Raw genomic sequence first — 70,887 nt, forward strand, 5'->3', positions numbered from 1 at the left:
CTTCACACGCATCTCCACCCAAGATTGGCTTGTCAGCTCGGCTAGACACATGGAAGTCCAATATAGCCGTATGCTTAGATGTGCGGCAATCTAGAGATGCAAAACCATCTGAGGGTAGTCGTGCACCACCAAAAGCAATCAGCACAGTCTTTGTGGGCCGTAACTGAACGGGACCTGGTAGCTGCCGGAATACGCGCATAGGAAGCACATTTGCATCGGCGCCTGTGTCCAACTTGAAGTTAACTGCTACGCCTCTGACCGTGGCTGTTTCACGCCATACAGTGCCTTTAGCTTGGTGGGCTGCTTTGTTTTTGTATTTTCCAATCATGCCTATATATAAGGAATCAATTTCACTTTCTAGATTATGCACTGTCTTTGTCTTGTAATTGCCGCTTTTTTCAGTGCTTGATTTACACACCTTGGAAAAATGATTGTTCTTACCACATTTGTGGCACACTGCACCATAAGCTGGGCATTGACGGGGCTCATGTTTATTTCCACACTTGTGGCAGAGAGTTGTTGCTACCATGCCTCTTGCTGCTCGTTTTGTTCTTGTTCCAGCTGCCCGTGCGCGTTTGCCCTGTTGCTTTCTTCAATGCCTCCACTGAGGCGTCTTGGACAACATGTGACGTCTGCATCGCTTGTATTTGTGACTTAGCGAGCTCGGCTGATCTACATATCTCTACGGCCATGCGCAAAGTAAGCTCATTATCACGTAACAGTCTTTCTTTCAAACGGGCATCATTTATACTGAACACTAATTTATCCCTTATCATGTCATCTTCATGTCTGCCAAACTCATAGGCTTTGCTCTTCTGGCGCAGCTCTGTGATGAATCTGTCCACCGATATTCCTGCTGACATCGTGTGCGACCAGAATTGATGGCGTTCGAACACGACGTTCTTCCGAGGGCTGCAGTAGTCCTTGAAGGCTTTCAGAACGTCCTCCATCGATTTGTCGTCTCCTTCTGGGATGATGGTGAGTGTATTATACACTTCCAGCGCCTCCTCGCCGATGGTGTGAAGCAGAATGGCTATTTTAACCGTCTCTTCCTTATCCAACGCACCTGAAGCGGTCATGTACAGCTGGAAACGCTGCTCCCATCTTCTCCAGTTTTCTGCGACATTCCCGGTAAGTATCAGCGGTGGTGGCAGCTTGAACTGTTCCATATTTGTGCTCAGGCTAGCACGTGTTAGCTAGCTGCCTCAGCTACCAGCGAACTCGTTGAAGTACCGCCCTCGAATTATACCGTAACTCCGTCTTCTGACACCATGTTGTGACTTATCTTATGTACACTATTGTAGTGTTACTATTCGTGGGTTACTAACTTAATCACTAATATATATAAGTACACGGAGACGAGGATGCGGCACCAGTCTGATCTTTACTGAGGGAGACATCACACACTACCAGGCTCGACCAGTGTATCACAGAACTCAGTAGTGGTGACAGTCCAACACAATCGAGCACCGAGTGCTCGATCCAATACACCACAATAGGAAGCTATTTACGGAGCTACTTTTACATCAACAAATACTGTGCATGTTGTCTATAAATAGATCCATGATAATCCACACTTGGGCTGGGAAATATCGTTTTAGAATCGACATTGCAATATATGCAATGTATGCAATAGTCACACATCAAAGAATGTAATGTAAGGCAAATTACACCCATCAATCAAGTTCGGCTTAAGCTCTTACTGCCTAATAGAATAAGAAAATGTTATCAGTTTATGATTACTTTTGAAGAAAAATATTTCGAGGCAGTTGACATCTGATTTACTGACTTCCCGGACCCCCCCCCCCACCTCCAGTAAGTGACTGATTCTTTGTAAATTGAGCTTTTAAAATTAAAAGCTGCATATAATTGGTTAAATTATTTATTATTTATACTAATTCCTTTCCATTCTTTAGTATCCAAAATACATGTTGCAAAAACATTGCAATGTTACTTTTCAATCGTTTAACCCTAATCCACACCGGCGACATTTAACATTGCAGCCTTACTACATGATTCAGCAAGTCTTGTGAGTCGGTTAATTAAGACACCCCCCCCCCGAAACTGTAAATGGGCGCTTTACCACATGATTCGTCATTCAGATACATGAGTTAATTAAATGAGACAGCCCCCTCCCCCGTAATAGTAAGTGGGCGAAAGAAAAAGATCAGGAAATGAATGAACGAATATAATGGCGGGTGTATCAAAAATAGAGCGTCGTGGTCAGAAAACATAATTCTACCCTCTGATTGGCTGAAGGTGTTTTCTTTAACCTATTGGCCCCTCACAATCCCGCCCCCCACTTGAGGTAAATTCCATTAAAGATACGTGAGAAATGTCGCATTTCGATCGAAACTGGTTATATGCTTCTGCTTTGTACATACAAAAATGCATACAGCAAAATAATTCTGCTATTTAAATGATCTTACAAAACAGAACGGCTCCTTCAACACGCAAAGGAAATACGTCAATAAAACATAACACCCCACCGCCACCCCTCGTTTTCCTAGCTAGATGGTGTGGTCCAGTTTGTACTACCGGCCCATCCTCCCCGAGCTGTCCAATAGAGTCCATGTGTCTTACTAGTTACTGATAAATGCGTTAATTGTTAATATATCTAGCGTTCTCAGCGGTTGCCTTCAAATATTTTGGTGTTGATTTCTCTCAGCAACCATCTGGTGAAATATGCTGCGTATAAGATCGGCTGTCTGTCAGTCGTGGAGGGGGTAGGTACTCTGGCTTCACATGAGCGTACACGAGACTCCTTCGCTTTTGCATTGGCTTCATGACTTAATGTCATTTACAATAGTATTGATTTAGGGATTATTGTTAAGACCGGAGGAAGGTAGTCTACTTCCCCTTACTTGCAGATATACAGCGGTCGTGTTTAAGTGCAATCAGGTTGTCAAATCGGGAGCGCATTGGTGTCATTAACTAATGTGTTATGTAACTAATGTTTAAAGATACCCAATCCATTGGGTGAGCTCATTCAACGTGCGGCAGTACAAAGACGGATTTGCTCCAAGTCCTCTCAACAGCCAATTTATTCATATTTTCATGATGGCAGTACACAATGTCTTGTAATGCAACAGTTCACGGAAGTGATCTTGCGGTATGAGGTGCAATGAAAGTAACAACCGCATGTGGATTCATCAGACAAGTTTATGTAAAAATTATAACGAGAAATGTAAGACTCCAATTAACCCTTTCACTCTTTCTCTGCATGGCTACGGCCATCACACTTGTAAAAACAAAGGTCAAATGACTTGAGTTTCCCAGATGTTTGTCTTCCTCTGTTGGTGACCATGACAGAAAAACACAAGGACAGTGTAGAAAGGCCATAGGCACTGGAATGAAGACCAGATGTATTGAATGTTCATAGATAGTTGAATGTTTTCAGGAAACTTGTTATGGGTGTGCTTGTCTGCCATTTGTCCAGCTGTCTGAACCCAGACCACCCCCTATTGCACCCATGACCTTCAGCTGAGAGAGTGTAGACTGGAGCTGTTAATCATATATGAAAGGTGGGAGGGCACCAGAGGTTTAGTTTAATTTTCAGGTAAGATTAGCCAAAGTAAATATAGGAGATTTACTCAGGATGGCACAATTTAAGCGCTGAAGAAACTGCCTGGCCAGTACATTTTTCAGGGTTCTTTTCAGTGTTTTGAAAGCAAATGTTTACATGATTAATGTAATGTTTACATTATTGAAATTTATCAGATGGGCTTGTAATAAATTGCATTGTCTTGCTCAAGGACACTTCAACAGCACACACATGGTATCAGATGACATTGGATTTGGTGGACACTTGTCCAAAGTACCTAGGGTTGATGCCTTTTTTTGGATGGGCACCACCACCACCAAGTGTTAGTGCCCAGAGCCATGTCCATTATACCACGTATATTATATCAAGTATATTAAAGACTAATTAAATGTAAAAGTAGATTTAAGTGATAATATACACTCTCAAAATTTAACTTTGCTGTATATCACTGCCTTACATGGTACTTTTTGCTAAAAGGTATCATATAATACTGCGGGTGACTAACTGGGCCAAATCACATAGTGAGGCTAGCTCAGCTGTTTACCAAATTACTAGGGCAGCACTTAAAAGATACCAGCTAAAACAGACCACAGGGGCTCCTGTCTATTCATTAAAAGAGTCCAAGCCTCTCCACCTTGACCAAGATTTTCATGACTAGTTAAAATGTTATTGAGGTCAAAGACATCTGCAAATCTGAACTACTGGCACAGACTATAGAGTGAGTGGAGATCAGCTCTGAACAAAAAGAAATGGAAATTCATGGAAGTACATGCTGACTGGCGGCTTTATTATCTTATTAAATGGGTATGGCTTTAGAGTAGCATAAAATGTATGCTTTGTTTTCTGTGTGTTTGTGTTTCAAGATTTAAAACCTTCCCATGTGCGGCTGTTGAAGTAAAGAATGAGCCCATTTTAGGATTCAAGGAGGGCAGCACAGAGAGGAAAGAACTTCTGAAGGTAATACCTGTTATAACACAATTAAAAGTCTCTTAATACTTCATGCAAAACATTAAATACACACCATTCTTGAGAAAAGATGTGTGTCTAGATGGTCATCACATATTTAAACAGCTCTAGCTAGCTAAGTGTTTTGTAAGAGAAGTGTCACCTGTATATGTCTAGATGGTCATCACATATTTAAACAGCTCTAGCTAAGTGTTTTCTATTTCTCAGGCCTTGGGTGATTTAAAGGGGAAGACAGAGGAGATTCCTTGTGTCATTGGAGATGAACAAGTTTGGACCAAAGACATCAGATACCAGTTATCAGTGAGTGAAGTCTGCAGAGCATTTTGTAATCTGAACAAACATAACATGTACAAATATAACCACTACTACTTACTACCACTACTACTACTACTACTAGTTTTGGCTGCTCCTGTTAGGGGTCACCACAGCGGATCATCCGTTTCCATCTCTTCCTGTCCTCTGCATCTTCTCTCTGTCATGCCAGCCACCTGCATGTCCACATCCATAAACCTCCTTTTTGGTCTTTCTCTTTTCCTCTTGCCTGGCAGCTCCATATTCAGCATCCTTCTCCCAATATATCCAGCATCTATCCTCCACATATGTCCAAACCATATCAGTCTTCCCTATCTTGATTTGTCTCCAAACCATCCCACCTGAATTGTCTCTCTAATATACTCGTTCCTAATCCTGTCCTTTGTCACTCCCAATGAAAATCTTAGCATCTTCAACTCTGCCACCTCCAGCTCCGCCTCCTGTCTTTTCATCAGTGCCACTGTCTCCAAACCATACAACATAGCTGGTCTCACTGCCATCTTGTAAACCTTCCCTTTAACTCTTTCTTGCTGGTACCCTTCAGTTGCAAATCACTCCTGACACTCTTCTCCACCCACTCCACCCTGCCTGCACTCTCTTCTTCACCTCTCTTCTGTAATTCCCATTACTTTGAACAGTTGACCCCAAGTATTTAAACTCATACACCTTCATCACCTCTACCGTCCCACTGTCCTCCCTCTCATTAACGCACATGTACTCCATCTTGCGCCTACTGACTCATTCCTCTTCTCTCCAGTGCATACATTCACCTCTCCCAGCTTTCCTCAACCTGCTCCCTACTTTTGCTACAGATCACAATGTCATCTGCGAACATCATAGTCCAAGGAGACTCCAGCCTGATCTCGTCCGTCAACCTATCCATCACCATTGCAAACAAGAAAGCACTCAAAGCCGATCCTTGATGTAATCCCACCTCCACCTTGAACCCATCTGTCATTCCAACCACACACCTCACCACTGTCATACCTCCCTCATACATATCCTGCACCACTCTTACATACTTCTCTGCCACTCCCAACTTCCTCATGCAATACCATACCTCCTCTCTTGGCACCCTGTCATCGCTAATCATCACCTCTCCTCTTAACCCAGCTTCCACTTCTCTTTCCCATATCTTCATGCTGTGGCTGATCATCTTTATACCTCGGTACCAGTATGCTTCTTCTCCACTCCTCAGGCATCCTTTCACTTTCCAAGATTGTGTTAAACAATTTAGTTAAAAACTTCACTGTCATCTCTCCTAAACACCTCCATGCCTCTATAGGTAGTATGTCATCTGGACCACTCTTCATCCTCTTCATAGCTGCGCTCACTTCCTCCTTGCTAATCCACTGCACTTCCAGATTCACTATCCCCACATCATCTAACCTTCTCTCTCTCTCTCTCTCTCATTTTCTTAATTCATCAGTCCTACAAACTACTTCTTCCACCTTCTCAACACACTGTCCTCACTTGTCAGCACATTTCCATCTCTATCCTTCATCACCCTAACCTGCTGTACATCCTTCCTAGCTCGGTCTCTCTATCTAGCCAATCGGTACAAGTCCTTTTCTCCTTTCTTAGTTTCCAGCCTCTCATACAACTCACCATACACCTTTTCCTTTGCCTTCGCCACCACTCTTGCTTTATGCCGCATCTCCTTGTACTTCTGTCTATTTTCTTCATCTCTATGACTATCCCACTTCTTCTTTGCCAAACTCTTCCTCTGTATACTTTGCTGTACTTCATCAGACCACCACCAAGTCTTCCTTCCTCTGTCCTGATGACACACCAAGTACCTTCCTAGCTATCTCCCTCACTATTTCTGCAGTAGTTGCCCAGCTATCTGGCAAGTTTTCACTACCACCCAGTGCCTGTCTTACTTCTCCCTGAACTCCACACAACAGTCTTCCTTCTTCAACTTCCACCATTTGATCCTTGGCTCTGCCTTCACTCTCTTCCTCTTCTTGATCTCCAAAGTCATCCTACAGACCACCATCCGATGCTGCCTCGCTACATTCTCCCCTGTCACCACCTTGCAGCCTCCAATCCCTTTCAGATCATACCTGTAGGAGGTGTGATCTAAAAGGGATTGGAGACAGCAATAACTTTATCTTATATTGTATAAGATTATATCTTATATAACATAAGATATAGTCCACCTGTGTGCATCTTCCTCCACTCTTACACATCACCCTGTGTTCCTCCCTCTTCTTGAAATATGTAGTCACCACAGCCATTTCCATCCTTTTCACAAAATCAACCATCATCTGTCCTTCCACATTCCTTTCCTTGACACCATACCTGCTCATCACCTCCTCATCATCTCTGTTCCCTTCATCAACATGCCCATTGAAGTCTGCTCCAGTCACCACTCTCTCTTCCTTGGTTACACTCTCCACCACTTCATCTAACTCACTCCAGAATTCTTCTTTCTCTTCCATCTCACACCCAACTTGCGGGGCATTTCCAGCCCCATACTCATCACTCTGTCATTTCTAAATGCATTCTTGGATTTGTTTGTCCTTACTCGCTTGTATTTCAAACTACTGGCATCCTTTTCCTTTTTGTAGTTACTGTCATAGACTGCAAAAACTGGTAAATGGTCACCAATGTTATTTATCAATAGCCCACTCTCTGTATTGTCTTCCATAACATTTGTGAATATATTATCTGTAAGCGTGGCACAGTATGACAATTCTGCTAGGTGTAGGGATTTTGGATATAAGCTCATGCTGTATATTGCATTTATGTTTATTTGGGTTTAACAGATCTGTACTGAAGTCCCTACAAATGAACATAGCCTTTTGAATTGTTTTAGCAAACATTTCTTCCATCCAATCCTTGAATATTTCAATATTAGATCCCGGTGCTCTATATATACGCCTCACAATTACATTTTTCTTTTTCCCAGATTTCTATTGTAATGCATTGTAGCACATCATCAACCACTGTTGTCTTACTTTCTACCACCTTAGAATTGAAGCTTTTATCCATGTACAATGCCACACCTTCTCCATTCTTGTTTTTCCTGTTCATATAAGTAAACTTGTATCTGTTGAACTCGAAGTCCATGCCCTTCCGTCAAGTCTCTTGATATAGCTATTATATTGAATGGTTTCTTGAATTGGCTTAAACATTCTTTGAAGTTTTGGAAGTTTAGCATATAGGCTACTGCTGTGAAAGTGGATGATTTATATTTTGTGATCAGACTTAACTTTCATGTTAAACTGATCATCTGTGTAATAACAGCAGTTGTAGTTTATATTATTGAAGAAATTATTTTCCGGATCGATATCATTTTCCATATCTTGTGATTAATGCTCAGTATATTCAAAAGTTTTCAATCCCAATTTATCATATTCTGTAATCCTTGTTGTTTGCTGTTCATCATTATCTCCAGACAGAGATTAATGACCTCTTTCAGACCCTGTCATGGTTGTATGTTGTGTATTTATTTAGTCACTCTTTAAGTTCTTTCATTACCTTGTGTTGTTCTCCATGTCTCTGATGAGCAGCACTTCAGCCTCTTCAGAGACCTATGTGCTGAATGCAACAACTGTAATTTTTTTCCCGTAAATTTCTCTTGGCTGTTTTGGCCTTTATCTGACAGAACCGTAAAAAGTGAGGGCACAAAGTCTGGAGAGAGCATGACATACAGCAGAGCTCTTTAAAACTAAGGATGGATCTTTTACACCTGAGTCCACTTATAACTGTTTTAGCCACTAGGACGCCCATTTGCTAGTTTGGCTATCATTACCCTCTTGATAGCATTCATAAGCCACCTTTGCAAACTTATAGCTTTTATTGACTTGTGCTTTCTTTTTCTATTCAAAGCCCTTCAATCATTCGCATAAAGTGGCCAAGTTCTGCTATGCTGATAAGGTAATTTATTTTGTTGTTGTTGTTTTTTATTAAGAAGTATATTTCTGTTGTCTTGGTTGCTAAATTAGGTGATATTTGAAAGAAAAAACAAATTGCATTCTTCACAAAAGCTTCTCAGTCCTCGATATTCTCATGAAAACTCCAAAATATTATTCTAACGAAGTAATCAAGCAGTACTCCTTCATTTCCTACACTGTATTCAACACTGAATTTTTAAAGGCTTAGTAAACCAAGACACTGTTTTTAATTCGTAAGAAACCTTAATAAGAGAAAAAATAAATTCCTACACTGGAGCATAAAAAAACTATCATAGCTTGTTTAGAAAGCTGAATTTTGATTTAGTAGAGTCATTGGCAGGCATTTTATATTGTTTTCATTGATGTTGGTGTGTATACCCTTTTAAGTGATGTTTTTTTTTTTCTTCCTTTTTTCCAATGTCTAAAATATAGGAGTTGCTCAACAAAGCCATCTTGGCATCTGTAGCGGCTCGGAGAGAATGGGACTTGAAGCCTGTCCAGGACAGAGCCCAGATCCTCTTCAAGGCAGCCGACGTTATCAGCGGACCAAAGAGAGCTGAGATCCTAGCCAAGACCATGATCGGACAGGTAAAGTTATACTCTTTGGTTTTAGTGGCCTTAACCTGAATATTTGAGAAGTAGGCCTTTTAAATGAGAGTCTATGGTCCAAATTGATCAACCAGCAGGGACAATATGTTTGCAGGTGAAGTGAGTGATTATTATCCCTTCTTCAGTATCTTCCTCTGCCACTACTGTGAGCAAAAATATGTTCCCAGTCAATATGCCTTGTTAAAGCTACAATCCTGAATATATATACTACATAGTCATACTTTTAATAGCTGATGTGCCTAGATGAAATCTAATCCGTGAATATCCAAGTCATTTACGCTTTTTTAGTTGTTCATTTTTATCATTAATGTTGTGTAGGGCTTTCCCAGGAAAAAAATAGTAGAGTCTACTCAGTAGAGTTGAGACCTCCACCAGGTGTATCTCCCCTTCAGCGAAAACCAGTTAGCACTCAGTTGTGCTATAAAACAGGTTTTTCAAAGGTTTTGAATCACCGCAACCATGAGAGATCTTTGATCATACAGTCATAACTGTGCACAAAAATTATTAGGCTGACAGGCCCAGTACTATGCCAGATTAGCAGCGGCATACACACACGTGGGCAGAAAAAAGTTTTTCCTGCTATTGTAAGACTTTTATGCAGCACCTAAATCGACTGAATGGGAAATATGGGGGGTGGGTGGGGGGGGAGTATTTAATATGCAGCGCTCAAGCTAAAAAAAAAACCTAATAAAAATGTTTTGCCTGTCAGACTGTGGATGTACAGCATCCTAGGTAAACCCTCACACAAGAGACCAAGTCTAATATGAACTTGCACTTTCCAGAAAGAAAAGGTTTGCTATGCGACCATTTTAGTCTAACCCTGTCTTTATTTTCATAATATAATAAAGCTTTGTAAACTTTACACTCACACATGTGCGACTCACATCTACGGTTGGCTCAGATCGGGCAGCGAAAAGAATATACAACACTTCCTGGTTGGACTGCAACCTAGATGAATTTGTTCCTTTATAACTTTTGCATTTTTTGGATTATCAAAATTCCCTTAATAACATTTGATCATGTCGCTGCCCAATCTGAGTCAACTGTAGATGTGAGTCACGCATGCGTACAGTTGACTGAGATCACAGCGACAGATAGCAGCGTTGGTTGAGCGAGCTAGAGAGTGAATGAAAAGAGGGAGGAGTGGGAGTGAGAACAAACATTTTTCAAAGGTTTTTTTTAATCACCACAATCCAGAGAGGTTCTTCATCATACAGTCATAACTGTGGACAAAAATTTGTAGGCTGATGGGGCCAGCTGTGGACAGATATATCTAGTATATCTTCGTCCCAGCCAAATGCGTAAAAAAATAAAGCAGGCAGTGGCGATTATGAAGATGAAGCAAAGCTAGTGTAACTAACAAGTAGTTATGTCAGACCAAGCTTGTAGAAGTGTCTTTATGCATGCTCAATAATCCAGGGAAGAAAATCACAGAAAGTTGAATCAGTTCATCTTGGACACAACGTTAATTGACAGAAATGTTTCATCACTCATTTAAGTGACCTCTTGAGTCTCAACTGACTGCTGGTATCTCCACCCTTATAAACAATACAATGGCGTAACGACCGAAACCAAAGTTTCATAAGCAAATTGCTGTGGCTAGTTTATGGTCATGCCATGCCTGTGCATGTTCCATACAAGGATTTGAGAGGGATTTCAAAAGGGGAAAAATAAAGAAATTTTGGAAAGTAATCACTTTCCATTGCCTTGTCAGTTGAGTCAAACAACAACCAAAAGATATCGAATGCAACGTAATACAATGTGAATACTATATGGAGTAAATCGGATTTTTTTGGGATTATATAAAAAAAACTCAGCTATTCTGTAATCTCTTGTTGCCTCGGTGTTAAATTGGCAGAAATTTGTGTTAGGAGTCTTTTGTCCATCATGTTTTTGAAATAACGTTTTCTCTTTCTCGTATCTTTTATTTTCCTTTTCTTTCAGGGTAAAACTGTGATCCAGGCTGAGATTGATGCAGCTGCAGAGCTGATTGACTTCTTTAGGTTCAACGCCAAACATGCCATTGAACTGGAGGAGCAGCAGCCACTAGACAGCGATGGCAGCACCAACACTATGCTCTACCGGGGCCTCGAGGTGAGATCATCTCACCTTTAGCACATGGCAAAGAATATGCTTTAACATAATAGGTCAATTTTAAAGATGTTAGGTTGGTTTATTGTTTTTTTTCAAGTGGATATATAACTTTTGGAGAAAAACAAAAACAAATGTCGCTAACATTATCTACTCATATATCTTTTCCATTCAGGGTTTTGTGGCAGCTGTCGCCCCTTTTAACTTCACTGCTATAGGTGGAAATCTGGCTGGTACTCCAGCTCTGATGGTAAGCATATACATGCATTGATATTGATATTGTGTCTTTATTGATTGCATACAAAATAAATTGAGGCGCTTTTGTGTGTTGGGTTGTACTTCCTCTTGCATAGTCTATGTCTCTGTTTTCACAAACTCCATAATTTCAACTAGCCAACTCTACTTTGTCCACTGCACATCTCCCTCTCGTGACTGAAGTTTATTTCAGGAATCAACTGTTTTTTTCTTGTAACAATTTTATTATTTTGTTACCTATAATACCTTTTATAAAAGTCACACTTGTATTGGCAGCTCATCTCTATTCTTTCTATGGGCTAACTTCCCAAGTGTGTGTTAAATCTTAGCTAAAGTGTGTCTTAACTTAGCCAGATTTGCACTGCATTTTCTGTCCAATTAGGTTTTCTCTTTTTACATTTCCGGTGCCTCTTCTTCTGTTTTTAGGGTAATGTAGTACTGTGGAAGCCTAGTGACACAGCCATGTCTGCGAGCTATGCTGTTTATAAAATCCTACGGGAATGTGGCCTGCCCCCTAACATCATCCAGTTTGTTCCAGCTGATGGACCAGTGTTCGGAGACACCATCACCTCCTCTGAGCACCTAGCGGGCATCAATTTCACCGGCAGTGTCCCGTATGGTTTTTTTTCCTTTTTAAAAGTTTTGTTGCAAATTGAGAGTTGCACCATAAAAAAACTGACAAAACAAGAAGAGTGCACTCAGTAGACTGCAGATCCCCGCCAGGTGTATCTCCCCTTCTCCGGTGCTTGGACTTCGTGACAAACCACCCCTTTTTTCACCTACTGGAGAAGGGAAATACGGAGCCACTGCCTGTGTATTGGGCAGCACGGTGGCGCAGTGGTTAGCGCGGTTGCCCCACAGCAAGAGGGTCCTGGGTTTGAGCCCCGGGGTAATCCAACCTTGGTGGGTCATCCCAGGTCGTCCTGTGTGTGGAGTTTGCATGTTCTCCCGGTGTCTGCGTGGGTTTCCTCCAGGCGCTCCGGTTTCCTCCCACAGTCAAAAGACATGTAAGTCAGGTGAATTGGCTGTACTAAATTGTCCCTAGGAATGAATGGGTGTGCGTTTGTGTTAGTGCATGTGCATTTGTGCATATGTGTGTGTGTGTGTGTGTGTGTGTGTGTGTGTGTGTGTGTGTGTGTGTGTGTGTGTGTGTGTGTGTGTGAGAGAGAGAGAGTGTCGGCCCTGTGATGGCCCAGCGGCCTGTCCAGGGTTTCTCCCCGCCTGCCGCCCAATGACTGCTGGAATAGGCTCCAGCATCACTGCAACCCTGAGAGCAGGATACGCGGTTAAGATAATGGATGGATGGATGGATGGATGCCTGTGTATTTTCCCTTCTCCAGTGCTCGGACTTATGCGAAAAACCAGCTGAGGAGTTAGCACTCAACTGTGGTATGAAACAGGATTTTCAAAGGTTTTGATTGCCACAACCATGAGAGGTCTATGATCATCAGAATCAGAATACTTTATTTATTCCCAAGGGGAAATTGAGTATGATCATAGAGTCATAACTGTAACTGCACATAAATTTTAGGCTGATAGGCCCAGTAATTAGCTGCAGACAGAACTCTGTCAATAAACGTTGTATCCAAATGAACTGATTCAACTTGTTTGACACCCAGTTTTAAGTTTATAGGTTTTGCAAAATGCATTGTTGCTTTACTTACACTTTTTGCATCTAACCAAATTTTACACTCCCCCATTATAATGCAGGCAGAGTCTTGTGTCATTCACATTCTGTCATATAAGTGCTCTCATTTTCTTATCTTTTCTTTTCTCCAGGACCTTTAAGCGTCTATGGAAACAGGTAGCCCAGAATCTGGATATCTACAGGAATTTCCCCAGGGTAGGAGGAGGTGGGCAACACCGACATCCTCAAGATATGCTACTCCTATTTCATGTACAGAAAACAGGGCAGGAGAGATGTCGAAAAATATCCTTTATAAAGGAAAAATTATACCCTGCTAACTAGTTCTAGGTCCCATCAGGCTTTGCAAGATTTATACGTCTGATGCTGCTGTTTCCAGTAGGTGTCGCCGTACTGTTGCCAGACAATGAAAAAGAAGTCCCACATTGGGTTGAAACATTATACCATACAAGCATGCAAGGAATTAGATTCATTGTGTTGGTATGAGTCGTCCATTGTGAGGCCATAAGTACCGCTCATATCTTTTGTTAATTGCTAAGATGCATTGGTTTTTGTTTTTTTTGCCCTAAGAACAGCCAGTGCATGTTACACAGAACATGAAGAATAGAGTCTAAAACACAGCACACTTAAACACCGCACAGCACTCAGATACAACACAAAGGAACAGGTAGATCCGCATATTAAACCCCATAACATTCATACTCATGTTGGGTACAGTTTTTGCCCTGCATTTGTAGTAATGTTCCATCTGGGATGTTTTCATTCATGCTGTTTTTGTTTCCCGATAAACATGTCTTCTGCTGTTTTTCAGAATGCGGTGGGAAGAACTTCCACTTTGTTCACAAGTCTGCGGACGTTCACAGTGTGGTGACCGGTACCATTCGCTCAGCATTTGAGTACGGAGGACAGAAGTGCTCAGCCTGCTCCAGGATGTATGTACCAGACACCATGTGGCCCGAGATCAAGCAAGGGCTCTTGGCCATCCACAAACAGATCAAACTGGGAGATGTAAGTTGAGAACTTGTTGCATCTGAGCTGCCGATTTGTCGGTGTATGAACACAGTATGTTGTGGTACTGTTTAGTAGGAGAAGTGTTGTAACTGAAAATGATGTCAATTATTTTAAGAGTGATTTAAGAATGATCTCCCTTACCTTCAAAATGGATGCTTGAGGTGGATCGATCGGAAAAACAATGTTGATGTTCTCATCATAATAATAATGAGGGATGACATATTTCTGTCAGGGTGTATATTTTACTTGGTTATCTTGATATGTTGTTCTCCTCCTCTCTGTTTTCTCAGCCCGTGGAAGACTTAAGCACTTTTTTGTCAGCTGTGATAGATGACAAGGTACAGTGCATTATTTATAGATGACAGATCTATGTCATGATCTTTCTTGACCGTGAAAAAGTTTGTTGATTAATTTTCCGAAAAGTGGCAGTGAATATATTTTAGCTATTGTGTGATATTTGGCAAATAGAAAAGGATTTGACTGAATGTAAACCTGTCCTTTACCCCTATAGTCTTTTGCACGAATTAAGAAATGGCTGGATCATGCCAAGTCCTCCCCTAACTTGACCATCATCGCTGGGGGAAACTATGATGACAAGAAAGGCTACTTTGTTGAGCCCACCATCATTGAGACAAAAGACCCACAGGCTACTATCATGAATGAGGTAGAGTCACTGTTTAAGTTGGAATTTTTTGGGGTGCAGTTGGGGGTCACAGTAATTTCTGGTACCTGTCCTGTATGAAAGGGTCTCATCTCCATACTTTTACGATATATGGAAACATCTCCACTGTGTTGTATGTGCTGCTTTATATATCGTAGCACTTTTACGTTAGCGTAAAAAAGTTATACCATGGCCATGCTAATCGCGCTAGCTTGTCTGTGTGATTTCCAATGTTAACTTAGCATTCATGCTAATCGCTAGTTAACTGTAATAGCTAATGATGACTTAGTGTTGAGAACAAGAGGGAAACACATTATAATTGCGAATTTTTATTTTTGTATTTCAGTTTCACAGTGCTTCTGACAGTAAACATCTTAAATTTACCTGCTGCCTCCGGGATGTTTATTAAGGAACCTGTTTAGATATCTGCCAAGCTAGCAATCATGTCTACGTAAGGGCAAAATAGTGTAGCGAATTCAGGGGACAACGCAACCACAGGAACTGCCGCGGCCGGGAAGTGAACCCGTATCGCCCGCACCATAGGAGACATCGCTAACCGCTCGACTAAAGGGTCAGACCTGCCAGCCAGTGGCCAGCGTGTCTACTTATCCATGCACGTTACAATAGTTTAGATGTGGTTTATTTGTTATATTCTGTCATAGGAATGTTTCACCATGTCTTTTTTGTTGTTTTTTTTTTTCTTCATGTCCGAGTCTTTACATATTTATGGCAGCATGTGAAGTGTTGCACCAAAGGGAAGCCACAGATATGAAAGTTAATTCAATTCCAATGGCCTTGTTCCCTCTGAGAATCTGGTCAAATGCTTGGATGACCAAAATAAGCTCTTGAAATGAGGCTTGTAACATTTTTTCATCGGTGTTTGGTTAACTAACCTGACTTAATCCCCATTTCACGCTTTGAATCACCAGCTGAGAACAAAGCCAGTTTGTGTCATGCAAGTGATTCCCATTTTACTGGTAAATGCAAAATGTCAGTTTTGGCTTTTACAAAACCGAAAATGGAAATTTAAAATGTATCTATTTGTAGTGTCTCAAAGGAATTTTATCTATTTGAACTCACAGAATGCAAATATTTGCAGTTCAGTGGACAGTGGATCTTATAAACGCAAGGCACACACACACACACACACACACACACACACACATAGATAAGAAACAGACTCAATAGTCCTTCCTCTGGTTGTGTAAATTTGCAATTGTGAATGGCAATGGAAAGAAGAACTGGAGTTGGTCCCTGGGTGCTTCAGCTGCCCACTGCTCCTATACAATAGGATGGGTTAAATGCAGAGAACAAATTCATTGTAAGAATACAATTCACTGTAAGAATACAATGACAAATAAGGTGGGTTTCATTCATTTCATTTGGCTTGAGAAATTGTGAGTCACATTTGTGACTTGGTACATTATTTGTTTTTCTCTAGGAAATCTTCGGGCCTGTTCTGACAGTCTATGTTTACCCAGAGAAGAACTACAAAGAAGTACTACAGCTGATAGACAACACATCTCCCTATGCCCTGACTGGAGCAGTGTTTGCCCAAGACAAGTAAGTCATGTACCCAACAACGGCGTAGGCAGAAGTCAGTGTGGGTGGGCTCAGAGAAAATAAGGTGGGCCGAGCCTGACCAAGACCAATCATACTTAATAGGTTCTGAAATGAATATGTTAACCAAAATAGGCCATTACAACTATACTTGATTGAATGGGCCACAGTTTAATCATACAAGGCTTATACATCCATCCATCCATCCGTTATCCAAACCGCTTATCCTGCTCTCAGGGTCGCGGGGATGCTGGCGCCTATCCCAGCAGTCATTGGGCAGCAGGCAGGGAGACACCCTTGACAGGCGGGCTCCAAGACAAACATTAACAGCATCGCGTAGCATGGCACAAAGGACACACACACACACACACACACACACACACACACACACACACACACACACACACACACAGCTGACAGTCGCAACAGCATCATTAATCAACAATAGAGATAAAGGTACACCGGCAACCAGCATGCTCAGTAAAGTTAATAGATGACATTTGAATGTAGCCTGGCATGGCAGCCACGTAAACCACAGGCAGCACACACACACTCACACACAGGAGAGACTGAACCAGGTGAAGTGAAGATAGCTTTACTTGAGTTGACGACAACTACACTCATTACATTACTGTAAGTGCAATAAAAGCTTCACACACCCCCAAAGCAAATTCTCCGATGTAATGTTAATGCGTGAACTTGACAGCAACAACACACAAATTAGGAAATGTTACACTTCAGAACGTATTGTATTCATAACACAAGGTCTAGGCTGGGTCCAGATTGACTTGCCATTTGATCCTGATGTAGACCAAAGTCCGGAATTTGAGAAGTCCTGCTTTAACATTATCAAAGAAACTGAGAAAACTTTGCATAAATCATGACCAATAATTTACCTGTTCCAGGAGTGTTGTTGATGAGGCTGCTAAGGCCCTGAGAAACGCTGCAGGGAATTACTATGTCAATGACAAGTCCACCGGCTCCATTGTCGCTCAGCAACCATTTGGCGGCGCCAGGGCCTCAGGTAAGAATGCTTGCTTGCTCTCAGACTAATGCTATATTTATGGATGTACATTGGTGCATTTGCGTTTGTGTGTGATTAATTTACACTAATGTCTGTGTTGATGTTTGCCTATAAACTTGAACTTAACTTTTGGCAGCAATGATATGTTTACAAAACTGAGTTACACAACACAGTAACAGGTGAAGAAATCAGCAAACAGATATACAGAAGGTAAACAAAAGACCAGAATAGAGTGGAGAAAACCATCAGTATGCATCCAATTTTTATTTTATGTCGTTTGATCTTTTGTCCTGTTTTGTGTCTGCGTGTATATTGTATCAGCCCCTTTTTGTGTCTGCTATTGTTTTGTATGACATGTTAGCAGAGATCCCTCCCCACTCAGCCAGTCTGTGCTGACAAAAATCTCCAAAATCTCGACATGCTGTTGAGATTTTGGAGGTGTGCACACTGTAAGGCTTTGTGTCACCTAGGAACACCTTTTCATCACTGTGCACTGGCATCTATATATACCTGTGCATTAGCATTTCCCAACCTTGACAAGGGAAGCATGCATTTTGCAACCTGTCATTACAAATGTCTACTTTTTTTTTCTCCTCAGAATTGTATCTTGAGATTATTGAATTTCTTTAACTGTATCCATGCTGGAGTGGTAGATCATGCAGCTAAAAATAACTGATATGGAGCTTTGAAATCAACATTCACTGCTGTTGACATTGCATGCACTTGCAAGATTTCAATCAATGTGTTTACATGCAATTAAAAATTTTGATTTTAGGGGCACCCGGGTAGCGTAGTGGTCTATTCCGTTGCCTTCCAACATGGGGCTCGCCCGGTTGAATCCCTGTGTAGCCTCCAGCTTGGTCGGGTGTCCCTACAGACACAATTGGCCGTGTCTGCGGGTGGGAAGCCGTATGTGGGTATGTGTCCTGGTCGCTGCACTAGCACCGCCTCTGGTTGGTCGGGGTGCCTGTTCAGGGGGCAGGAGGAACTAGGGGGAATGGCGTGAACCTCCCACATGCTACGTCTCCCTGGCAAAACTCCTCACTGTCTGGTGAAAAGAAGCAGCTGGCGACTCCACATGTATTGGAAGAGGCATGTGGTAGTCTGCAGCCCTTCCTGGATCGGCAGAGTGGGTGGAGCAGCGACTGGGACGGCTTGGAAAATAGGGTAATTGGCCAAGTACAATTGGGGAGAAAGGGGGGAAAAATAATAATTAAATTTTAATCAGATAAAAGCAATAATTTGATGACGGCAACTGCCATGTAAACACCTCAATCAGACTATCATAATCAAGTTATTCTCAATCAATGCAAGTATAATTTGATTAATGGAGCTAGATTTTCTGTCAATCATTCAATTTACTGTGCTTTGCACACCAAAATTCTTATGGAGAATTGGTTGTGTGCATGCACCATTACGTTAGCGATTCACCATCTGACCCCGAAACGATAGATGAAAGAGCACATCGTGAACAACAGTCAATAGCCACATTCCTGGAGCGAGACTGAAACCACATTCATGCACCATAAAAAGAAAGCGCTTGATATCTTAAAGTTTACGGATGGGTTGAAAAACAGAAACGGAGGTACTTTCCGAAAAGTCCGAAACACAATATTGAAAGGGGGGCCGCACATGATGTAATACTGCTCCATAATTCAACTATCAAGCAAATCCTGTAAACTCCGATATTGAAGAGATTGCATTGTTGCAAACACATCAATTACACTATGAACTCAATTCACTTATTCACCTTAATCAGATTATTGACTGCATGTAAACATAGTCAGTGAAAGTGTTCAGCAGAATTGCATCTTTTATATGGCATTCAGTCTGTTGTTCCAAATGATCAGCATGTCAACAACTAAATTATTGACCTTCTCTCTACCAAGGAACCAATGACAAACCCGGCGGGCAACACTATGTTCTGAGATGGACGTCACCACAGGTAGTCAAGCAGACACACGTCCCGCTCAAAGAATGGAAGTACCCCTACATGGGATGAGGAGGAATGACTGTACTGTAGACCTGTCCAAGCCCAGGCTTCTCCCTTTATAAGATCTCTTTCCAGCTGAAGAGGCGGGGATGAAATTAAGACAGATCATCATCTTATTTTCATCCAAGTGTGGTCATGCCCTCCCCCTGCAAACACAAACACACACACACACACACACACACACATTCACACAAACATACATACTGATACACATTTACTCTAAAATATGCTTGCACTGAACCTAGACATGAATAAGAATGTGATTTTTCTGAAATGAAAAGGTGGTCCCGCAGCGCCTCCTAGTGGCTCTGGCAGGCTTAGTGGTTTGTCACACTGACTGAGGGTAGGAGGGTGTGTGGTGCTACAGTCTGGCCTCCATGGCCCCACACAGTATCCAAAGTGGCTTACAACTCAGTGTATTTAGTTTTATGGTGTTTTCACACCTACGAAAGTCCTGGAGAATAGTTGCTGCTGTTTCCCCACTAATGCTAACCTTTTGAGAAATCAAAGAAGAGTGCCACACTTAAGTGGACTTTTCATCCTAACATGCCGGTTTGATCAAGTCAGGTCAAGTTAATTTTATTTGCATAGCCCAATATCACAATTTACAAATTTGCCTCAAGGTCACAGTTAGTTTCCAGCGTCTAAAACAAATTGTTACATTATGATGTTAGTACTGCGTTAAATTTCAGGTTGTTGTTTTGTTTTGTTTTTTTGTTTGTTTTTGTTTTAAGAAAACAAACAATCTGCTAATGGGATAGGGTTATATTGCTGGTTTTCTAACACGTCACATTGTTTCGGAAATGTCTTGATGGTTGTGGACTTGTCAGAGTCAGAATTCAAGTCACGGTCTTTATTTTTGTTACTTATTTGGTTTGTTGGTTGTTTGTGTTTTTTGCTTCTTCTGAGTAAGTTTCCATATGGAGAGAAATTGACTTGGTGGCTTTCTTACATTGAGCACAGAAGACAAGCTAACTAACATGTATATCCAAGTGGGAAAGATAATAAATGGGAAAATGGTACATGCTAAACTAGATAAAAAAAGTCAGTAGGTGTCAATATAAACCAGATATTTTAGAAGTGCCCGTTTGGTTTCAGATATTGATGCTTGTGTCTGGAAAATGCCTGAAATAAGGTGAAGCTCCTTTGAATGCAAAATGATCTCATCCCTTTGGTAGAAATATTTGTGTAAAGACACTAGAGTGAATATGAAACTTGTTTCTGGCAGTTTTTGCAATGTGCTACACAATGGGTGTTACTATCATTGAGAACACACAATTATTTTAGTATCAAAGTTAAAAACATTAAAGTCTCATTCAATCATTAGCAAAAAGGAGAAATGTAATTTAGCTTGTGATTCTCTCATTATCATAAAAGTTTGTTTGGAGGAGAGGAATCTCATTTCAAAATGAGTCTTATGTCCTGACTAGCTTGGTGGTTGTATCGGTGAAGCATCTCATCCACGTAAACTTTCTTCTCTGGCAAAATGATGCTTGTATTACACTGGACAGCTTGACTGACATGCATCCTCTTTCTAATAGCATTAGCAAATAATGCTTATTTTTTGTTTTAAACTTCCTTGGAGTGTTAGATGGGAAAGGCTACACTTACGTAATTCTGTGTCATACATATATCCCACCCATCTAATACTACATGCAAATTTACAAACGAGAACAAAAAATGATTTGCAGTGCTAATGTGGTCTAGGCTGATCTGTCAGGGGAATGGTTTAGGCGTAACACAGGAAGTGCCCGAGCCATAAACTAACAAACACTGTATTTCCCATGTGATCCATGTTTTTATTCATTAGCATCAGGATACATGGCTCACTGTCTGTTTTTAAAATATTTCTGTCTGTGAAATATTTCAACGCACCATTTTCACTGGTTAAGTGCTATGTGGATCCACAGTGTGTGGATCCACAGTTTGTGGCTTGGGCCATTTCAATTGGGACTGTATGATGGGCTGTTTTTATGAAGTTGGAAAAAAAGAGCAGAAGGAGCTAATATGGTATTTTCTTAAAATAATTTTCTATTTTAAATCTCCTGTCTTATTAAAACATGCAGCTGATTTACTAACTTCATAATGTGCCTGTTTTGATGATAAACTATGAATTTAGTTTGGTAATGCATTTTTGACAATATTAAATTATTATCGCCACCATTTGTTTATGATGTGTATGAGCTTATTTTATGCCTTGTTAAAATCACTGATGGTTTCTTTATTTTATTTTTATTTTGAAAAAGCATTCATTTCACATCACGTCATTGCGAGGAGACTCAGGTAGTATCACGTACATTCAAAACAAAAAGTTTTACAGCATGTTTGGTAATCATTTAACTGCCTGGCTCTTCCACGGGTTTTCTTTTATAACCTTAAGTTTAATTGTTTACATTTGAACATGGAAATCTTTCACCTTGGATATTACAAGGGGTTGAAGGGGGGGAAAAGAAAGAATAAAGAGCAAGCTGTTAGATGTAATAAAATAATATAAGTTACATTACATTCTCACTCATTTATTCTAACAAATCAGCTAAAATCTGATTTTATAGGCTTAATGTATTCAGTCCACTTGGTCCAGACCCAATAAAATCTTTCTTTTTGGACTTTAAGGGAAAGTTACAACCTTTCCATAATGTATATGTCATACATTATTTCTATCCATTCGTCAATGGTGGGTGGCTCTGGTTTTAGCCACTTCCTCGTGCCAGCCTTTTTGCTTGCTGCCACAAGTATTTGCAACAGTTTCTTATCATTGGTATTCCACCCTTAAAATGAGATGTCATCCATGTATACAGTATCACATCTAAAAGGAATGTTGACTCCAAATACATTATTAATATGTTTATGGATTTCCTGCCAATAAGGTACAATAACTGGCAATTCCAAAAAAATATGGGAATGATTGGTGTCATTTGTCCCACATAGCTTCCAACATATTTCACCGCTTCCCAGATGTCGTTTTTGCAGGGGCATAACAAAAAACCTTACAACATTTTCCCAACAAAATTCCCGCTATGTAGTTGATCTAGCTGAATTCCACTGTGCTTGACACAGTCTTCTCCAGCTCTCTTCTGAAATATTCAAATGTCCCTCGTTCCCCCACTTCTCTTTTATATACAGTGTGTTCTCAAACTTGAGGACTGGAGAATGGCGTTGTACATTCTAGAGGTAATCTTACTACATGTTGTGGATTTGGATATTGCCAAGAATATTGTCATGATTCCTGTCTCTCCTGTTTCTAAAGCTACTCTTAGATTTTGGTTGAAATAATGCCAAACTTGAAGGTATCTATAGAAATCATTTCGTTCCAGACCATGTTTTTTTTCGGAGGTTATTTTAAGCCTTGTTAATGTCACTGATGGTTTCTCATGTTCGTCTCTATCAAAGGTTCCCACAGTCTTGCTGTCCACCCTAAAATTACAAGTGTAATTTGGGAGCTGCTGCTGTGGGAACAGTGAGGTGGCAAACTACAAAGGAGGCTTTATAACTATTTGTCAAGATGTTGGATGTGTGTTGAGCTATCCCCAGTGTCTCCCTCACACACACACACACACACACACACACACACATCGTAACACACTTCTGCGAAAAACTGATCTCAAGGTGAAATTTTGCCTGATAACACACAATATCATAAAACGTGTTTGGTTAGATTTGCACATATAACAGGATTGTGATTTTTTTTTTTTTTTTTTAGAAATATGTGTTAGTTATTTATGAACAAGATTTCTGGTTGTATCACATCCCATGTGCTTAATTTTTTGGTTTGATGACTCCAGCCATCCATGTTAGGAACATCTGTTGCATAGTTAGGCAAAGTTTCCACATTCCGAAATATTCAGCTTATTTGCATTTGCACAATAGTAGAGGGCTCTCATTGGTACCTTTCTCTCTTTCTGTCTCAGCAATGCCTGTCCTTTCATTATTATCAAACGCATGCTGAGGGCATCTCCTCACACAATGTTGCGGTACATATACAGATGGACTGCATTGTCATATGCAATGAATGGGACAAAAAGATAAAAAATAAGTGGGCTGGCATTAGGCATACTTCAAATACCTCTCTCACCATTTCAGCTAAACTATGATTACTCCTGTTGGAGGCCCATTGTTGCCCTCAACAAACAGATCAACACTAATTCAACGGTCAGATATCCAACTGTTCAGTGTCATTAGGAAGCCTCAATTTCTGCACGCTGCCATATTCACATGGAAATTTTAAGCTGCTTATTACCATATGGCCATACTTAAAAGCAATAAAGTGTAAGAGCAGGGATTGCGAGTGCTGGCGTGAAAAAGGACACACACTTCTTTTTAATTGACGCCTCTGAATGGTGCGAGTGTGTGAACGCTCAGGTTAGCCTGGGCTTTGCGGAGGAGGCTGTGGGCGTCTTTGTACTCCGAGGAGCAGCTGGACTATTCACTTTGAAAATATTGACTAAACACATCCAACCTCTCCTCCTGCCAAAAAATCTTGGCGCATATTTACCAGCCCCTGTTTTGGAAAAGACGCTTAATCTTGGAGGGGCAGTATGGTCCTAGTCTGTCCTGCACACTTTATGAATAAAGCACTTAAAACTTTCAGATTTTTCTGATGAACTAACTATAATTAAAGCTATAGTTTTACTATGGCTGTAGTTGTTTCAGCGTGCCGTTTTATGGCATACACAAACACAGGCGTGCATAACATTTTATATATCTGATACAGATTTCTTTTGATGTGAATATATATATATATATATATATATATATATATATATATATATATATATATATATATATATATATATACTGACTCGTTTGACCATGAGACGCTGAAATTACTACAGCACATGCTCCTATGTACTGGAGTGGAAATTTCAAACTCCTCAATGATTACAAATCATAACCCGTGTTGCTGTGTTACAGATGATGCCTTACTGCACCTAAGGACATATGAGTATGCGCTGCAACATATCCTCCTACTATATGTTAGAGACCTAGCCGTTCACCACAGCCAATGACATAGAAAGGTATCGTATAGAGATGGCTACTGATGTGATTACTTCAAGTTCAGCTTGCCTACGTTCGGTGTCATTGGCTCCAATCGATGGATTGGGCAATTAAAATGAACCGATGTGTGAGACGGATTAGGTCTACTCGGCCCTGTTATTGTGATGCAAAGTAGCACCAGATCTTTGGTCGACTCAAAAACAAGGGAAGAGATGATGCTGGCATTCACAGAAATATTTTATTGTCTCATTCATATCAATGTGATATACAGGTGTATCAATTGAGTTCGAAAGCAATGACTCGGAGGGTCACTACCATCAACCGGGCGATACCTAACAGGTTTAACTTGCTTTACCATACTATGTTAAACAACATTCACCTTCACACAGTGAGGGAATATGATGTGGGCTTTAAGGAAAAGCCTCATCAGTTTGTTTCGAATGAAAAAAAGATGCAATGGAAGTAATTTCCTACCGAAAGAGAACACCATGACTGTGACATTCTTTGGATTACACATACAGTCTGTTGCTCTATATATATATAATATCACCAGGGTCTCCAGTGCGCCTGCCCTCCGACGCGTCGCGGTGCGCCGCTGCGTCCGGCACACGTGGCGGCCGTGCCGTGATTTACGAGCGCCTGCCGGCAGCGCGTCCGCTGGTTGTACGCGGACAGGAAACGCAGTGTCTCCTGCAGGCACCGGGCGAAGCCCTCCGCGTAACTCTGACAGACAGCTGAACCAGAAGTGGAGCCGGAGAAAGCGGGCGCCGCGGTCCCTCTGAGGAAGCCCACGGCGGTCTCCAGGATGATCGCTTTCTCCAGCTTGGAGGTGGGCTGCAGAGCTTGCAGCTCCTTCTCCAACAGAGCTTTCAGCTGCTCGATACTGCTGTTGATGCGGTCTCTGCGCTTCTTTTCCACAGCCGGTTTTCGTAACTATTGGAATGAGATAGATGGACGGAGAGAGAGAGAGACAGAGAGAGAGAGAGAGAGAGAAGGAGGGCAGGTTAAATTGTGCACTTTTAACATGTATACACACGCGTGCGCAAAACAACAAATGGCAGGTTGTACTTACTTTTATTTTACCTTTTCCAGAGCGTGTGACTTTGTCAACTTGGACAGGTGCCATACTGTTGTAGGCGATCACCTTTTAAGATAGGAAGATGGTTATTAGAGGTCCGGGTGCGCCTCTGACGGACCAGTCCGTATTTATACGGGCTACCCCTTAAACCATTTGGGTCTATTCAGGTTTGACATTGGGGTTTCCCACACTTGCGGACCAATGAGGACGACCGACACTACTACACTCAAAGGCTTCAATTAACCCCACGCCAAACTGACCGTTCATTGTCTGTGTACAATGGACGTGTCCCGGGGGAACAGGTGGAGTGGGCAATGAAAAGAGTGCCGCGGAGAAGTTGACTCCGTTCCCTGCGATTGATATTCCGGGATGTGTTGTTTCGGCCACTTTCAAGTCTGTTGAGACAAACGGCGGGAAAACTCGGGAGACGATTCATGAATGGAACAACCAATGATTAATCACAAGGCCTTCCTCTTGACTGTTCACTTCCTCCCGCGCATTCCTTTCCCCCCTTTATTTTGGTAATTAGTTCTGCACGAACCGATTCGCTTTTGTGTGTGTGATCTTGTTGGCTGATAAATCTAATTAGAAATCAGAATTATTATTGGTTATGCATTATATATAAAGATATAAAGCCTTGTGAATATTGTCACACCGTGAATGTTGGGCTAATACATTTTTTATATAGTTAGAAAAAGATAAAACTAATCTGAAGTATATCTGAAATGCCCAAAGAAACAGATGTATGTGGGGGGGGGGTCCCCCGAAGAGGCTACCTGACAGTTTTGGGTTTTTTTTTAATGTAAGATAACCACAATATTCATAATGACGAAGATCAAGATAACATTAAACCTCGGGTTTAGAGAGCTGTTATTTGATTGGTGGGGGTCTGCCCCCCCCCCATAGGAACAAGATATTTTCTCACTTGTCTCTCTTGGGGATTAAAAGGCCCTTTGCGGAGCGGGACTAATGCTGCATTGAGCGCGGCACACGTCCATTGTCGGATGCTCAAAGCGTGCTGTGGGAAAGTTGGGACAACATGGCGGACGGGATTAAGCCTTTGAAGCGCAGCAGCTGGCCTCCGCGCGCGCGCGGGAAAACCTCCGTTGCTGTGGGTGAACCCGGCCGTGTTCAGCTCCCCATACAACACAGCTTTCACTTCCGGCACATTAGCTCAGCACATCATATCGGCATCAAGTCATGATAAATATGAAAGACACTCCACTGTCCCCAGAGGGAAATTTGTCCCGGACTTGCCATAGCTTCCTCCGTAGTATAGGAAAACACACACAACGATAAAAAAAACCAACACGTAGAAAATATACCCCAGTAAACAATATTGTTTAAAATTGTAGTTTTCATTGGGCAGCGTGTGTAACTAAATGACACCGAAATTAAACCTTTATTAGTTCAGATAGTTATTAGGCTCGTTGCCTTCATTTTTCTATATAACTGACCTTTTCTTTATTCCTTTTCCTTTTTCTTTCTTTTCTGCAAATTTGCTTGCTGTGCTCGGCAAATTTCAGACTGTTTAGGTTTTATTGATAAGATAGCTATTTAACATAATTTAAAATGGATCACAGCCAGTGATTTTGTACATAATAAAAAACTGGGTAATGACTCCCCACGTCGTCAGTAGGAAACGTCTGCATATAGTAAAAACACTCATGATTCGTCTTCTATTCTTAAAAGTTGATATCCGTTTGATCAACCTCAGTGGGATGAAGGACTATGCTATCAATGTAAAAGCCCATAGCTATCGTTTCCCAACAAACAGGAGTGTGTGTGTGTGTGTGTGTGTGTGTGTGTGTGTGTGAGTGAGAGAGAGAGAGAGAGAGAGAGAGAGAGAGAGAGAGAGAGAGAGAGAGAGAGAGAGAGAGAGAGAGAGAGTGGGAGAGAGAGAAGTTGTAAGAGGGTAGAGTGTGTGTGTGTGTGCGTGTGTGTGTGTGTATGTATGTGTGTGTGTGTGTGTGTGTGTGTGTGTGTGTGGGGAAAAGAGACAGAGCAAGAGAGAGAAGTTGTGTTGGGGGTAGTGTGTGTGTGTGTGTGCATGCGCGTGTGTGTGTGTGTGAGAGAGAGTTTGTGTTAGTTTGTGTGCGTGTGTGCATGCGCATGTACATTTGTGTGCATGGAAGAGAGAGACAGAGCAAGAGAGAGAAGTTGTGTTAGGGGGTAGTGTGTGTGTGTGTGTGTGTGTGTGTGTGTGTGTGTGTGTGTGTGTGTGTGTGTGTGTTTGTGTGTGAGAGAGAGAGAGAGTGAGACAGACAGACAGAGGGACAGTGTGTTTGGGGGTAGAGAGAATATGTGTGTGTGTGTGTGTGTGTGTGTGTGTGTGTGTGTGTGTGTGTGTGTGTGTGTGTGTGTGTGTGTGTGTGTGTGTGTTTGTGTTAGGGGGGATGCAAATGGATGTGGAGCATTTCTCACACTGTTTTGAACCAGGCTTTGACTCCGGATGCCCCTGTTTGAGGGCAGGTCCTATAGCCACAAAGCGAGGGGCAGGTGCTCTGTGTCACCACCTCGAGCAGTATCCTATGCTTGTGACTCCAGCAGGCCCATAAAGGACCTGGGAAACGCATGACCCTTGGCGGAAAAAAGAAAGAGCCTCCCCTGTTCCTTAATGTGGGTCCTGGGTGTATAGCATTCCAGAGCATGTGACTTGACATTCACAGTGAAAGCATGTTTCTCAGAAAAGCCTCTTTAGGCGGGAAACTTTGGCATTGTCAGATGCCTTCTGTCAAGTAATGAGACCACCCCACAAGTAGTTTTGGCCTGGTAAGGTTTTTCTGCAAACACCCTTTTACTGCTTAAAAATTTTGTGTTGCCAATAAAATCATGTCCGTATAATCTTGTTTTGAGGTCGGAATGAACTTCATTTGCATAATCAATGTCCTTCTTGTTAATATATAGGGACTTTGCATAAATCAGACTAGGTGCGTAACATGAACAGTTATAGACTGTAAGGTTAGGGTTTCCTATCGTAGATATTTTGTGTTTATCGTTAATGTGCTATAAAGTGTCAGGAAAAATGTTGGACTATTTAGCCTACAAATTCTTCAATGATAGAATTTTAACATAAGATATAGTAATTATGATGAATATGATCCCTCATTCAAAAAAAAATTAGTCGCTCATATGGGGCCTGACTTGGACCTGTATAGGAGAGGTGACCTGGTTCTCCACCGTGGATTTAATCAATGATAATACCTCCACCAGTTAGTGTTTTTGTCAGTAGTATGTGCATGTTTGCTAATATTTGTGTGTTTGTGTGTGTGTGTGTGTGTGTGCGTGGGTGCGCGCATGTGTGTATTGTGTTGTTTTTGTATCTCACTGATATTTACCTGCACTCCTCCTAGGTGTACTTCAAATATGTGAAAAGTCTAGGCTCCCGCGGTAGCTGTCCAGATGGCCTATTGAGGACGGGGAATAATGAGAGTCTGATGGATCAGTGGTGGCCGCAGCAGGGTGGGGCACTCCCCTGAATGGGGGGCTTAAGTGTGGGAAAGATGAGCAGGTCGGCGCTCTCACACATTCCTGGGTGGAGCGAGGGCCTTTGGCTGCACACAGACACTGGTGCTTTCGGGCTCAAAGCCATGGAGACTTGTTTGGTGTGTACACACACGGGAGTGTGTGAGAGAGTGTGTCGGTGTGTGGGCGTGTTTGGGAGAGAGTGTGTGTGGAGGGGGGCACTATGAGGCCATGGCTTGTCTTCCTGAATAGCAGGAATGCCTGTGCTGGAATGTGTTTGTAGTCAAAAGCTGTGTTTTCATCTGCATAGTGTGTCATGACTCACTTCTGAGAAATGCGTCTTTGAGGAAAAGAAAGACAAGTGAGGATTTCCCTCCAAGAGGACCTCTTGCCATCTGTCTCTTTCTCCACATACTTTCATGGTCATTAACACACATTAAGGACTTCCAAATTGCTCAGTAATATCTTCGCTCACTCGGGGCAACAGCCCACTTTCTGCATTTTCTTTGTTCAAACAAATTTGTGCATTAAACAGTATCAGGAATCAGGAACACTTTATTTGTCATTTTATTGCGCACATGAAATGAAACGAAATATAATTTCCCCCAGCCCACAGCAGTGCAACTCAAAGACAAAAACATATATCCAAACTAACTCATATGCGTATACAAACTAAAAAAAAAAATCACTGTCCAAGGGAACGAACTTCAGCCGGGATGACTGTCGGAACTGCCGGTCTGCATGGGTTAGCAGTTAGCTTAGCCTGCCCCGCTTCCACGTCCTGTCAGACTGCCCTCGATGCTTCTTCCTTGGGTGCAGCTCCAGGCAGGGCTGTGGTCGCTGGGCCCACAGGAGGCAGCAGACCAGGCTCCCTCAGCCGATCCAATGCCAGCTCTCCCAGCCAGACACCTTCGACACACCTCCCCGCACCCCACACGACGACACTAAAAACACAGTCAACACTAGGCAAGGCCATCGCCAGACTGCCCTCTGTGTTATTTGAACTGCTGGTCTGCATGGGCTAGCAGTTAGCTTAGCCTTCCCCACTTCCGTGTCCTTTCAGACCGTCCTCGGTGTTACCTCCTCCTTAATAAAGTATAACAAATCAAAATCAAATCGATCCTCGGGCGCAGCTCCGGGCAGAGCCATTGTCCCTGGGTCCACAGGATGCAGCAGACCAAGCTCTCCTGGCCGATCCAGCGCCAGCTCTCCCAGCCATCAAACAAAGGCAAAACTTAGACGCAGACGTCGACAAGGACACTGTATGGATGGTAGTGGGTGAGGCCGCCGCAAATGTGAATTCGCGCCGCCATCTTCCCACACCGGAAGTAGAACCAAAGACAGTGGCTGAACCAAAGGTGTCACAGTGTGAATACTGTCTGGTGAAGAAAACACGAAAAGCTGTTGGAAATGCCAATATAATGCTTCATTTAAAAATGCCTGTGCAGGACCAATACAACCATAGCACCCCAATGCTGAAAAACAACCAAGAAACGCTCTGACTAAGTCGCAAGTTGCACTGATACACATCAATGAACAAACACAAAGGAACAGCCAAGGTCACTTGAGCCATCATGAAAGTGCTGTGAAGTGAAGTTAGCGCCTGTCACCGTACATCAGAGGGTTCCTGAGAAGCAGGTGTTTGCTTGTTGTGTTTACAAGCAGGTTGGAGAAGGTGGGAGGAAGTGTGTGCACAAGCAAACGCACACACAGAAACAACCTTCTCATGCATATACGTATACACAGACACACACGTGCGCTTGCACATATACTCAGATACACACACAAGCACAGGCATCACGCATGCTATACACGCATACACGCAAACTCATCCACTCAAATAACCACAATTAAAAGAAGGTCTTGCACACAAAAACACACTCCTACACACAAATACACACATGCACATAGCAACCACACACAAAGACATGGGGTACATACATATGCACATACTCAGATAAACAGATAGACACAGGGACACACACACTGATACACATACATGCACCAATACAGGGCAAATACACAATTTTAGACAAATGTGTGCATGTCAACAGAGATGCAGACAGACACACATAGTTTTTCATACACAAACTCACACATTGGGAATGAATGATGTGAAGGTGGGTAGAGATAGCAGGTAGAGATAGCACGCATGCACACACACACACTTGCTGGTTGTCCATCGTGCCTGATGATGACCATCTTCTTCTATTTGTGGGTCCTTTGAGGACTCAGATAGCAGAAGATACCTGCACAGAGATGGTTTTTAAAGTGGCATGGGGGGTGCGCTTCTCCCAACGCCATATGACTTGATTGTAGAGGAGATGGTTCCGATGGCAAGGGGGATCCCTAGACGACCAGCACCTCCACACAACTGCAGGGGGCTGCCGGAAATCCAGTTTTTCGGAAACCGCCTCGAAGCGTACCGCCACAGCTTGCTTTTCTGTTGGGGTAAGCTCCCTTAGCCTTATGTCTTCCCAGACTCACCCACAAGGCAGCGGGGCAGTGGTTGATAGGTGCCAGGGCATGTCCACCAAGGTGGGCCTGCACACCATATCTCTGGGGCCCACTGCTGCTCCGAGATCCCCTGCCAAGTTAGCCCGGGGCCGCAAGACCCCAGTTACCACGGGTGGCCACGGGGAGGCCTGGTAGGAGTCTTGGTTACACGCTAGGATGCTTCCCTATTCGCCACAAAGGCTAGCCAGCGGCAGCAAGCTAAGGGCAGGAAGGACACAAGCGGGTTGGAAGAACACATGCACCTTCCCTCCAACTACACACTGCTGCACTAGACACATCACAACACCCTGTGTGTACACACACACACACACACACACACTCACACACACACGTCCCTCGGCTCAGCAGTGCCTGTGATGTGGCCTGCAGGTTGTCTAGTGTGTGTGTGTGTGTGTGTGTGTGTGCTATTGACTGGAGGATGTCTGAGTGGGATGCCAGCCTCCTTTCCCACACTCTCTTTCCCATTTATTACCTATTCACCTAAGGGGTGGGTGAAAAGGGGAGTGTATGTGTGTGGGTGGGGTGTGGTGTGGTGGGGTTGGGGGGGGGGGGGTTGGACAATAGAAGCGTGCCTTCCCACAGAACAGGGAATAATTGTTTTTAATTGGCATTTACAATGGGAATACCTCTCTCCACCCCCTTCTCCTTCTCCTTCTCACTCTCTCTCTCTCTCTCTCTCTCTCTCTCTCTCTCTCTCTCTCTCTCTCTCTCTCTCTCTCTCTCTCTCTCTCTCTCTCTCGCTCTCTCTCTCTCTCTCACTCTCTCTCTCTCTCTCTCTCTCTCTCTCTCTCTCTCTCTCCCTTTCTCTGTTTCACTTTCATTTCTTAAGAACTTTTTCTGAAAGGAAGTGGAAATTTTTATTGTTATACAGCTTATCTTTAACACTGATATGTTACAAAAATATATTTAATTAAACAATATAAACAAAGGATAATTATCACAGACACTCGGCATCTGGTGCCCCATTAAACACTAAATTACAGCGGAGGAGGTAAAAGATGTCAACTTCTATCAAACCTGCAATCGTCTCATGTGTAAGTTGCCATTTTGATTGACAACAGCTCAACACACTCAACACACTCTAATATCAGGGAAACTGTATAAAAATAGTGTTACTGATTCCTGATTACATATTTTCAGAAACTGGAACAAAGACAGACTTTTCTGCCATTTTAAAAATCATGGCCTTGGCTTCTATTCTCTGCAATACATATACAAATATGGGGCAAATAAATATCTGCAAGCCACTTGCAATCAAATGGCTGCACTTGTCTCTGTGTGGGTGAAGCATGGGCCTAATCTTTATGTCTTTAGTGCCCCTTATCAGACTTGCTGTCACACACACCCCCATCTGCAGCAGACAGGGCCCATCAGACAGAGTGACGGTTCCCAGGTAATAAAAGCGTAACGACCTGCTTGTGTTGGGTCTCTACCTGCAGCCCCTTTCCCTTTGCTGAGGCCAGGAGGCCAGTTAACCATGAGATAATTGATGCCTCTCTCCCATTGTTGTGTCGGCCTCGCCCACTGGCCTCCGAGTGTGGGAAAGCTAATCCTGCCTGGGACTCATGGCTTTGTAATGCTAATGTCCAGCTATAAATAGGACACAGCGATCCTCAGTGCCATCACTCCTCACTCTGCTCCTCTGAGAGGCACAGCACACTATCGACACCACAATGGCTCCTACTCACACCAGAGACTCCACCTGCTCAGTGCTCTCCTCCAAAGACAGACACAAAGTAAGTATAAGTACCATTATCCATCCACCCAGCCACACCATTTACACAACTGATCTTCTTCATGGCTTCCAACAGAAGAGCCTAGAATTGACCAAGTTCCTGATCTGTTTTTACAGTTGAGAAAACCAGCGGTAGAGAAGATGCGCAGAGACCGCATCAACAGCTGCATCGAGCAGCTGAAGACCCTGCTGGAGAAAGAGTTTCATAAGCAGGACCCCAACGCCAAGCTGGAGAAGGCTGACGTGCTGGAGATGACGGTGGTGTTTCTGAAGCAGCAGCTGCAGCCTCAGAGCCCGGCTGCTCAGAAGGCTCACAGTGAAGGATACTCCCGCTGCTGGACAGAGACCCTGCACTTCCTGTCCGCCAACCCGCTGAAGGATGTGACCTTCCAGCCACTCCAGTACCTTCATGCTGCCCAGAGAGCTGGCCGGGATGTCTGCCCCCCCTCTCCCCTCTCCCCCTCCCAGCTCCACAGCCACAGCCTGGTGAAACATGCTCCCAGCGGCAGCAGACCAGTGTGGAGGCCGTGGTAGATGCTGAATGAACTCTCTCTTAATCTGGATGGGTGTTGGCCATCTTTGATGCTGTAGGAAACAGATTTCCCTGTCTCTCATTGAACTGTTTTTTTCCCTGTCTTCTTTTTGAAGATGAACTCTATTAACAAGCTCTGCGAGCAAGAGCTGAATTGACATTTATATTTCTTCATATTGGAGAAAGGGTTTTTAAGGTATGCTTTCGCTGACAGTGTTGCTCAGTTTGTGCTCTGTTGATGCACAACGGTATGTCTCTAATCCTCTCACTTACTAGGAGGATGATTTGTAAAGACAACGTCTTTATCTGAATGTTTGCTTAACCGGAGGAAGTCTCGCCTTCAGCCTCATTATCACTCTGTTAGCCTCTTTAAATGATGTTTTTCCACTGTATTGAGTGTCTTTTGTAAAGGCTTTACTGGAAGCCCCGGCGTTCCACAGGAGGCATTGTCATGCCACAAAGTGAAAATGTTGACACTGTGTGTTTGTTGCAGTAAATTGATGAAATGATTGAATGTGAAAGCAAAAACACCTTTCTTGCAGAAAAGCTAAGATGAGTACTTGCTAAGTACTTGGTCTCTAAAGACAATTGTTGTTCATAATAATAATTGATTCAAAATAAAAAGAAAAATATTGGAATTTTCATACTCTCTGCTGTGTTTCCTTGTTTGTATGGGATGTTAGGAGTTAATAATGCCTTTTTTATTTCTGATAATATAACTACATGAACATGAACAGCAGATAGATTGAAGAGTACAAAACTCCCACGGGAATGCAGGTTTAAATCACTATTACAATTGACACTAATTATAAAACCACCACAATAGGAGATATGAATATCTTGTGGATCTTATAGGGTGGTATTGATTACGTTTTAGTCTCATTAATCAATAATCAGCCATGCTGAATTATGAAGCATTTGACCTCTTGGGTTGAGGGTCTTTCCACTTTCCCATTCTCTTCAACTGCTTGTAGCCTGTGTGTGTGTGTGTGTGTGTGTGTGTGTGTGTGTGTGTGTGTGTGTGTGTGTGTGTGTGTGTGTGTGTGTGTGTGTGTGTGTGTGTGTGTCTGTGTCTGTGTGTGTGTCTGTGTGTGTGTGCGTCTGTGTGTGTGTCTGTGTCTGTGTGTAGGAGAGACAGATCAGAAAATGTGCTTGTCATGTTTATAGCGCTAGAATATTATCTATCAATTCATCTGGTTATAATTGTTCTTTGACATGCAAAAAAATTGAGGTTGTTTCTCCAGAATGGGCCCCTGTGTTGTGTAAGCCAATGTAATGACAATGTCATGTAATACTCTGCTGAACCCTGTGGGGAACCGAGAACACAAGTTAAGTAACAAAGCAAAACAAAACAAAACAAAACAAAACAAAACAAAACAAAACACAAAATGTCCCTGCTAAATTTAAAGGATTCAGTGTCTTATATCCCATATCAGCTTGGGATCGCCCGATTCACCTACAGCTTCCTAAGTTAAAAAAATGTGCGTTGTAAGTAGAGTTTCTTTAATTATGCCAGTGACCTCATATTTTTCTTAATATAAGATTGGGTGGTAGTTATCGGAGCCGCTTTTCTCAGTGTGTAACATCACAGCAGTGGCCAGGAGCCAAGACTACTAATCTGTGTGAGCACGCACGTGTGTGTGTGTGTGTGTGTGTGTGTGTGTGTGTGTGTGTGTGTGTGTGTGTGTGTGTGTGTGTGTGTGTGTGTGTGTGTGTGTGTGTGTGTGTGTTGCTCACAGTGTAGTGTGTGGACTCTTCAGCTATCACCTGGGACAAGGGACCTGCCCTGCAGCCTGACTTGCACCTGGTTGCATCAGATACGAGGCAGCGGTTTCCCACGGTGGTCTGCTAACAAGCACAGGCCCATCCGTTCATATCCACATAGACACCAGCGCCTTCGCAAGGAACACTCACTAAAAGTCCTGCTGTGTGGTTAAGACAGTAAAATCTGTCTTGTGTTTCCCTCATATTCAGCATATTAGCAAACCTGATATCAAAACAAATAGCAATAAATCGGCAATTAGACATCAGTTTCATAACCTCAAAGCCCAACAACATAGAGTAAAAAATAGGTTCCACCCGCAGGCCACGTGACTTTAGAAGAATATAACTTGACTTGCTGACCTGCATGACACTCGACAGCTATGACCGCTCTGCTGTCACATGATTACTGGGTTCATGTTGACCATCAGCTGTTCCGATGTGCTGTCACCATGCCTTGTTATAATTGTCTAATTGCCTACTGACATTTGACATGCATTGTTTATTTGGCACGTGCATTAAGGACAGGAATGTCTATATTTACAAATATATTTCAATGTATTTGTGTAGAGTAATGACGAGTTGGCATTTCATTGCTTTGGGTCCACTGTCTAAACTAGTTGCATGACAAATAACAAACTTAAAACTCAAGAAATATTAAAATTTAGAAAAAAATATGACTCGGGGGCAATAATAATCCCCTGTCAGCGGTACATTTTTGAGTGTTTGGCCTTATTAGCATTGCAAAGCATTGATGCTATCAATCAATTTGTTTGTATTTTTCATTTGCATTGGTTATGTGTTGTGACACTACAAACACCATGTTGGTTAAATGGCCCGCCCTGTTTTCCCTCCAAATGCAGATAGAGATTTGTACCGGAGGGGTGGGTGGGGGTTTGGGGCACTAGCAGCAGCAATGGGGTCAGGGGGGATTCTCACCATCGTGGCTAGGGCTGGGGTGGGGGTGGGGGGATGGGGAGGTGGATGATTTAGCATGGCACACTTCCTTTGTCCCTGGGATAAAGGGGGAGAATGGCTCAGGGGTGTGGGAAAGCTGTGGAGAGGCAGGCTCCACACAGAGGGAGGGTATCCCCCCACCCCTACCCCTCTTGCCCAAACAGCAGCTCAGCTTACCAGCTGTTTGATGAAACAGGAGCTGACAGAGCCCACAAACCTGCCAGCAGCCAGGGGCTTTAGTACAAAAGAGCTCAAGGCAGGCACGCTCGGACCGACTCCTACACACACACACACACACACCCACACACACACTTCGCAGGCACCCTCCCACACGTGTGTGAGCTTGCTTTCAGCAAATATGATCTGCAAAGATGCATGAGGTTGATTATTTAAAACATGTGCATGCACACGTGGTGTCTGCAGGCTGTGTGTACTGCATACATGCAAGTGCTCTCTCATATGGTTACACACACGCATAAGCAGGTGCCTTTGTGTTTCCTCTCACAGTGGTGCTGTGTTTACACTGAGTACACAAGATATTAAACACACAGGTCTTTTTTTGGAAACGATCCAACCAAATGTTTCCAGGTAAGACTTATAATATTTTGTCAATTTCCCCAACCATCTAATTTGATTTAAAAGGATATAAAGGGATGGAGAGATGAAGACAGGTTCAAGACATTTTTTAGGGCCCCGAGACAGGACTGTAAAATACAGATCAGGTCTGAACAATTTTTATTCAATATTCAGTATTCAATTCAGGATAGATAAAAAGGACATCCTGGGGTGAAAAGCCGGGATACAGGAGGGTCTGACTGGAATGTGTCTTTAAATTCTGAATAATTCTAACAAATAGGCATAAATATACAATGCAATTGAATCACATCTCGTCATTTTCTCTTCGATTATCATTTCTCTCAGGGGGCTCATTTGTAAATTATCCTAAGAGATGTTTTCATTAGTAAGTGGCCACGTCACTTCATGTAAGCTCAGTGGGGCATCTCATGGGTATTGCATTGCACTGGTATTGTTTAATTCTTTGGTCATTATGAACACTCCTAATATGACAGACCCTTATAAATAAATGAATGGAAAAGAGAGGACTCAAAAGTTTGGAATAAATGGATATGATTTTTATTTATTTTTTGGTTAATATAAAAGCATACAAGTTGTTTTAGGCTGAATGCATTATATCTTAAAAAAAGAGGACATTTCAACAGTACTCCTTTACAAAAGTTCCCCAACACATTCTCTTCACAGAGGAGATTTATGCATTAAGCTTAATATTCATTGTCACAGACAAAAACTCCATAGGAGTTCAAAGGTAGGTAGTTTTCATGATACAGAAAAGCAAATTTCCCTCAAGCTATGCATGAAATTGCCTTTACATTGTAGAGACACAACAGCCACTTTAAAGAGTAATCAAAACAACAAAACTTGCAACGTTGTGCCTGCCATCCTAGCATTACATCAAGGAGGTAAAGCACGAGTCACTGAGAAGTCACTATGTGTAGAAATATCCTATACAGCATCAAAGATGGCCAACACCCATCCAGATTGAGAGAGAGTTCATTCAGCATCTACCACGGCCTCCACACCAGTCTGCCGCCGCTGGGAGCGTGTTTCACCAGGCTGTGGCTGTGGAGCTGGGAGGGGGAGAGGGGAGAGGGGGAGCAGACATCCCGGCCAGCTCTCTGGGCAGCATGGAGGTACTGGAGTGGCTCGAAGGTCACATCCTTCAGCGGGTTGGCGGACAGGAAGTGCAGGGTCTCTGTCCAGCAGCGGGAGTATCCTTCACTGTGAGCCTTCTGAGCAGCCGGGCTCTGAGGCTGCAGCTGCTGCTTCAGAAACACCACCGTCATCTCCAGCACGTCAGCCTTCTCCAGCTTGGCGTTGGGGTCCTGCTTATGAAACTCTTTCTCCAGCAGGGTCTTCAGCTGCTCGATGCAGCTGTTGATGCGGTCCCTGCGCAACTTCTCGACCGCCGGTTTTCTCAACTGTAAGAACGGATCAGGAACTTGGTCAATTCTAGTTGGAAGCCATGAGGAAGATCAGTTGTGTAATTGTAAATGGTGTGGCTGGGTGGATGGATAATGGTACTTATACTTACTTTGTGTCTGTCTTTGGAGGAGAGCACTGAGCAGGTGGAGTCTCTAGTGTGAGTAGGAGCCATTGTGGTGTCGATAGTGTGCTGTGCCTCTCAGAGGAGCAGAGTGAGGAGTGATGGCACTGAGGATCGCTGTGTCCTATTTATAGCTGGACATTAGCATTACAAAGCCATGAGTCCCAGGCAGGATTAGCTTTCCCACACTCGGAGGCCAGTGGGCGAGGCCGACACAACAATGGGAGAGAGGCATCAATTATCTCATGGTTAACTGGCCTCCTGGCCTCAGTAAAGGGAAAGGGGCTGCAGGTAGAGACGCAACACAAGCAGGTCGTTACGCTTTTATTACCTGGGAACCTTCACTCTGTCTGATGGGCCCTGTCTGCTGCAGATGGGGGGTGTGTGTGACAGCAAGTCTGATAAGGGGCACTAAAGATATAAAGATTAGGCCCATGCTTCACCCACACAGAGACAAGTGCAGCCATTTGATTGCAAGTGGCTTGCAGAAGCCAATGTACTTGACAAATAAAAAGCGAAGGCCTTTTTTTTCCTCATTTACAACAAAAGTAAAAATGATTGTTTTTATTGCATTATGTTGCTCAGGAAGATCAAATCAATGCGATAAAGTGTTACGTTAGTTGAAGAAGAAAATAATAAAAAAAGAATATCTTTGATATTCAACTGACAGCTGTCTTTAATCCAAGTGAATTAATTCCTGATTAATGTTAGATGTTAAATACTTTTTTTTTGGTGGTGGTGGTGGTGGTGGTGGGGGGGGGGTCCCCATTTTCTCCCCAATTGTATCCGGCCAATTACCCCACTCTTCTGAGCCGTCCCGGTTGCTGCTCCATCCTCTCTGCCGATGCTGGGAGAGCTGCAGACTACGACATGTCTCCGCTGATACATGTGGAGTTGCCAGCCACTTCTTTTCACCTGACAGTGAGGAGTTTCACTAGGGGGACATAGTGCGTGGAAGGATCACGCTATTCCCCCCCAGTTCCCTCTACCCCCCCCAACCAGGCGCCCTGACCGACCAGAGGAGGCACTAGTGCAGCGACTAGGACACATACCCACATCCGGCTTCCCGCCCGCAGAATCGGACAATTGGGTTTGTAGGGACGCCCGACCAAGCTGGAGGTAACACAGGGATTCGAACCAGTGATCCCCGTGTTGGTAGACGATGGAACAGACTACCCATAACATAAATTGTGCTGGGAGGTTAAAATACGATTGTTGTAAATGAGTGTCTAATGGGGAATCAGAGACTCTTTAACTTTTTAATGCCTTCTTTTCAACATTGAAAACACACATACATACATATCCACCCAAACAATACAAAAGACAAAGCAAGCAGAGGACCAACAAGGGAAAATTGATGTTAGGAAGATTTTTCTTTACATATTCAGGGAAGAAACAGAGGTAGAAAGTTATAGTACACAGCTTGGTTGTTGTCACGTTACAAAAGGCTGCCGCTCTTCTTCATCACATTGCATCGTGGGAGCCAAATATTTTCCTATACAACTTGCCTATCTCTCAACCTACAGTCCAATTTTACATCAGAAGCAATGCTGGTCATTTCATCCACCCATTCAATCAAGACGTTCAAATAGATTTGTTTTGTGACCCTCAGAGGATCGTTTTATTGATATTCAGAAAGTAAAGGCACACTTTGGAAAGAGTTCATTTTTGTTGCCCTGCAATTTTCAGTTATAAGTGCTTTTGTCAGATGCCAAGGCACTCAACTGAAAGTAGTTTTGCTGATACAGGGTTTTCACCTAAGCCCGGTGGATTTAGTGGAATCAGTGGATTTCGGGCAAACTCGCTTACACTTCATACTTTTTTTCAAGCAATAATGATCATTTCTAACTTTGGAGATGTAGGAAGACATATGTATTTTGATGTCTATTCTGACCTTTCTGACCTCGTTATTGATATCATGCAGCCGCATGTCTGAATTATTCAGCCCGTCTCTGAAGGGAGAAGGCACACTTCAGCTTGACACCCCCACTCCCACAGAGCCCCACTGGGACTACCATGGGCCCGTGTCTCACTCTCTGACTCCACCTCTTCTCTGTCTGTCTGTCTGTCTGTCTGTCTGTCTGTCTGTCTGGTGACTCTCTCTCTCTGTCTGTCTGCCAACCTCTCTCTCTCTTTCTCTCTCTTTCTCTCTCTGTCTGTCTGTCTTTGTTTCTCTCTCCCTCTTTCTCCATTCATATCAAAGTTTCTTTATTGGCATGAAATATTTTTTTTCCTTTCTGTGAATACTGCCAGAATAAATATTCAACCATACAACATCGTCAGTAATCTGTTCCTCCTGTCGTCGTCTGGGTTATTTTGTTTCCATTATAGCCGCTGTAGCTCGCGTATTAAAGCAGGCGTATCAATGCATGTGGCGTAAGGAATACTTACATTTTTCAGCGGAAACGAAAGAAATGTAAAAGCATGGCCGGCAGGTGCATATGAATTGCTAAACACACCGAGCACACGGACATATCCTCCTGCGCCGTGACGCGTGGCGTGTGCCGGGGTCGCTGTGGTGCGCAATGCCCCTCTGATATCCACAGAAACGTGTACGTGGGCGTGCGCGTGTGTGTTCCACTCTTCTTACCTGGTATCGGGGATCAAAGGTTTTCCTTGTTTTGTTTTTGTTGTTGTTTCTTCTCTTCGTAAACTCCGGCGGGAGGCGTCTGTGCCGAGGTGGCCGCGGCACGCTCTCTGGCGGCTGCAGGTCGCACTTGGGCTTGAATAAAGGAAGTTGGTGGGACGTGGGGGTGGCGGAGGGGGTGGGTAGGGGGTGTTGAAGACAGGTGTCACAGGCAGGACATCGTTTGTACTCCTGACTTTATGACAGGATCGGTTTGCTGTTGACTGTGGGAAAGTCTCAGGTGTTAAAAGTCCACGCATGGAAAACCAGACGCAGGTCATCCCTGCCTATGTGTGTGTATGTGTACGTGTGTGTGTGTGTGTTTGTGTGTGTGTATATATGCACATCTGGAGACGCCTTAAGTCCCTCATCTCTCAGTGCGGAAATCTTCTGCACGCACATCGAGTGTTAGCTGTGAGAACAGACTGAGACTGCTTCTCTTTGACACGGAGCTGGCTGAGGCAACACCGCTGTTGTCCGTTTTCAGTATTATTATTATTATTATTATTATTATTATTATTAATATTATTATTATTTCTCAACATTCAATGGCTCCTGTAACCCAAAACGGGGCAAATGAAAGGCCTTCCTCGGCTGACAACCGCAGGTCTAACAAGGTACGACACGCTTCATTTGACTTGTAACTGTTTTTTTAATCACTGCATATATTCTGCAATGGTTCGACCTCCTTATTATCTAATACGTTTTTATTCTTAATGATCCGTCTCTACTTTGTATTTCTCCGTTTTATTTCCACCATTCACACAGGGGTGGAGATAGATAGATAGATAGATAGATAGATAGATAGATAGATAGATAGATAGATAGATAGATAGATAGATAGATAGATAGATAGATAGATAGATAGATAGATAGATAGATAGATAGATAGATAGATAGATAGATAGATAGATAGATAGATAGACGTCAGCAAGACTTGAATCGACACTGTCACACATTAAGACAGGGCAGACAAAAGCAATGCAAAACTAAACACATGAATGTTCATAATTGTAAGGGAAATTATACATTGGACAACTTCGGGGATCAAGGAGAAACTCACGAATAGGGGTATGCATGTGTGGGAGATGGGAATGAAGATAAATTGAAAACAGAATTTCACATCTCATTGTATGTACCAGAGGTATTACATGTACTCATGAAATAATTTTATCTAAATAAAGACAAGTTTAGATAGGCAGCAAATATTTTTTTTTAAATTTTCAATGATTTAATTTGCATCTCTCCACTTTGTTTTCCCAGTTACGCAAACTTATGGTAGAAAAAGTAAGGAGGGACCGCATCAATTACAGCATCGAGCAATTAAGAACTCTTCTGAGGCGAGTAGAGCAAAGTGACGTGCAGACCTCCTCCTCCTCCTCCTCCTGCTCCTCCACCAAGCTGGAGAAAGCCGACATTTTGGAGATGGCGGTGCGTTTCCTGAGGGAGAGGGCCTTGATGGCCTGTAGCGCTGCGCCCAACTACTCTCAAGGTTTCTCCCAGTGTCTCCAGGAGACCCTCCGGCATCTGTCCCTGCACGCCCCCCTGCGGCCGGCTGAGAGAGAGGAGATCAAACGTTTCTACGTGCTACAGAGAGCCGCGCTGCAACAGCAGCTGTCCGCCGAGAAAGGCCGCAGGACTGTGGCAACGAAGCCTCCTCCGTCCCGGACAACGTTCCGGTCCCACGGCTCGCTGTGGAGGCCGTGGCTCACGGACAAATAATGAGGCGAGGGCGCGTGCCCTCGTGCCCCCCCCCCCCCCCAAAAAGCGTTTCTAAAGTGTGTGCTGTCTTTGATGGGACACTTGTTGACTGGAACATAGATGATCGTCAGCTGTGCAACATTTGCACATTTTACTTCATTTACCCTGTAACATTTGTCTGCAGTATACGGCAGATACAAAGTTCGTGATTTTAACCTGGATTTATTTTCTTTTTTGCCTTTTGTAAGGCGTTTTACCCTTACCCACGATGCCTTGTCTCATTGCCCCAGTATAAACTGGAGCAAAGGATCGGTGATAGCTTTCAACTAGTTATACTTGCATATTAAACATAACATTTTTACGACCTTGATTTGTTCGCTTTCAATTATTATTATTTTTGTTTTTCTTATATTTCATACAGTGGTTAAACAGTGCGTCCTAGTCTCTCCAACATCGCTTAAACTCAAAATAACGTTTGATGAGTTTTATCTGCGTTTTTTTTTTGGCGCGAAATTTTTCAGCATCAAGGACAAACCCATTATAACACGTTTCTTTCTTTCTTTCTTTCTTTCTTCCTTTCTTTCTTTCTGCTCTAATCTTTGGTTATCTGCCAAGGGACATTGTCTTTATTGTCTGTATGAACTGGTATGCTACGATGCCCTGCATGTGTACAAATGCACCATAACACTTTTAAAAGATCAGTGGACATGTTCTTGTCTTCTAGATTTCAATAAAAAGTTGTTGAAGTGTTTTTTTTGTTTTTGTTTTTGCAAAACATATTATTAGTTTCAACCGTGTTTGGGACATTTTAATGCTGATTAGCCAACATAATATGATTTATGTTCATAAAGTGTTGATCTGCTCGATATGTATTTGCATTTTGTCACATAAGGCCTGTATGAAAAGATGATTTTCAGTGAGGAAAAAGCGGATAAAATATACATTGAGTCGTATTCAATCAGAGCTGCTTATTGAGGAGAGGTTATCTGATTTTCTGTCATCATCATTATTCAGTTTTGCATACGATGAAAAACGCTGAAAGCACGTTTTTATTCAGTAAAACAAGCTAAAAACTAATGTTTCAACTGAAATATGAATGGTGATGACACGTCACAACAGCAACTTGGACACACGTCCAAGACACAATGTACTCAAACTGAGTAGAGGACAAACAGTGATCTTTATAAAAGACAAGTCAGTAGTTTATAATAAACATAATTAAAGTGAGACTATCCAACATTTTGTTTGTAAATAAACATACATTAATTAGTGCTCTCTAAAACAAAAACAGATGTAGCACCACATAAAGAGTCATGATACTTAACAACGATCATGTCAATGTCACTACAATAATGTGATAACAACAAGAAAACATTTTCTATCCAAAGGATAAAAGCGTTGATTTCATAATAGATCAACCTCGAATAATCATAAAGATTAAAGGCAGTATACACTATAAAAATAAAGTGAAATAAAAAGTTCGCACGGAAAAAACTAACAACACATTGTGACCATAAACGATCAGTTAATCACATTACACACAATTCAAACTGAGGTACGTCAGTTTTCCCAGACAACGCACTCACAGGGAGACACGCACTTGTCAATCAAAAGTTGTGAAGTGCACATGTCTCTACTGGGGCCTTCAGAGGGCGCTGTTGAGTGCTCCCTTCTTTTTGTGAGGCTGTACCTGGCTGGGAAGACAAGTCTGTTAATCTCTCCTATCCCATCATAGAACGATAAGATAAGAGGATACGAATAAGTGGTTCAGCAGTCTCTGGTGAGACTTAGTCTTCTCTTCATGCTTGGACAGGAAGCATGCCATCTCTTGGACACACCTGAATGTAAGCCTCGATCAGCTGGTACGGCGTGAGAAGGCAATGTCAAACAACTGGATGCTGCTGATAATGATATCTCACGAAGCAAACTTTCATCTCCAGGATGTCGGCTTTCTCCAGTTTGGAGTCAGCCTTTGGTGGAGAATTGAGCTGCTCAGTGCTGCTGCTGATTCACTCTAGGTATAACTTCTCCATCAGTGGCTCTCTTAGCTGCAGAGAAAAGAGGAGTGTCAATGATAAGCTTATTCTCAAGCAAGAATCATTGATGAATGTCATAAAGGTGAATGATGACAAATGATCACAGATGGAATTCACATTCACATGAACATGAATCGTCACGTTACCTTGTGGGTCAGAGTCTGTGGCTCCTTAGAGTAGGTCATAGCTGTAGTGATTGTAGCTGTCATGACTGGATATCTGTGATGCAGAGGTCTCCATAGAGAGAGTCTGATCACCATTGGCTTCATCCCTCCAATTTATATGACCAAATCTCCATATGAATATGTGGGTCTTGGTTTGGTTGGACTTTCTCACAGTCTCAGCCAATGGGAGAGTCGGGGATCACAATAAGAAATTCAAAGCAGCCACATGCTCAATGCTCTTATTGCTGAGGGACAATGGCTGGATCTCAGGGGAACAGGTGAATGGCTGTGAGATGATAGAGAGAGACTTTGTGTGAATCTGGGAAAGTGGTGACCCTGTAAAGAGAGCAGATCTGCTGCCTGATGTTGGGATCAATGACTTTGACTGAGCACACGCTCCTCATCCCATCACACGTGTGAGACTCACATTGACTGTTTACATCAAAACATTTCATATTTACCCATCTTTCAAGATGTTTTGATCAGGACCAGTATTTTATGACAGTTGAATCACTTTTCATGCCCCTTAATCATGCCAATGATGAAATGCATTGACTTTGAACAATATCAGCCATTATGTATTTATGCAATATGCTTGATTAGCCTTATTATTTAGATAAACACCCAGCTTATTAATATGGTACGGTGTCCCAGTGGCTAGCACATTTGCTTCACAGCAAGAAGGTCCTGGGTTTGAACCTCAGGCTGTCCCAGGTCCTAACTGTGTGGAGTTTGCATGGGTTAACTCCCACCATCAAAAGACATGCATGTTAGGGTTAATACTCCTGATTGTGCTCCTGATGACGCATGGAAAGAAGAACTTGGTCCCCGGGCACTGCATGGAGGTTGTCCACACAGCTGCCCACTGCTACCAGTGTGTGTTGGTATGGTTTGAATGCAGAGGATGAATTTCCTCATGGGGACTGATAAAAGTACATCTTATCTTATCTTATCTTATCTTATCTTATCTTATCTTATCTTATCTTATCTTATCTTATCTTATCTTATCTTATCTTATCTGTTGTTATCATGAATAGTAAAATCCCAAAGATGAGTTTGTTCAAAATCACATCTGAACTCTTATCAGCTCATAACTGATGGCAGATGAGTAAGAATCAATGTTTTCAACAAGATGTGATCAGTATTAGTTTGCAAGCAATTGATTCCTCCAAGTCTCTTGGCAGAATTGCTCTGAGGAGATATTGAGCTAAGAAGTAACTCTGGGTTGATCCCAGATATGGTGTTGGAATGGAGCAGATGTGTCTCCAGCCCTGTGTTTGGCCGTCGATGTGAGTAGAGAGTCGGTCAGAGTTTCTCACGCTGATCTCTGTGTACTGTGGTCAATGCACCACAAAAGCACATTGAATAGACCTTTAGTCATGGTTTTTGCAGTTATGGGGCACAGGCCTGACGTCACACAAACCATCTGGCGGGAAAAAGGCAATATTGGCTGGCTCTGGTGGTTTATGATTAACATTCAAAGGAGCATCCAAAGGAACCTCACGAAGACAATCCATCGACACGTCACAGCAAGTTTTTCCAGTGGTTTCATGAGCAAATAAATAAATAAACCAGTGATAAAAAGTTTGAATTTGGACTCAGACATGAAGAATATATACCTACTTCAAACATCTCAGTGAAATAAAAATAATAGTATCAAACAGTATAATTGAGGTTTGAGACGGTTTGGTCATGAAGTGTGCCAAGTCCCCTCAGAGAATTGTCAGGTGCTGGTGGGGTGGAGGATGCTAATCCCACTGAACTGTGACTCTGCTCTCCACAGCTTTCCCACACTCCCACCATTGACAGAGACTCTGGCCAACAATAGGCGTGTGCCTTGTTAAATGCTAATTCATCCCCACACAAGCAGGCCCCATGATCCTGCCCACAGTAAACAACATTTAGAAAGTCTTTTAGTAACAAACAAATACTTAGTGTTGGTAGAGGCAAAGAATGCTGGGAAGAGCGGGATTTCACAAAGATTTTCAAAGAGACCAATTAGAAAAGAAACTTTAACGAGTCTTTCAGGTACCCCAGTGTTTACTGAACAATTAGTACACGACATTTCAATTCTCTTGTTTTTTTTTTGGTTTTTTTTTTTTATGTCAAAGATTGTAAGATGATGATTTGGACATTTGAAAATGATTTTAGTGGAATTTTTTTCAGGCAAAATAAGACTTTAAACTCGCAAAAGTGCATAGAAAACTACACTTTGAAGCTCGACATTAGTGGGTTAATATTAAATGGATGGATAGATACCCCCCTCTCTTCCTCCACAACCCCAGGGTAGGGGTCTGGGTCTATTGTCCCATAGGGGCTCTGTGAGTGAGTTTCCACTGGTTTCCCACACTCTGTCCTTTCACCGCATTCACCGGAGGAACAATGGACGTGTGTCTTATTACACATCACATTATCTATATAGTGTGACCCCATAGTTCAAGAGGGGACACAGTAAATCTTAACTGCGGACCACAAAAAAACTTTAACAGTTCATCACCTCAATATACGGAATTATTCAGACAAAAAAAAAAACAAAACTTCGGATACATTAAATGTATGTTGAATTTACAAAGAAAATGTCTGCCCTGGCATATATTTGGAGGTCTAACCCTTGCTGAAACTAGCTTTTTTCAGCATCACCCCAGCACACATTTATATACTTATACATAGTATTCATACTTGAGACCAACCAAGTCCAACCAAAGTCCACTGTTCACCACACGCACAGCAGCAGTAAAAGGTTCAAAAACTTACACTAGGCCTACCTTCATTTATCCTACCCCAAAGTTTTCCAGCTTGCCTTGGGATTTAAACTAACAACTCCTAGGTCTCACACCCTTTTCTCTAACCTCCAGCATAGGCGGATTATGAGAAAATTGACCCCTGGGCACAGGTGTGTAACCCCCCCCCCCCACTGACTTGCAGCCAACAGCACAATAACTAAATTCACCTTTACCTCAACATGATTTAGTGCACATACACACAATTAACACCTACAGCATATTAATTATTAACTAGGCTATTCCTTCACATTTTCAGTAGGACTTTCGGGACTCTGTTATTGACATGAATGCCCTTTCTAAGCCCTTTGACTATGCAACAAGAAATGCAAGGTTAATAACAGTGACTTCATGCAGAGCCTCTGGCTTAGGGGCCCCCTGAGCCTATGGGCCCCTGGGCTTGGACCCTACTAGGCCCGTTCGGTAATCCTCCCATGCCTCCAGGGTCCTTTATTAGTATGACAAATTCAGTCAGTCAACTCAACTTCACTCATTGCAGGACTTCAGACTGATATTGTCATCCTGAATGTGATTAGGAGGCAGACATTAAAGATGGAGAACCTTACTCCGTAAATCTATGATTTGCTACTGTACTATAACAACTAGAGGACCACACCCATCAAAAACAAAATATGCAAGAGAGGGATTTATAGAGGATTTTGTTTATTCAACTAAGCTCAGTGAGGCACAGCCCAGAAAGGCTGCAGCTTGAGGAAGTTTGCAGTGATGACACATCACAACTGAAACTTGGACACATCTCCAAGACACATTGTACTCTATACATAGCACATAGCAGAGAGTAGAGGATTGGTCACCTGTTTAAAACAGACAGATGGCATTTTTTAACATAAACATTTCTTTTACAAAAACTGTTAATCACAACAATGCTAATATGTTTAACATAAAAAAATTCTCATTGATTTCAATAAAAATTCAAATTCAGTGACGGAATAATCTGAACGCAGATAGATTCTTAGTCAGCACACAGTGAGAATATCCTTCTGCCTGGTGCAGGTAAATTAACTTTCCCAGAGGTACAGTCAATGACATACCCACATAGCAAAGCAAATAACATGTCCTCACAGAGGACAACGCATGTCATTTCAAAATAATACAGCATAGTTTATCATTTTGATCATGGTGCTTATCCAAAATGATCATCTTGACCAATCTGAAAACAGATCATCTCTGGACAATCACAAAGATTAAAAGTAAAAAGTTCCCATTATGGGCTGTATACCCCCATACTCTATCAGCTACTCTATTTGAAACAAGATATAAATCCCAGAAACATTCTTAAGCAGTGATCTTTAAACAGATCAATACTATATAATCATAGAGATTAGGCATTTTATGAGCCAAAGGCTGTCACAATACACAGCGAAGAAAAAAAAATTAATTCGCTAATAGAAGTAAGTACAAGTTATGAACCATAAAATCATTCAACAAGGTACAGCCCACAGCAGTGACACATGCTGTTGAATTTTGATTTTCATCGAAAATGCAATTTCTCTCATCCACTGGAGAGGCTTAAAAGTGAAATTATCACATTCTTATAAACAGAACATTATTTGCTTTTCTATAATTTTGTCCTTTAACAAAAAAGGGTTGACAAACTTTTGACCAATGTGGTCGACACTGTTTGAGCAAATAGTTTCACACGTCTGTTTGTCTCTACCAAGGCCTCCAGAGGAGGCTTTTAACTGGACTCTTCTCTTTGGCATCGAGTTGAACGGCAGATGTCAAAAGAGGCAGATCATTCTCGCTTATCTTCTTATCGGCAGAGGTCTGCAAGCTCTGGACGTGGTTCAGGAGTCTATGGTGGGACTGTGTCTTCGTCTCATCCTTGGACAGGATGTGCACCATCTCATGGAAACACCTGGAGTAACCCTGGCTGGCATATGCCGAGCAGGAGGAGGATTTATACTGCAGCTGTTGTCTCATGAAGCAAACCGTCATCTCCAGGATGTCTGCTTTCTCCAGCTTGGAGTCGGGCTGTTGTTTCAGGAACTCTGGACCTAGAAGAGACTTGAGCTGCTCAATGCAGCTGTTGATGCGCTCTCTGCGAAACTTCTCCACCAGCGGTTTTCTTAGCTGCAGAAGGAAGAATAGAGCCATTATTGAAATTACTCTCAAGCACCAACTCAATATGATTAAATAACAAAGAAAAATATCAATGTCTTCATGAGGTTGACTCTTCACATTACCTTGTGGGTCAGAGTATGGGGCTCCTTAGAGTAGGTCATAGCTGTAGTGATTGTAGGTGCCATGGCTGGATCTCTGTACTGCAGAGGTCTCTGCAGAGAGAGTCTGATCACCACTGGTTTCATCCCTACTATTTATAATCCCAAATCTCCATATGAATGTGTGGGTCTTGGTCTGGTTGGACTTTCTCACAGTCTCAGCCAATGGGAGAGTCGGGGATCACAATAAGGAATTCAGAGCAGCCACATGCTCAATGCTCTTATTGCTGAGGGACAATGGTTGGATCTCAGGGGAACAGGTGGAGGGCTGGGTTTGGATGGGACAGGGTGGGGGAGGGTTTGGGGCTGTTGATGGAGAGAGACATTGTGAGAAGCTGGGAAAGTGGTGACCCCATTAAATACAACAGATCTACTGCCCAACATTCGATCAATGACTTTGACAAAGCCTATCCTGTCAATTATCTGGAAGAACTTTTTATTTTCTTCAAAATTGTGTGGTAACTTTTGATCTTGTTCTAACAGCAAACATATAACAAAATAATGCTTCTTTATGAATTTAAGGAGTTCAGACTAGAATGTTTCATAGTATTATGTTGTATTCCTTGGCATCTGAATTATAGTTAAAATTTGTTTATCTATAACTATACATTTAATCATGTTGTTTACATACGCTTTAATTTTCTGTAGCACAAAAAAAGTCACCAAATAATATTTCTACTAAAAATGGCAAAGCTGATGTGGCTCAATATTTTGAGGATTCTGTTTCATTTTCTCGTAATGGTCAGAAAGTGACCAACATTCATTCATTTTGCAGTGATAGGGTCCCTTTCCAGATGTAGCAGATGTTTTCTGTGTCTTGCAGCGTATAGCCGGGGTGAGTAGAGACCTAAAACTGTTTTCCCAGAGTTCTGTGATCAATGAACCACAAAAGCTGATGAATAGACCATTTGTGATGGCGATTAGCCCTTCAGTGCTCCAGTGAAGACTGATTATGACATCATCCGCCATCTGGAGGGAAACAACAACGCTGCTTGGTTTTCCCTCCTTTTTTTGTGCTGCTGTATTGGAGGTTTGCCCTTGTTGAGACCTGCACAGCAGTTATCTATGGTTTGGTTTCCTGGTTTCGATTCATTTCAGTCTGATTCATATTTGGAGTATAGTGCCACCTGTGGAAACTTGGCTGTGCCACAGCTAAATTGCAATTATTAAAAGTGGGCTATATTGAAAACAAGTTGTGTTATTGCTCTTTATGTTTAGTTTTCTTTAGTATTCATAAAAAGACAAACTGCAATTTGCATACCATATCTGAGCTTTAACTAATTACAATGAACATTTTGCAGTGTATGTCATACTAAGGTGATGTTTTCAGAGAGTTGGTGTGATCTTCTGCTTGGATGAAGAAAAACAGACAAAACAGGATCCTATTATTGCTTATATTTCTATTATTAACTTGTTTTTTCTTGCTGTTGGTGTTGTTGTTGTTGGGTTCGAACCCTGGGGTAGTCCAACCTTGGGGGTCATCCCAGGTTGTCCCCTGTGGTGGAGTTTGCATGTTCTCCCCATGTCTGCGTCGGTTTCCTCCGGGTGCTCAGGTTTCCTCCCACAGTCCAAAGACATGCAGGTCAGGTGAATCGGCCGTACTAAATTGTCTCTAGATGTGACTGTGTGTGTGTGTGTGTGTGTGTGTGTGTGTGTGTGTGTGTGTGTGTGTGTGTGTGGGCCCTGTGATGGCCTGTCCAGGGTGTCTCCCTGCCTGCCACCCAGTGACTACTGGGATAGGCTCCAGCATCCCCGCGACCCTGAGCAAGGATAAGTGGTTTGGATAATGGAAGAAAGAATGAATGAATGAACTTTTTTTCTCTCTTTCCTGTAGTGTTTTATTATTGAGCATGGAGATTGTAGCCGGTGGAGCTGGGTTCATGCATTAGTTTGAAGCCAGGGAGAAGGAGGAATGGTTCATCTAGGCACCCAGGGACACCGATGCATAAATGATGTCACCTTTTTGTGGGTGTTTCAGCAGTCAGGAGAGACGTGTAGGGACTCTATGACAGTCTGAACTGTGTGTATTTTTGACAGTAAAACAAATATTTGACATGTTCATGCCCTTGCAAAACCATTATTAGACATTGTCACATGCACTTAACTGGGGTGTATTGACTTAGTGCCATGGTTTTGATAAATCTGTCAATGTTATCGTGCTCCATGTGCAAAATATGATTTTCCATTTTATCTCTCCTGTAAAGGGCTTTACACTGCAGTCGCTTGAGCCAAAGCACTTTGCCTCGATGCAGTACCCTGCACCTCTCGGCGATAAACTCATAAGAAAAGAAATGGGGAAATAACATTGATAGAAACTGTTTATTTAGTCATGAACATAAACTTTGTCATAATATAGCATTTATCCATAGAAAAATTGAGCAATAATGCTCAGATTCTGTGATTTCCCTTTAACTAAGGGCCGGTGCCCAGCTTCCCGAGTGTCCAGCACTCCATTGTTTCAGTCATTTCAGTCAGGGCACCTCTCACCTGAAGCAGGTTCAATCTTTTTGAAAGGAAATTTCAGATCTGGGTCAGCAAGTAATGTTCTTAGTGTTGCACGATGCGGGGAGGTTTTCCATACAGGGACAGTTCAGACAGCATCAGAAACGTTGTTAATCAAAGGTAGCTCTATGTAATTAACTTCCCTTCCATCCTTACATTGACCCAAACAAGCCTGTCCACATTAGCTATATTACATTAAAAAAAAAACAATTCACTTGAAGCGTTTCAAGTATAATTTTGCTTAGATCTGGTACGTTTATGTCAACATAGTTCACATGAGACTAGATATGTACAATAGACTTTCCTGAAGAAAGGCTAAAGCAGTACAACTGCTTGGCGCAACGCATATAATGCATTTCAAGAATAAACTCAGATTTCAAACAAATAGAAAAAGGGGGCAGCAATTAATCTCCATATAATGTTATACAGAGATTAGCAATCATGAAGAAAAAAAGCAGCGACAGCAAAAAACAACACCTGAACATCTCTCAAATCAAATCCGGTCCATATTCAGACAACTAAAGAAAATGCAAGCATCTATAGGCAGCTTGTGAGACTTCTCAGTTCCTTTATCGAGTCCTGGTTCACATTAAAGGCACAGTGGTGCCACATCCTCCTCCGAGTTGGGAAACAGACGTAGTATCTCCCGTGAACATTTGGAGTAGCCGTTGTGTGACAGCAAGGCCTTTCTCAGTGTGAAGAAGGAGGCGGTCTTCTCCAGGACGTCTGAAGCAGGGATGCCATTCTGCAGATGTTCCCCAATCAGCGCCTTCAGTTTCTCCATGCCGCTGCAGCATTTCCTCTCCAGCATGTGGAGTTTACACCTGAGACAAACGAAACCAACATCAATACATCCGCTCAAAAATGCTCATCATTCCCCAACTCTCAGATGCTGTGATATTAGATATTACACAATGGTGTTTGATGCTTTTAGTGTTTTTTGTTTTAATTTTGAAAATACTGTTTACATCCTTGTCTCTGTGTTAACATTCTTTGCATATGCAAATCAATTTGTCATGAAATAGATATTATCTTATTGCATCACCATTTCATCTAATTGTATGGATGACAATCTTCAACCAGGTCATAAATATTCAATTATATTGCAACTTTACTTACCTAAAATACTGTTCATTCATGCTAACATGAAGACCAAGATCCATGTAGGTAGCCATTTTCAAATTTAGGACTTGAGTTTAGCTTTTTTTTAGAAATTAAAAATGATTGAAATTGTGCCGTTGGTCTGGATGCAGGATGCCTCAGGATTGTGTATCTCTTGCTGCAGTCGTTTGTTAGCTGGTGGTTCACGAAATCTTCTCTGTTAATCTCTGCGTCGGCACGCTGAATTTATGCTCCACTTCCTGAGCGGTCTCTGCTGTCTAGCCAATCCAGAGGCTGAGCGCTTCGGATAATGGTCTGAATTTAATGGCTGTCACATGGAACAGGTGGGATGTTGTTCTCCAAGCCATATGTCAATGAGATGAGCCAAACTATTCCCTGGGAAAGTGCCTGTGCCCATGTGGGCTTATCCAAATCAGGTTTCTAATTAAAACTTAATTCATTCCCTAGCAAGTGTTACATGAGTGATATATAACACTGACAGCTATCAGGAAATAGAAAATGTTTCAAAATTCCCAGTGATCTTTTTTTTTTTTAAGAATCCAGTTCATGTTTCAATCAGGGATATTAAAATAATGTACAGATAGAAACTCTGCAGAACAGCAGAAACATACATATGTATTAAAAGTGATCAGTTATTATTTATAAAATCCAATAATCTGATAATATAAGTTAAGATAAAAATACAAGGGATACAATTTTATTTATTTATTTATTTTTAGTTCTGCAAGCCAGATGGGACAAGCACAGTAAACTATCAACTATCAATAAGTTTTTTTTTGTTTTTTTGGCTGAGGCATGGGAACAGGCCCGAGGCTTTTGTGAGAGCAGGCACACTTGTATTGTGTGGGCAGCCGGGCGGGCTGCATACAGAAGTGTGGGAGGCCATGCGTGGCGGTGGCTCCCAGCTCAGGAGGGAGGAGGGCGTGTGACCGGGGCACGCTCAGCCTTGTGCAGGGAGCCAGCTGTGGAGGCTCAGAGGAGGCAAGGGTGCTGTCTATAGGACCACTGGGAAACCTGAGACTCTGCACAGACAGACTGACTGACAGGCAGACAGACAGATAGGGAGACAGACAGACAGACAGACAGATAGATAGGGAGACAGATGAACACTAGATAAGTAGAGATGGGCTGATGGTAAATCTATCCAAATTCACTTCTGATGCATTTTTCATCGTGAAATAATAGTAAACCCACCTTTCTGTAGACACCTATCTCACTTATCAAGTATTTCGCTTTTGAGACAATTATCTCAAAATTAAGATTTCAAGAAAATAAAACAGAATAACGTTGTATATCCATGGCTTTTTACTTTGTAGCTTACCACTAGAAAACAAGAGGCAACCAGCCCCCACCAACAATGTTTATTCAGTCTAAAGTAGTGATGTGATCTTTTTCAATTCCTTGAAAAATCTTGTCTTTTAAAGTACAGGAAAAACTGTTGAAAGTTGACAATATATAATTTAGTTTACATTTGTTGATTTTTCCTGTTGTGGTGTAGTGTTGTTATTCTATGTGAAGTACACTGAGAGAGCCACGAATCCAGAGTCAAGTTCCATGTATGTGCAAACCTACATGGCCAACACACACGATTCTGATTCGGATTTTCTGTGCAACACAAGCTTGTGTAGCATTATATTTCAAAGAACAGTAATAATTGACTCTACTTGTTTACGTAAAAAGCTGACAGCTGAGTCCCCACACAGACAGACAGACAGACAGACAGACAGACAGATAGATAGATAGATAGATAGATAGATAGATAGATAGATAGATAGATAGATAGATAGATAGATAGATAGATAGATAGATAGATAGATAGATAGATAGATAGATAAATCCTAGAAAAGTAAAATGAAATAATGTTAAAAGGTAATGTAATGTAATGTAAAAGGTAAAAAGCCAGTCATGAAGGCAACTAGTAGCCACTATATGAGGTGTAGTATATGCCATAGAAAGTTCCACTCAGGATTTGCAAAGTTCATATCCTATGCCATGTGATGAAAAGTGTGTTGTCGGTAAAAGTCATTGATCCCAACATCAGGCAGCAGATCTGCTCCCTTTACAGGGTCACCACTTTCCCAGATTCACACAAAGTCTCTCTCCATCATCCCTCAGCCCTCCACCTGTTCCCCTGAGATCCAACCATTGTCCTTCAGCAATAAGAGCATTGAGCATGTGGCTGCTCTCAATTCCTTATTGTGATCCTCAACTCTCCCATTGGCTGAGACTGTGAGAAAGTCCAACCAGACCAAGACCCACACATTCATATGGAGATTTGGGAATATAAATAGGAGGAATGAAGCCAGTGGAGATCAGACTCTCTCTACAGAGACCTCTGCATCACAGATATCCAGCCATGACACCTACAATCACTACAGCTATGACCTACTCTAAGGAGCCACAGACTCTGACCCACAAGGTAATGTGAAGACTCAAGTCAATGGAGACATTAACAATATTCTCGATTATTTGATATTATCCATTTATTATTTATCTATATTATTCATACTCATTCTGTGCTTTCAGAATACATACTTATTCATGACTTTCTTCTTTCTCTCCTCCGCAGCAATGAAATCCCCTGTCAGAAAAGCAAGTCAACAGCTACATTGAGAAGCATGAGCAGTATTTCCTGGCTCCTCGGTTCCTCAGATAACTGCCAGAGATGATATGTTGCTTTACAGGGCAAAAGCAACACTATCGAAGTGAAAATTCCTCCTCCTGCTGAACATCTGCCTATCGGGGCTATGTCCAGATGTGTCTGAGAGATGATGAACCATCCTGTTCAAGAGGACAGTCCCAGAGAAGGACTGCAGGACAACTTTCAGTTTTTCTTTTTAGTACCTGTGGTTGTCCTCTGTTATAATGGTGCAAAGTGATGAGCCTCCTCTGAGCTCCCATGTTCAACCCGGTGAAGAGAAGAGTCGGCTCAGCAGCCGCCCCTGGCGGCTCTGATAGAGCACTGCCACTGGGGCTTTGCTAGTGGAAAACTGTGACTACACTGGTAAAACTTTGTTGTAGAAAGACATTATGATTGGAAGTTGAAGACAGATTTCTGTATGAACAGAAGGTCTTGGTTTGACAACAGAGCTTCATTGACAGAAGTTTTAAATTTCATTTTCTATCAAAATAATGAAATGTTATGAGATTTTTAACTGCAACAACCTTTGGTGTTTTGAATGACTCTAGGATTGATTATTCGCTAGATTATATTGATCAATGTGATCAGATACGTCTTTCTGATTTGACAGCATTTTGCCATAGACTCATCCCACCTTGGATTCTATGATTATGAAAATTTTCCCAAATGGATATTTTTTAATCTTTGTGATTGCCTACAAGATTATCTGTTTTAGGATCAATTAATTGTCTCTGCAGACTTATTTGAAAAGTGTAAATGATTTGATTGATGATTAACACCATGTGTACTGATATTGATAGCCTAATTGACTTAATAATGTCCTTCTTGTTAAGTTGTAACATTTTCTTTACTATGTAGACTGGTTTGTATACTCAATTACCCTTCCACTGTTTGGGGTATTTACTCATATTGTGTAGAATTATATAACATCCATGTGATTATCAACACCTTATCATTTTTTTGTGATGTATATAGCTTGCCATGCATCATGGTGCACAGAAGTTATAATTGCATTGTAAATAATTGTTTATGTTAAACATTGTTATCTGTCTTTTTCCATCAGATGTTTAAATTTCTACTCAGTTTGAGTACAATGTGTCTTGGCAGTGTGTCCAAGTCCCTGTTGTGATGTGTCATCACGTCTGTCCACTGTTAACAGAGTCATTTGTCCTTTACATGACACACTGAGATTTATCTAATAAACAAATGTTAACAGCAACAGCCTCTGGTACTGTGGGTTATTATAGATAAGGTTTACTATATTGATTTAAGAACTTTATTATAACAACCCTGTCTGACCATACTGTTAGCGTCTTAGATGTGGCCTTGCACTACAAGATGATGGTGCTTGACTTGAATACTTTAAGTCCAAAGCTCTCAGGTGTGAAGATATTTCACTTTACTGCATAATGTCAAGTTTTATTTGTCATATATAAAAGCAAGTTGACATTTATTTTCACAATGAAGTACTTGGGTACAGTTACAGGGCACAGCATATAGTGCAGTTATAAATGATGCACTTGAAGCAGCACTGTACAGATGTGCACATGCGCCACAAAATTCACTTTACATTAAAAAAAACATATAAAAAAGTGTGTTCAGGGTAAATACTTCTTCTTTCTCCAACCTAAGTAACTTCAGATGGTGATTTCAGAAATTACAGAGAGAAAAAAAGGTAAATATTAATGCGGTAAATTGGAGAGTTACTGCTTCCCTGCCTGACAAATGAGTTCACCATCTGAAAATGAACGTGCTGTGTAAGAAGACACACACCTATTGTCCTTCCCATGACAGTAAATGGAAAACATGTGGGAAACCAGTGCCAAGTCTCTCAGGGCCACTGTGGGACCACAGATCCACTCTTCTACCCCTGGGGCAGGGAGAAGACAGGGAGGAATAATCACATAGAGATAAACTAAAATTCAAAGAGTCTGATTTATTGTTCCTCATTCTATGTTTTCACAAATCTACAAACACAGCTCTAGCCTGTTGCTTTTCCAATGCCTTTGGTGGACTGAACGATTGAATTGGTTTATAAACCACCTCAGCAAAATATGATTTAAAGCACTGTTAAGTGGGAGACATCCATTAATTTTCTCTCTGAATGGTGTCTTCGCCTTTCTCTTCTTCTGTGTGTGTGAATGTTGTGAGCGATGTGAGTCCCCCCTGTGTGCATGTGTACTCTGTCCTCCTCTCAGGTCTCCATGGCAACCATGGTCACCACTTGGACGCTGCTTGGCATCCTCCTCATCACATTCTTTATATGTCTTATAAAACCCTAAGTTATCCTGTTTCAATGTTATATCCTTCTCTCTCGACAATGTGTGACTAATGTTTTTTTTTATTGTCTTTTCTTCCGTGTATGTGAATGGTGTGATGTGAGTCTCCCCTGTGTACATGTGTAGTCCGTCCTCCTGTCAGGTCTACATGGTGATGGTGGTCGTGTGGTTCAGGTTTTGGCTGTTCCGGTGGCATCTGCCTGTTACAGTTCAGTGAGATTAGCCTCCTCCATCCCACCAGCACCTGGCTATTCTCTGATGGGAACGGGCACACTTCATGACCAAACCATCATAAAACCCTATTATACCAAAAACTACTACCACTACAACTTTCGGCTGCTCCCGTTAGGGGTCGCCACAGTGGATCATCCATTTCCATTTCTTCCTGTCATCTGCATCTTCCTCTATCACACCAGCCACCTGCATGTCCTCCCTCACCACATCCATAAACCTCCTCTTTGGCCTTCCTCTCTTCCTCATCCCTGGCAGCTCCATATTCAGCATCCTTCTCCCAATATACCCAGCATCTCTCCTCCACGCATGTCCAAGCCATCTCAATCCAGCCTCTCTTGCTTTGTCTCCAAACCGTCCAACTTGAGCAGTCCCTCTAATATAATCATTCCTAATCCTGTCCTTCTTCATCACTCCCAATGCAAATCTTAGCATCTTCAACTCTGCCACCTCCAGACTTAATGACCAAACCATCATAAAACCCCTGTTTCTGCTCTATTACACCAAAAACAAACCACATTATTCCATTTCACCATCAATTTTATTGACCGGTCTCCATTCAAACTGATTTAATGAAGTCAATCAAAGACACATATTATACTGGAGTGGCCATATCAATTCAATGAAAGAAAGACAATTGTGAGCACTTGAAACTGAGAAAAAAAGGGAAATACCAGTGGCCCTTCTCTTCTTGCAGATGGCCGGTGACCCAGGCCCCGTCGGCATTATAACGTAACCAGGAGCAACTCCTCATAGGCCATTCAAAGTCCTTTTGTGGCTGTGAAAGAAACTCTGACACATGACACATCTGGACACATATAAACGCATCTGGACATATCTGGACACGTATGAACAAGTCTGGACACATCTGGACACATGTATGCAAATCATCTCAAGCCTTTGCCGAAACCAAAACTATATCTGTTACTACAGCTATGGGGACACGTGTATAAATTTGAGCTACTCTCGTATTTATTTTGTTCTAAACTTCATAACTAAATCAATCAGTGACAGCCTACAGTAGATATATATCCCTTGTTGATATCAGTGAATCCCTGTGAGTCTCACGAGAACATGTGATCGATTGTTTTCAAAACTTACAAAGGTTTTGTTTACAGAAAAGGTGTGGTGACAAGTGGACTAGGGTGATGTGTGATCAGATCATCCAGCATGTGTAAAATGTGTCATTAGGCAGGACTTTATATATCATTGCATCTACATCCATACATGTGTCTATATGTGTACATCATGTATTTATCATAGTTCAACACTCAAGCTTTATTTGTGAATGAGCTAACTGTGTTTTCAAAGAAAATAAAGAATTCAACATTTTTCTTTACCAGTACTGATTGTGTGGTCTTAGTTATGTATTTTATCTTTTCTCACCTTGTAAATATCATAGGCTGTGACCTGCGTGTCTCCGATTTCGTTGTTTATTGAAACAATTACCTGTTTAATGATCAATATTTCTTGAGAATATTACTGTGTTGGATAGAGTCGTGTTATGGCTAACTTGAATTCTGCTTCAACTTTGGGCCGCTTGTTAGTTTTTATTTATGGGATTTTTCATTGCTGATCTGTTTTAAGATCTATTTCTCATAGCAATATTTGTTTTGATTAATTGAATAAGTGATGATGGGGAATCAAATTGTCAAACATCACCAATTGTCATGCTTTTATTTTCCTTAAGAACGTATTGCCACTGCTGATACTTTACTCACTTGGCTGGGTACAATTAGGGGGGAAAAGGGGGGAAAATCCAAAAAAGAAAAAAAAAGACAGACATCTTCCTTGGATATACACAAAAAAGTGATGACATACAATGACCTAATATTTTTTTTTGTTTTTTGTTCATTGGTCTGACAACGACTTCTTCAATTTGTCACTCACCTTGTCAATGTCTTTGGCTCATTCATCAGATCCTATTTTGATGTGACTATATTGTAATCAATTACACATTGATCAATTATTTTTGTATCTTCCACCCCTCATAGTTTTCACCATAAAAACAGACACCAGACAACAGAATATAAGTTGTTTTTGTTTTTTGTTTTTTTGGTGCCTTTCAGCAGTGCTGCAGCAACCCCCTCCACCCCCCACCCCTCCACTTCTCCTCTCCCTAACTCACCACCAAGTGTTGGGGTCACACTCTGTAGCAAATGTGATGGGCCATAAGACACACGCCTATTGTTACTCTAGTGAATGGAGAGAGTGTGGGAAACCAGAGGAAACTCACTCACAGAGCCCCTATGGGACAATAGACCCAGACCCTTACCCTGGGCTGGACAGGGTGGGGTGGGGGTCTGGGCTGGCAGGACAGGTCAAAATAGGGGAGTCCATATGAGGAACAACTGATCTGTTTCAAATCACCCCTTTCAGTTTTAATAAATATAGTTTTCATACAGGAAAAAAAAAGACTATTGTGTATGGTCATGGCAGGGATATACTCCTGTTTCCTGTCATTGCCTTTGACCAAGGCACTGTCTTCAAATCTGGAGCTGGTCCGCAGGCTACCCACTGCTCCTTATGTTTGGGATTGGTTAAATGCAGAGGACAAATTCGCATTTATAAAAATACGTATACTTGGCAAATCAGAATCAGAATCAGAATACTTTATTCATCACCCCAGAAATAAAATGATTTCTTCCTCTTCTATATGTACTTTTTGAATGTCGTATTACTGATATTTAAGGAGGGCAAGATTAACTTAAATCACTACAGGGTCTCTACTGTAGTCTAGTTCCATGTTTTTTCCCATTCATATATTCTTTTTTACTTTTCTGAAAAGTTACAGTATGCTGGAATGTATTAAAACAATACCTTATTAGTTTTGCAAACAACTTGATGTTTTACTCAATGGATGCTTTGAGCACAGATACCATGTGTTTGTTTCTGAAAAGTTTCAAATGTTCTCTGCTTTGGAAAATGAGGGGGAGCTGCTTGCGTGGGGATGAATTAGCATTTAACAAGGCACACGCCTATTGTTGGCCAGAGTCTCTGTCAACGGTGGGAGTGTGGGAAAGCTGTGGAGAGCAGAGTCACAGTTCAGTGGGATTAGCATCCTCCACCCCACCAGCACCTGACTATTCTCTGAGGGGACCTGGCACACTTTGGGGCTTTCACACTCCCAGACCCTCTTTTTCTTCAATAGCTGTGAACTTGCCCAGTCTGACATCATTTTGCAGTAATTTGCTGTAGTCACGAGATTGTGGATGGTACGTTGTCCCAAAACCCTTGTTCTATATTTCCATTTGAGAAAACGAATGGAAATATTGTCTGTGACTGACACAAAAAAAAAAGATTTTTTGAGCTAAATGCTATCTTTTGATAGCAACCATATGAATTTTGAAGCAGTAATATACTGACAAAGAATCTATTGCTAACAAGATGCTAAATGCTGACAGTCTGACTGTAATTTTCCAAAAGAGTGGCCCAGCTAATTAGTTTTATTCACAACATTGCCCTTGTGAGTAAATTATGGCATCAAAAATTCACAAGAGTGCCACTTTAAGACAGCATCTGCCTCATGGATCAATATCAGAAGGTGAATTTACCTTGTGCAAAACAGATCTCATTCCGGGATTTAGTTTTTTCAAATGAAAAACTATCGTGAGGATTTTGGTGTATTCATCTGCCATGTTGCGGAGAATTTTGTCCTGCAAAGTGACAGCATGGCTAGGCCACTCTATTCATCTATCTAAATATTTATCAATATTTTGTTGTTGAATTATACATCTTGCTAGTTAATTATAAACTCTCAAAACCAGCCAGTCTTCTTCATTTTCCACCAGATGGTTTGTTAATTCATGATCTGCCCACAGAATTACTCCTAGCCACCATCCATCACTGAAGCTCCATCCAAAGTCTCTTGAATTGCATTTGACTGCAGGACTTAAGTGCACTCAGCATGGGAAACTCTGTCCAGACAGAGGTCACATCTGCTACATCTGTACGATACAATGTGTATCATCTTAGGATCTTTTTTTTTGGACAAAACATTTTCTTCACATTTTCTCATGCAGAACCATTTATCTTTAACCGTTAAAACAAAAATTGCTTTTTATCATGAGCTTGCAAATAATGAAAATTGTCCCAAGTATTGGATTCTCCAAATTCACCATATGATATGTCTGAAATGTATAGTTATGCAAGAGGGATACTTCAGATGCCTCGTTTGTCAGAACATCAATGATGCTGTCAACTCTCAATTTCTCTTAAATGCCCTTGATTAAAATTTGCCATGTTTTTAGCTCTTCATAATTGTACTGAAAGTGAACAAGAGAACAAGCTTTCCTTTCAAAGAAGTATCCCTGAATCTCTACCTAAATTGTGAAAACATCCCTTTGGCTGACTTGTATCTCAATGGAACTTGAAGTATGTTTGTTTGTGAAGATTTACAGAATTAATTTTAGGCTCCTCCATATGTGATGGGATGAGGTGATATATCTGTATCATTCATTCTAATATCAGGCATTGGATCTGCTCTCTTTTCAGGTTCACAACTCTGCTCATTTGTGCCATCAGTCAGAGGACCAAAGACACATTCAGTCAGTTTACAGTTACATTCACTACTGACTATCTTTTAGAGACAATTCCTACAGTAAGAGTCTCTCACGTGTGTGATGGGAAGAGGAGCGTGTGCTCAGTAAACATCATTGATCCCAACATCAGGCAGCAGATCTGCTCTCTTTATAGGGTCACCACTTTCCCAGATTCCTACAAAGTCTCTCTCCATCACCCCTCAGCCCTCCACCTGTTCCCCTGAGGTCCAACCATTGTCCCTCAGCAATAAAAGCATCGAGCATGTGGCTGCTCTGAACTCCTTATTGTGAGCCCCGACTCTCCCATTGGCTGAGGCTGTGAGAAAATCCAACCAGACCAAGACCCACACATTCATATGGAGATTTGGGAATATAAATAGGAGGGATGAAGCCAGTGGCGATCAAACTCTCTCTACAGAGACCTCTGCAGTACAGAGATCCAACTATGGCACCTACAATTGCTACAGCTATGACCTACTCTAAGGAGCCCCATACTCTGATCCACAAGGTAATGTGAAGACTAAAGTTTATGCAGTCATAAACATAATCATGATAGTTTTATCTGATTCATTTTATGCTGAACTCAAAGTTGTTTTTTATTAGTTTATTAAAGTTTATTTATTATAACTTCTCTCTGCAGCCAAGAAAACCACTGGTGGAGATGTTTCCCAGAGAAGCACATCACCAACAGCACTGAGCAGCTCAAGTCTCTTCTGGTTCCAGAATTTCTAAAACATGACTCCAAGCTGGAGAAAGCAGACATCCTGGAAATGGCAGTTTGTCTTCTGAGCAAGTGTAAATCTGCCAGCCAGGGTTACTTCAAGTGCATCCAAGACATGGTGCATTTCCTGTCCAAGGATGAGGTGAAGACACACTCCCACAAAAGACTGCTGGGCCTTTCCAGAACCTACAGTTATGCTCTTATAAGAATCTGAATGAGGCTGATTCACCTTGGCCTGATGTCCCAAGTCAAACTTCACATCACTGAAGAGAAGGGTCCAGTCACCAATGTCCTTTGGAGGCCCCGGTAGAGATATACAGAGATGAACTCAATGTTTGAGCAATGTTGACCACGTTGGTCCAAGCAGGTATTGTCAATGACAGCACAATCTAAATATGAATGGGCCTTTGTCTATGTGTATAGAGGTTGGCATGGGCAAACATGGTTTGACAGTCAGTGTTCCTGACTGAATGAGTGAAAATGTATTTTCTATGATTGTGGTACAAATTCACCCTTTTTACTGCTACTGTGTGGCATGTGTCTTGGAGGGCAAGTCTTGCATATGTTAAGCATGTACAAGGAACTTGTAACTTCTATTACTGTTTGATTTTCAAACTCTTGATTAGAAAAGTGTGGTTTGATAAGAAAATTTAAAAAAAAACAAGAAAAGGTGAAAGTTGTCTTTCATGATGAGAAAGATAGCATCTAACTAAAGATAGATAGCATCAATTGAAGGTGAATGCACCTGCTATGTAACGTGGTGGAGTGATCTTCCATCATGACTTTTATTCTCTTCTAACAACCTGCTGACTGTTGATCAGTATGATCATATGCATTCACCGTCCTTTTTTGGGACTTTTTGTCAGAATTGGCATAATCTTGTGATTTTTAATCTCTGTGAGGTTCCAAGATTGATCTGTTTTAAGGTCGAAATTTCTCTAACATCTTTTCATTGAAATTGATAAGTTGATGTAGAGTTGTCATACTTTTGTTGTGACACTGTCATACCTGACTAGAGACTAAGCTGCTGTCATCACTGTTTAGTTAGCAATATTTGTTCTGTTTTAAGTTACATGATTTAATTCCTCTCATACTGAGAGAAAATAAAACATTGCATCATAATGATGCATTATAAAACATAGAAATTCTCTGAATCTTGTTTATTTTAAACAATTTCATGCGTCTTTTATAAAGACAATGAATCAGTGTATGTCCTCTGCTCTTTTTGAGTGCAAGGTTTCTTGGAAATGTGTCCAAATTCCTGTTGTGATGTGTCATCACCTGTATTTTGCCATTTGAGGTATTTATACTTAATGTGACTCATTGAGTCTCCTTGAATAAACCCAACATCAAATGCAATCCTGGTGTCTTGGAATTTTCCCTCCACTACTGACCACAGTCACCATCCAAGTTTCACAAGTTAATGGCAAACAACAAAACAATTCTCTATCCACACCTTTAAATCTTTTTATAGGTCTATGACGGTGTCTTTCTAAAGGTAACTGTTGATGAATATGACGTTCTACAGCGACTTACAATGAACTGGCAGGTGTTGGGGCTATAAAGTTTAATCTTTAGATGATGTTTCCCTGAACAATGATTGCATGCTCCACAGCTAACCTGATGGGTAATAAGACACGCGTCTATTGTTCCTCCAGTGAAAGGACAGAGTGTGGGAAACCGGTGGAAACTCTCTCACAGAGCCCCCATGGGGCAACAGACCCAGGCCCCTACCCTAGGCTTTTGAAAACAGTGTGGGTCACCACATAGAAACTTGTTCAAGATCACTCTGTCTTTCTTTCTTTCTTTCTTTCTTTCTTTCTTTCTTTCTTTCTTTCTTTCTTTCTTTCTTTCTTTCTTTCTTTCTTTCTTTCTTTCTTTCTTTCTTTCTTTCTTTCTTTCTTTCTTTCTTTCTTGCTTTCTTGCTTTCTTTCTTGCTTTCTTTTTTGTTTGAAAACTGTATTTTCTGATTTTGAAGTTATCGGAACAGGTATACAAGATACACGAACAACCAAATAAAAAAAAATGTATGTATAACCCCCCCCCCCCAAGGCTCAAGAAGAAGAAGAAACAAGAGACTATGGAGGGAGTTCTTATTCCAATTCCACATAATTATGTTTTTGAAGACAATATTACAGTATACAAATACATCTGTGTAAATATTGTAGCTACAACCAGGTAAAAAGTACATGGGGTGTCGGGGTGGCATGGCGTTCTATTCCGTTGCCTACCAACACGGGGATCACCGGTTCGAATCCCCGCGTTACCTCCAGCTTCATCGGGTGTCGCTACAGACACAATTGGCTGTGTGCGGGTGGGAAGCCGGATGTGGGTATGTGTCCTTGTCGCTGCACTAGTACCTCCTCTGGTCGGTTGGGGTACCTGTTCGTTGGGGGAACTCGGGGGAATGATCGGGGGCATGATCCTCCCACGTGCTATGCCCCCCTGGTGAAACTACTCACTGTCAGGTAACAAGAAGTGGCTGGTGACTCCACATGTATCGGAGGAAGCATGTGGTAGTCTGCAGCCATCCTCAGATCAGCAGAGAAGGCGGAGCAGTGACCGGGACGGCTTGGAAGAGTGGGGTAATTGGATGGATACAATTGGGGGATGATGGGGCTTTATTTGACTTTCAGTTAAAAAGAATAAGTCTGCAAGCTAGCAATGAAGCAAATGCTAGATCATTTGACTGCAAAGTTGTGACCTTACAGTTAAGGAGTGGTGATCATTGTCTTTCTACTAGGTTGCAGACTACGACTTAGCAATGCCAGTTTTGAAGATAATACTATTTGATCATTTCTTTGGTAATTGTCTGAGAATTTATATAACCTATATCTTGAACACTCGTGTGCTTTCTCACAATTACAGCTCGATAATATTTGGCATTTAAATATCAGTCAGTTGAAAGTGAGCATTGTGTAGTAGATAGAACAAATATCAGGCAGGTTAATGTGTGTCAAACGCACTTCAGGATGGAGCATGCCCAAACCCCGCTCTCAAATTTAAGGATGTGCATTTGGGTGACACACAAGACAATATCAACAGTATGTACACTTTCTCTAAAAACGATCAAATCACATCCATAAAGAAGACATTGGTTTGTTAGTACTGACATTTATCTGATGGGTTGCTCTAATCCCAATTCTTGAATTATTAAACGCTCAGAGACAGCCAATGGTACTCTTTCCCTCCAGATGGTTTGTGACGTAAAGGCTCTTTCTGTAGTCCAGCACAAAGCCAGGGGCCAAAACCCAAGATCCATTCAAAGACCCTTTGTATAACACTTAACCCAGCACACAGGACTTGGTGTGGGAAACTTTAACCAACACCCTACCCACACCCGCTACCGGTCACAAGGCAGAAGAAACATCTGCTACATCTGGACACCAAGACGTGTGTCGTCTCAACTTAGTCGGGGGGGAAATATCTTCGAAAATACTTCACCGACACAGCATTACTTATGGTACTGGTATGGTATAGTACATATGGTTTGACTAGTGATACATTTACATTAGCATTTACTCATTAAGCAGACGATCTCATCCAAAGCGACCAACAAGATAGTGATGAATTCAAATGATACCGACTTGCATCATACAACACTACATAGTAATCATATGATCCTAGCCAAGACTGCATGGCATGTCAAGTGCATTTAGTGTAGGCGTGCCTTAGACCATCAACAGGTAGAGAATAGGAGAATCAAAATTATAAGGCCAATGTACATTACCACAAGTCCGTAAAGAGCAAAATTATGTTGTCAAGGGCAAGTAGAAAAGTGCTCAACAGTAGACACCAATAGTAATGGGTACTGGTGCAATAGTAGCAGCTGGCACCAATTCCTATTCATATCAAGGTGCCACCAGAGATGATTTATAGATTAAAGTAGGCCTTGAAGAGGAACGTTTTTAAGTCTTTATTGAAGGAAGGAGACCTAAGCAAGTCATTAATTTTGATGGAAACCACAAGTTTCTTTCACCATTTTGGGGGATAATTGAGAGAAAAGTCTGGACTTGGAGCTTCTCCCTTTGGTTTGGATGGACAGATGGTAACCTACTATAGATAGAATAAAAATATTCAGAAGGTGTGCACATGTTAATATGGGTATGATTATTTGATATTCTGACTAAAAATGGTGTGTTTAATTTACTTGACAGCACATTTCGAATAAAAGATGTTATGTTGGTGGTTCACATGTGATAAAAATGAACCCTCATGCCTTTGATTTTAATTATATTAGTAAGAAATGAAAATCGTCCAGTATACAACCAAGCACGTAACTCATTGCTGAATAATGGGGAAATGATTATTCTCCTAATCAACAAGGTTTTGAATCAGTGCAATTAACATCCATTTATTTGGGGGCATTTTACATTACTATTGATTGATTATAAGTAACACAAATCCTACAGTATATCATATTATAAGGGTCTCCCATGTGTGTGATGGCTGAGGAGCGTGTGCTCAGTCAAAGTCATTGATCCCAACATCAGGCAGCAGATCTTCTCTCTTTACAGGGTCAGCCCTTTCCCAGATTTGCACAAAGTCTCTCTCCATCACCCCTCAGCCCTCCACCTGTTCCCCTGAGATCCAACCATTGTCCCTCGGCAATAACAGCATTGTGCATGTGGCTGCTCTGAACTACTTATTGTGATCCCCGACTCTCCCATTGGCTGAGGCTGTGAGAAAGTCCAACCAGACCAAGACCCACACATTCACATGGAGATTTTGGGAATATAAATAGGAGGAACGAAGCCAGTGGCAATCAGACTCTCTCTACAGAGACCTCTGCAGCACAGAGATCCAGCCATGACACCTACAATCACTACAGCTATGACCTACTCTAAGGAGCCACAGACTCTGACTCACAAGGTAATGTGAAGAGTCGACCTCATGAAGACTTTGATATTTTTCTTGGTTATTTATGCACATTAAGTTGGGGCTTGAGAGTAATTTCAATAATGGCTCTATTCTTCCTTCTGCAGCTAAGAAAACCACTGGTGGAGAAGTTTCGCAGAGAGCGCATCAACAGCTGCATTGAGCAGCTCAAATCACTCCTGGGTCCAGAGTTTCTGAAACAACAGCCTGACTCCAAGCTGGAGAAAGCAGACATCTTGGAGATGACGGTTTGCTTCATGAGACAACAGCTGCAATATAAATCCTCTTCCTGCTCAGCATATGCCAGCCAGGGTTACTCCAGGTGTTTCCATGAGATGGTGCACTTCCTGTCCAAGGATGAGACGAAGACACAGTCCCACCATAGACTGCTGAACCACTTCCAGAACTCGAGGTCATCATCAGATGATATGAAAGAGAACAGTTTATCTCAGTGTAACTCTCCTGTCCAGCATGGCCTCAGCGAGGTGAAGAGTTCAGTCAACAGCGCCCTCTGGAGACCCTGGTAGAGCCCTGCAGACTGGAGAACCAGAGACAGACTCATTGGCCGCATTGGTCAAAGCTTACATTCAAAGACACTTTCATTTACATGTGAAAGATTAGTTGGTTTTTTGGGGGGGTACTAAATGTTTTCAATGAAAATTATTTGACAATTCTGGGATGAATGAAATTTTCTGAGAAAGTACAGGGAGAGTTCAAACTTTGTTGCTAAGTAACTTCACTCTACACTATGCATGGGTTTTTCAACGAGAGGTTTCTCCTCTTGAATAATAATCATCTCAGATATGATGAATATGATTAGAATGAATTTTAAAAACCTACATTTTATGGTTTGAAATGTTTGATCTTGACTATAAGTGAAAAATGGATCTGTTGTAAGAGCCACCTTTCCAAATGTCCAGATTTTATTCTCTGGAGTGATGCGATTAATTTACAGTCTTACACTGAATAGCATTTTGTATCATGTTTTCTATGATGTGATATTCATGTCAAACCTTATTTTGATACCAGCTATCATCATGCATTGACCTGTGCGTTGACTATACCTGATCTGTTTTCAGATTAACTGTTCTCTCTGTAATAGTTTACAGAATTTATCTCAGATAAATATGTTCTGACATTTGTCTTTTATAAAGAAAATTATTGTTTACATGTTTATTCATAGTTTGGATACAATATGTCTTGGAATTGTCTTCAAGTGTCCTTTATTTTGCATCATCAGGTCATTCTCAGGTCAGATGATGCAGTCATACCCAATGTGATGCAATGAGTCCATTTTAATAAATGATAATTACCAGGAACAATCATCTTGTCCTCATGTTTTATTTAGTCCATAAAGTTATCACAAGTATAGAAAATGTTGATCCTGTTTTTTCGGCGGCAATATTATATGCACAATGGTCCGTGTTCCCAAATTAAATGTGAACTCCAGTCCAATACAAAGTTAATATTTACAGTTACCAGTTACGTACTGACACAGACAGAGAAGGGAGGATGTTATCCATTCACATTCTCTGGTCAGAGTTTTCTAGATTTCAATAAAGGGTGCCAGCCCAGTAACCCCCTAATCTTGATTTTATGATCTGTAACTTTCACACTTAAGTAAACAGACAGTCCAGCCATTTACTGTGTTTTACCTTATCTTGTTTTATTTTAAAACTAGCGAGTG

At 41.8% G+C, this 70,887-nt stretch overlaps 7 protein-coding genes and 1 pseudogene across 7 annotated transcripts; 5 read left to right on the top strand and 3 right to left on the bottom strand.

Annotated features, from left to right (window-relative positions):
* The first annotated feature begins 2,545 nt into the window (after positions 1–2,545).
* aldh4a1 (aldehyde dehydrogenase 4 family, member A1) lies at positions 2,546–21,973 on the top strand. Its single transcript, XM_056273991.1, has 15 exons — positions 2,546–2,726; positions 4,408–4,501; positions 4,718–4,810; positions 8,660–8,707; positions 9,157–9,312; positions 11,278–11,427; positions 11,600–11,674; positions 12,106–12,293; positions 13,459–13,532; positions 14,136–14,332; positions 14,626–14,673; positions 14,847–14,999; positions 16,438–16,559; positions 17,462–17,580; positions 19,470–21,973. Exons 1-15 carry the CDS (start codon positions 2,686–2,688, stop codon positions 19,580–19,582), a joined length of 1,671 nt encoding a protein of 556 aa, XP_056129966.1. The 5' UTR covers positions 2,546–2,685; the 3' UTR covers positions 19,583–21,973.
* A 3,141-nt stretch (positions 21,974–25,114) lies between these two features.
* On the bottom strand, positions 25,115–25,694 carry LOC130131397 (transcription factor HES-5-like). The gene is made up of 2 exons (XM_056301077.1): positions 25,641–25,694; positions 25,115–25,501 (listed from the first exon to the last, which is right to left on the bottom strand). Exons 1-2 carry the CDS (start codon positions 25,692–25,694, stop codon positions 25,115–25,117), a joined length of 441 nt encoding a protein of 146 aa, XP_056157052.1.
* A 7,607-nt stretch (positions 25,695–33,301) lies between these two features.
* On the top strand, positions 33,302–33,897 carry LOC130131408 (transcription factor HES-5-like). Its single transcript, XM_056301088.1, has 2 exons — positions 33,302–33,364; positions 33,481–33,897. Exons 1-2 carry the CDS (start codon positions 33,302–33,304, stop codon positions 33,895–33,897), a joined length of 480 nt encoding a protein of 159 aa, XP_056157063.1.
* A 2,587-nt stretch (positions 33,898–36,484) lies between these two features.
* LOC130131419 (transcription factor HES-5-like) lies at positions 36,485–38,786 on the bottom strand. Its single transcript, XM_056301098.1, has 3 exons — positions 38,724–38,786; positions 38,212–38,610; positions 36,485–36,670 (listed from the first exon to the last, which is right to left on the bottom strand). Exons 1-3 carry the CDS (start codon positions 38,784–38,786, stop codon positions 36,485–36,487), a joined length of 648 nt encoding a protein of 215 aa, XP_056157073.1.
* Positions 38,787–41,909: 3,123 nt separating this feature from the next.
* LOC130131429 (transcription factor HES-5-like) lies at positions 41,910–43,083 on the top strand. The gene is made up of 2 exons (XM_056301109.1): positions 41,910–41,978; positions 42,625–43,083. Exons 1-2 carry the CDS (start codon positions 41,910–41,912, stop codon positions 43,081–43,083), a joined length of 528 nt encoding a protein of 175 aa, XP_056157084.1.
* A 6,633-nt stretch (positions 43,084–49,716) lies between these two features.
* LOC130108121 (transcription factor HES-5-like) lies at positions 49,717–50,372 on the bottom strand. Its single transcript, XM_056274971.1, has 2 exons — positions 50,250–50,372; positions 49,717–50,136 (listed from the first exon to the last, which is right to left on the bottom strand). Exons 1-2 carry the CDS (start codon positions 50,370–50,372, stop codon positions 49,717–49,719), a joined length of 543 nt encoding a protein of 180 aa, XP_056130946.1.
* Positions 50,373–56,205: 5,833 nt separating this feature from the next.
* Positions 56,206–64,632, top strand: LOC130131455 (transcription factor HES-5-like; annotated as a pseudogene).
* A 4,460-nt stretch (positions 64,633–69,092) lies between these two features.
* Positions 69,093–69,727, top strand: LOC130107434 (transcription factor HES-5-like). Its single transcript, XM_056274042.1, has 2 exons — positions 69,093–69,194; positions 69,308–69,727. The coding sequence occupies exons 1-2, from the start codon at positions 69,132–69,134 to the stop codon at positions 69,725–69,727; spliced, it is 483 nt and encodes a 160-aa protein (XP_056130017.1). The 5' UTR covers positions 69,093–69,131.
* The last annotated feature ends 1,160 nt before the right edge of the window (positions 69,728–70,887 follow it).

This window comes from Lampris incognitus, chromosome 2 (genome assembly GCF_029633865.1).
Source record: "Lampris incognitus isolate fLamInc1 chromosome 2, fLamInc1.hap2, whole genome shotgun sequence".
Classification (NCBI taxonomy): domain Eukaryota; kingdom Metazoa; phylum Chordata; class Actinopteri; order Lampriformes; family Lampridae; genus Lampris; species Lampris incognitus.

Excerpts from the sequence above, each read along its gene's own strand:
- aldh4a1 (XM_056273991.1), top strand. The coding sequence starts at position 2,686 with ATGCTGCGTATAAGATCGGCTGTCTGTCAGTCGTGGAGGGG. Across the intron at positions 2,727-4,407 it reads GTCTGTCAGTCGTGGAGGGG|ATTTAAAACCTTCCCATGTG; the intron begins GTAGGTACTCTG and ends TTGTGTTTCAAG. Across the intron at positions 11,428-11,599 it reads TGCTCTACCGGGGCCTCGAG|GGTTTTGTGGCAGCTGTCGC; the intron begins GTGAGATCATCT and ends TTTTCCATTCAG.
- LOC130107434 (XM_056274042.1), top strand. The coding sequence starts at position 69,132 with ATGACACCTACAATCACTACAGCTATGACCTACTCTAAGGAGCCACAG. Across the intron at positions 69,195-69,307 it reads CACAGACTCTGACTCACAAG|CTAAGAAAACCACTGGTGGA; the intron begins GTAATGTGAAGA and ends TTCCTTCTGCAG.
- LOC130108121 (XM_056274971.1), bottom strand. The coding sequence starts at position 50,372 with ATGAAACCAGTGGTGATCAGACTCTCTCTGCAGAGACCTCTGCAGTAC. Across the intron at positions 50,137-50,249 it reads CCCATACTCTGACCCACAAG|CTAAGAAAACCGCTGGTGGA; the intron begins GTAATGTGAAGA and ends TTCCTTCTGCAG.
- LOC130131408 (XM_056301088.1), top strand. The coding sequence starts at position 33,302 with ATGGCTCCTACTCACACCAGAGACTCCACCTGCTCAGTGCTCTCCTCC. Across the intron at positions 33,365-33,480 it reads CCTCCAAAGACAGACACAAA|TTGAGAAAACCAGCGGTAGA; the intron begins GTAAGTATAAGT and ends CTGTTTTTACAG.
- LOC130131429 (XM_056301109.1), top strand. The coding sequence starts at position 41,910 with ATGGCTCCTGTAACCCAAAACGGGGCAAATGAAAGGCCTTCCTCGGCT. Across the intron at positions 41,979-42,624 it reads ACAACCGCAGGTCTAACAAG|TTACGCAAACTTATGGTAGA; the intron begins GTACGACACGCT and ends TTGTTTTCCCAG.
- LOC130131397 (XM_056301077.1), bottom strand. The coding sequence starts at position 25,694 with ATGGCACCTGTCCAAGTTGACAAAGTCACACGCTCTGGAAAAGGTAAA. Across the intron at positions 25,502-25,640 it reads CTGGAAAAGGTAAAATAAAA|TTACGAAAACCGGCTGTGGA; the intron begins GTAAGTACAACC and ends TCATTCCAATAG.
- LOC130131419 (XM_056301098.1), bottom strand. The coding sequence starts at position 38,786 with ATGGCTCCTACTCACACTAGAGACTCCACCTGCTCAGTGCTCTCCTCC. Across the intron at positions 38,611-38,723 it reads CCTCCAAAGACAGACACAAA|TTGAGAAAACCGGCGGTCGA; the intron begins GTAAGTATAAGT and ends CCGTTCTTACAG. Across the intron at positions 36,671-38,211 it reads CTCCCAGCGGCGGCAGACTG|GGACAAAGGAAGTGTGCCAT; the intron begins GTGTGGAGGCCG and ends CCTTTATCCCAG.